Source organism: Procambarus clarkii, chromosome 75 (genome assembly GCF_040958095.1).
Source record: "Procambarus clarkii isolate CNS0578487 chromosome 75, FALCON_Pclarkii_2.0, whole genome shotgun sequence".
NCBI classification, from domain to species: domain Eukaryota; kingdom Metazoa; phylum Arthropoda; class Malacostraca; order Decapoda; family Cambaridae; genus Procambarus; species Procambarus clarkii.
In genome coordinates this window covers 3777510-3849598 of record NC_091224.1, presented here as the reverse complement: position 1 = coordinate 3849598, position 72089 = coordinate 3777510, and the positions used below count along the sequence as shown (strand labels likewise).

Below are 72089 nucleotides of genomic sequence, written 5' to 3'. Positions count from 1 at the left end.
CCAGGCCTGCCTGACTTGCCATATCACCAGGCCTGCCTGACTTGCCATATCACCAGGCCTGCCTGACTTGCCATATCACCAGGCCTGCGTGACTCGCCATATCACCAGGCCTGCCTGACTCGCCATATCACCAGGCCTGCCTGACTCGCCATATCACCAGGCCTGCCTGACTCGCCATATCACCAGGCCTGCCTGACTCGCCATATCACCAGGCCTGCCTGACTCGCCATATCACCAGGCCTGCGTGACTCGCCATATCACCAGGCCTGCGTGACTTGCCATATCACCAGGCCTGCCTGACTTGCCATATCACCAGGCCTGCCTGACTTGCCATATCACCAGGCCTGCCTGACTTGCCATATCACCAGGCCTGCCTGACTTACCATATCACCAGGCCTGCGTGACTTGCCATATCACCAGGCCTGCGTGACTTGCCATATCACCAGGCCTGCGTGACTTGCCATATCACCAGGCCTGCGTGACTTGCCATATCACCAGGCCTGCCTGACTTGCCATATCACATGGCCTACATTTTCGACTTAACGGAATCTCGAAAATATATGTCAAATACAGCTAAATTACATTTGGTGTTTCTCACATAAATTAATTTAAATCATTTTAGCCTTATAATTTTGATTATCTCTATGATATTTCCTTAATGTGTTGTTCATGGACTCAACTATAATTGTTAGTTAATTTTAGTGCAGGCATAAATAAATGCACCCAAAACAGTGCTTTAGGCTAAGAAAAATAACCATTATTAAATTGCGTCAAAATAAGATTTCAATGGGACACTAGTTTAATATCAATCACAAGAATGTTGTCCAAATAACATCTAAAACTATAAATGGGAGCGAGACCGCGCAAACATTTAAGTAAATGATCTAAATTATGTTTGTGGCAACACCGGGTCTGTGGCCAGCCATGAGGCGCCATTCTCCTTCCTGGTGAGTCTAGCCTCCTGCTGGCGTCCACCTGGTGGTAGGCGCTTACTCTGCCTGTCTTACATGTGCTGGCGTCCACCTGCTGGTAGGCGCTTACTCTGCCTGTCTTACATGTGCTGGTGTCCACCTGCTGGTAGGCGCTTACTCTGCCTGCCTTACATGTGCTGGCGTCCACCTGCTGGTAGGTGCTTACTCTGCCTGTCTTACATGTGCTGGCGTCCACCTGCTGGTAGGCGCTTACTCTGCCTGTCTTACATGTGCTGGCGTCCACCTGCTGGTAGGCGCTTACTCTGCCTGTCTTACATGTGCTGGCGTCCACCTGCTGGTAGGCGCTTACTCTGCCTGTCTTACATGTGCTGGCGTCCACCTGCTGGTAGGCGCTTACTCTGCCTGTCTTACATGTGCTGGCGTCCACCTGCTGGTAGCTTACTCTGCCTGTCTTACATGTGCTGGCGTCCACCTGCTGGTAGGCGCTTACTCTGCCTGTCTTACATGTGCTGGCGTCCACCTCGCTGGTAGGCGCTTACTCTGCCTGTCTTACATGTGCTGGCGTCCACCTGCTGGTAGGCGCTTACTCTGCCTGTCTTACATGTGCTGGGCGTCATTAAGGCTGTATTACTGCGCACATGGAGCTGTTGTTGTGGACGTGAGCGTCGTGGACCTCCTGCCTCCTTCAGGCGTTGTCAGTTCCACCACTGTCTGTGCTAGCGTCTCTCAAGTCATCACCACAACCACTCCCGGGCACCCTAAGCAGTTGTTCAGTCTTCACGGACTTCAGCGAAGTCCGTTAATGGTTTTCCGCAGCTATTTGGTCAAATAAGTGAAATGCGGGTTACGTTGTCTCGGAGGTCCTGGTGAAGCAGAACCAAAAAAAAATTATATGCCATGTATTGGCACAGTGACCAGCGGCCTATTGGCTGCTAAGAGTCTATTAATTTGTCAATTGTTGAGGGTATTGCAGGAACGGAGAGCAGCTTCCGAACTGCAAACGAAATTGTTGATGCTCTTCCCAACACTGGAAGCTTTCATGTTAAGATTATTACCTGCTGGGACAAACCTCTGGTCAAAGTTATCCTTGTATTTGTTAATAACTTTAATGCCGAGTAAAGATAATAATTCCTAGTGAAATCTTTTGGGACATTGCGTTATACAAGGTCATCGTTGTTGTCTTATCATTTTCTCCTCGTAGAGACGGTCCTTGGAAGTTGGGCTGTAAACACATCTACAATTCACCTTATTTCTGGTCCTCTGACCTAATATAATAATTTGAACTTATTATTGACAACTGGTAATAAACAGTGAGAGAGTATATCATAACACTTGCCACAACTGTGTCATCATGTTGGCTCTGCGCTACACAACAATATTATAGTCCAGGGGCAATAGTCACTGAAGGTTTTATTGGTGATATATTGTTGATTCCTTTTACAACAAGTTACACATGTAAAGTTAGATTACCAACTTTGACAGGTTTACGAATCAGACGATAGAAACCAACTCAACTATGCAACCGAGATCTATCGTGATCTATCACCGCGTGAACCACACTGGGACAAAACAACACCGAGATCTATCGTGATCTATCACCGCGTGAACCACACTGGGACAAAACAACACCGAGATCTATCGTGATCTATCACCGCGTGAACAACACTGGGACAAAACAACACCGAGATCTATCGTGATCTATCACCGCGTGAACCACACTGGGACAAAACAACACCGAGATCTATCATGATCTATCACCGCGTGAACCACACTGGGACAAAACAACACCGAGATCTATCGTGATCTATCACCGCGTGAACCACACTGGGACAAAACAACAGCCAGTTTTTTGTTTTTGTTTTTACAGGAATATTCCAGCGCGGGTCCTAAGCCTCTGGCTGGCCCAGTAAGTGTTGCTTGTTTCTTGTTTCTCTCTTAGGCTGAGTATGAGTATTTATGACTGGTATGGTCGCTTCAGTAAGTCACACTCAACAGGTAGATTGTAAATTGATATATTTTTTGGCCACACAATTGATCCATATAAGAGAATGTTTGTCTGTCCAAGGTTGGAGGCTAGATGCTTTTGGCAAGTTTCACCTAACTTTGCAGGATGAATAGTCTGGGATACGGGACGGGCATAGGGAGGTGAGGAGTGGTCCTGGTGGTCCTTAAAGAGGGGTTCAGGCCCAGTAGTGACCCCCCCCTACCCAACCATCACATAATCAGGTGACAGCAGACTGGCTGAGTCCATAGATGGCTTCCTCAGAAACTATGAACGTGAATGCAGTATTACATTTTCCGCGACAAAGAGATGGACGCGGAGAGGAGGTAGGAGAAGGGAAAAGAGGGAATGGAAGACAGGTGGAGAGGGTGGAGAGAGCGAGGAGACATGGAAGAGATGGGGAGATCTATGGCAAGACATGAGAGAGGAAGTTGGGGAGAAAGATGGAGAAGGGAGACATGGGGGGGGGGTGAATGAGAGGAGATGTTAGAGACAAGGCGGAGAGAGACCCGGACAAAGGCGGATAAAAACGTTAATAAAGTATAAAGAATATCCAAACATTAAAACAGACCGTCTGGACTTTAAGATCTAAAAGGTAATAAATTAGTTAACTTATTATCTTGCTATATATTACACGTGAGACACTTGAGACTATACACAGGAACAAGGTCGTGAAGGTTCGCTGTGTTATTAACCTGCGTCGCGAGACCAACACTCAGGAACTCCAACACTGTGCTCTCAGTCGCTGAGTTCTGCAGTCGTTGAGATACGATCAGTTCTTTGACGATTACCCCCTCCCCCCCTGGCCGCTGTTGAAAGACGCCCCCATGACACCCCCCGTCTCTCCCACCCACGGGGACACCACCCACGGGGACACCAAGACAGCCATCACAGTCCCTCCAGATACAATATGATCCATACGACGCCTACTATCCTCGGTCACCTGGACGTTTGTCGGTTATACAGCAGTAGTCGGGGACCTTCCGGTTATACAGCAGTAGTCGGGGACCTTCCGGTTATAGAGCAGTAGTCGGGGACCTTCCAGTTATAGAGCAGTAGTCGGGGACCTTCCGGTTATACAGCAGTAGTCGGGGACCTTCCGGTTATACAGCAGTAGTCGGGGACCTTCCGGTTATACAGCAGTAGTCGGGGACCTTCCGGTTATACAGCAGTAGTCGGGGACCTTCCGGTTATACAGCAGTAGTCGGGGACCTTCCGGTTATACAGCAGTAGTCGGGGACCTTCCGGTTATACAGCAGTAGTCGGCGACCTTCCGGTTATACAGCAGTAGTCGGGGACCTTCCGGTTATACAGCAGTAGTCGGGGACCTTCCGGTTATACAGCAGTAGTCGGGGACCTTCCGGTTATACAGCAGTAGTCGGGGACCTTCCGGTTATACAGCAGTAGTCGGCGACCTTCCGGTTATACAGCAGTAGTCGGGGACCTTCCGGTTATACAGCAGTAGTCGGGGACCTTCCGGTTATACAGCAGTAGTCGGGGACCTTCCGGTTATACAGCAGTAGTCGGGGACCTTCCGGTTATACAGCAGTAGTCGGGGACCTTCCGGTTATACAGCAGTAGTCGGGGACCTTCCGGTTATACAGCAGTAGTCGGGGACCTTCCGGTTATACAGCAGTAGTCGGGGACCTTCCGGTTATACAGCAATAGTCGGGGACCTTCCGGTTATACAGCAGTAGTCGGGGACCTTCCGGTTATACAGCAGTAGTCGGGGACCTTCCGGTTATACAGCAGTAGTCGGGGACCTTCCGGTTATACAGCAGTAGTCGGGGACCTTCCGGTTATACAGCAGTAGTCGGGGACCTTCCGGTTATACAGCAGTAGTCGGGGACCTTCCGGTTATACAGCAGTAGTCGGGGACCTTCCGGTTATACAGCAGTGGTCGGGGACCTTCCGGTTATACAGCAGTAGTCGGGGACCTTCCGGTTATACAGCAGTAGTCGGGGACCTTCCGGTTATACAGCAGTAGTCGGGGACCTTCCAGTTATACAGCAGTAGTCGGGGACCTTCCAGTTATAGAGCAGTAGTCGGGGACCTTCCGGTTCAGTATTGGATTATTCAAATGCCCATTTTGTGTGGTAACGACCCCTGAGTCGTTAGCCTGTGTGGTAACGACCCACGAGTCGTTAGCCTGTGTGGTAACGACCCACGAGTCGTTAGCCTGTGTGGTAACGACCCACGAGTCGTTAGCCTGTGTGGTAACGACCCACGAGTCGTTAGCCTGTGTGGTAACGACCCACGAGTCGTTAGCCTGTGTGGTAACGACCCACGAGTCGTTAGCCTGTGTGGTAACGACCCACGAGTCGTTAGCCTGTGTGGTAACGACCCACGAGTCGTTAGCCTGTGTGGTAACGACCCACGAGTCGTTAGCCTGTGTGGTAACGACCCACGAGTCGTTAGCCTGTGTGGTAACGACCCACGAGTCGTTAGCCTGTGTGGTAACGACCCACGAGTCGTTAGCCTGTGTGGTAACGACCCACGAGTCGTTAGCCTGTGTGGTAACGACCCACGAGTCGTTAGCCTGTGTGGTAACGACCCACGAGTCGTTAGCCTGTGTGGTAACGACCCACGAGTCGTTAGCCTGTGTGGTAACGACCCACGAGTCGTTAGCCTGTGTGGTAACGACCCACGAGTCGTTAGCCTGTGTGGTAACGACCCACGAGTCGTTAGCCTGTGTGGTAACGACCCACGAGTCGTTAGCCTGTGTGGTAACGACCCACGAGTCGTTAGCCTGTGTGGTAACGACCCACGAGTCGTTAGCCTGTGTGGTAACGACCCACGAGTCGTTAGCCTGTGTGGTAACGACCCACGAGTCGTTAGCCTGTGTGGTAACGACCCACGAGTCGTTAGCCTGTGTGGTAACGACCCACGAGTCGTTAGCCTGTGTGGTAACGACCCACGAGTCGTTAGCCTGTGTGGTAACGACCCACGAGTCGTTAGCCTGTGTGGTAACGACCCACGAGTCGTTAGCCTGTGTGGTAACGACCCACGAGTCGTTAGCCTGTGTGGTAACGACCCACGAGTCGTTAGCCTGTGTGGTAACGACCCACGAGTCGTTAGCCTGTGTGGTAACGACCTGTCAGCTCAGTTGTCTGATCATTACGATCACATACAATTTAGGGTCAATTGTGACCGCAGTGTTCAGTGTTATATTGGCTTGAGTGTTAAATATTGATTTCCAACTGCACGGGGCGTGCGTGTGGCTCCTTAGAACCAAGTATTTAATTACTGCCTCTGGTTAGATTAGTGTATTTATACACACTCAGTACATGGTCAGTGGACTAGTTGCAGAACAGTGATTATATACATTGTGTATATTGTTGCCATAATGTGCAATATCTTATTGATATATCTTTGAAGATAATCCACTATCAGGGATGTTATCACTGCAGTGTGTGTGTTTCGACCGTCAGTAGTGACAGTCAGTTGATCATTGTGTAACATGTAGGATACCCGTTGTTGTTGTTGCCAGCACCAAGGAGTGATCACAAGGGTTGAGACAGTGTACACTGTTGCCTTGCAAGTGGCTAATACAGAATGTGGACCTTTAAGCACTCTGGCCCCGTGGGAGACCTTCCTGTTGGGCAGTGCTCATTGCTTAGCTTTTGTGGCTGTGATACTCTCTCTCTTAACATAAAGAACCCGTGTGGAATAGTATTAATTTACTTTAATAAATTAGCGTTAAGATAAACACCCTTTAAATCAAACGCTTTCCCCCCATACTACTGGCGTATGACTCGCTATACAACTCCCTTATACACTTAATGTTTCTTAACACCATCTCATGTACAGAGCTGCTTCACAACCTTGGATCCATACACATTATTGAAGTAAGCACCCTTAACATTCTGCTCCCTCCAGCGAACTACCGTTTGGGCAGCACCACAGCCGAGCCCAAGATTATATCATAGTGGAAGAGATTATTATTGTGCGTTATAATCTCTGCCTGTGGCGTGTCAGTCTTCCTGTTAGCTCGTTGGGTCACTCAACCTGGGCTGTTGCAAGTGCCAGGTGCACATGCAGGGCCTCTGACAACCCAGTCACAGAGCTTTCTTTCTTTGATGTCCAAAGGGATTGGAAAGGATGGGGGAGGTAGAGGGATGGGGAGATGAAATTCAGGAAGAGGATGCGGGTGTAGAGAGAGAGGAGGTTTGAAAGTTCGGTGGCCTGTCCACCATAGGTTGACATATGTGTAAGTGTCGTTTGTTTGCGTATGTGTTATGTTGGGTTGTCAGTACATTGGCTGGGGGGGGGGCTAGTGTTTGTGACCTTGTTGGTGTCCTAAAGCACTAGAGCCGATGGAGTTGGCTGAGGGAGGTTAATCTTAGCAACATCAGGGTAGTTACACTTCTCATAGCACAACACAGGGGTTTTTGGTTTTATATTTTTTTGTAGTAGTTTTATTTATTTTTTTTATTTATTTGTTTATTAATATTTTTTTTATGTATTTATTTTTATTTTTTTTTTTTTATTTATTTTCTTTATTCTTCATTTGGTGTAGATGGGGTCCGGGATGGGCCACTCATCTGGGTCGTCTAGCAGGCCGCTTAGTATTTGAGGTCTTGGGAAGGCCTCATCATGGATGTGTCTGATCACTGTTTGTTGGAGAGTGATTCTTGTGGTTCTGTGGTGGTGGTTCGTGGATCTCGTAGTCGCTGGTGGTGTTTACTGCTACGTAGGGATCTTCGGGGTCTGGGACATACATGTTCTTCATACGGTACAGTTGTCTTCTGGCCAGGTAGCTGAGCCTGGTGTTCAGTGGCTTCATGTTGAGCGTCTCATGGATTTGGTCAGTTCTTACCCTGTCCATCAGAGTCAGGCCCTCCGCAAAGCGAAGTCTTTATTTTGTACCCGTTGGATCTTGAGCATGTTGGTGTTGTTGGTGAGGTTCAGGGGGACGTAAGGGTATTCCAGGCTAGGCCTTATGATCATTCTGTACAGGTGGAGCTTGATGTGGGATGGGGCTTGCTTGAAACGGTAGAGCCTCGCCAGTGAGCCCCGGGCCAACGCTGTCTTCTGGGATACGTACTGGGAGGAGTTGAGTAGCCTGTTGAAGTTGTAACCGAGCACTGTGTTGGAGTTTGAGATGGCTATGGGTTCACCCCTGATTCTTATCCCCCCCCCCCCCTCCTTTTCGATAGAGAAGGCCATACAGCCGACAGTGCTTAATTGGATCTTTTCTGGGTTAGTGGTGATCCTCCATTTCCTTTCCCAGTTAGCAGTCCTGGCTAGTTCTACGTTTGCCTTACGGGTTACAGTTGCGTGCTTGGCCGCTTGGCTGCTTGGGTTAGATGTTATTACGTGTGTTACGTCGTCCGCAAATTGCACGATAATGGTGTCCCTATACTCTGGTTGGGGCAGGTCGTTTACAAAGATGTTGAAGAGAACCGGGCTCAAGCATGATCCTTGGGGGACTCCAGCTGTTGGGGTGAAGGCTGCGGCCTCTTTCGCCTTGAAGCTGGGGGTAACTTGCCTATTCTTAAGGAAATTTCTGATCAGCCTGAGGAGGGTCCAGTTTTGCGCTGGTAAGTCTGCTAATTTATACACAAGACCATCATGCCATAGGCTGTCGAAGGCCTTGTGTACGTCCCTCGTCGCAATCAAAGCTACCTGTTTTTGCTTGCGAATTGAGCTTACGGCGTCGTAGATGATGTTTATTGCGTGCTGCGTTGATGGTGTTAGCTTTACAACAAGACGACAGAAATCAATCAAGAGAGAGGACTGGGCAGACTGCACATTCCTTGACAGTCAGAAGGCATGTGATGCAGTCCCGCACGAAAGACTCCTACTCAAACTAGAAAACCAGGCTGGTGTATCTGGAGGCGTCCTGAGGTGGATCAGAGAGTATCTCTCAGGAAGGCCTTAAAAGGTTACAGTGAGAGCAGAGACATCAGAGTGGAGAGAGGTTACGAGTGGAGTGCCACAAGGGTCGGTTCTTGGGCCCATCCTGTTTCTAATATATGTCAATGACCTGACAGAGGAAATTGGCTCCTTCATATCAATGTTTGCAGATGATGCAAATGTAACGAGTCACGGCACGGATAGATTGTTATACATTGCCAATGGATTTGGACATCCTCCAGAAGTGGTCTTAATAAATGGTTGCTAGAATTTAGCCCAGGCAAATGCAAAGTTATGAGTATTTGAACATGAGTGCGAAGACCAGTACAGCAGTATATGATAACTGCAACACAAATTCTTCAATCAGAAAAAGAGGAAAACCTGGTAGCGGACTTTACCCCAAATCAAGTCCACATCAGCAGCATAACACCAGCTGCATGTGGCATACTGGCCAACGTCCGTCTATCCTTAAGTAACGTGGATAAAGGGGCTTTCCAGGCCCTATTAACAGTGAAGGTGTGACCCATTCTTGACTAGGCATCCCTAGCATGGAACCTTTACCAGGTAAAAGGACAAGAGGAAACTAGAAAATGTTCAAATATATGCAACGAGACTAGTTCCAGAGCTGAAAGGATTGATTTATGAGGAAAGACAGAAAACCAAACCTTACCACACTGGAGGAGATAGAAGGGACATGATAATATGCAAGATTTTAAGGGAAATTGACAAAGCAGCATTGTTCACAGCTGGGAACAGCAGAACAAGGAAACTGGAGACGTCAATGAGTCAGAGACGTCACCAAGAACTTGTTCAGTGTTAAGAGATGTCAATAAATAGAACAGGGTAGACGTATTAGTCGTTGAAGCAAATTCGATTAAAATTTGTAAATGTAAATATGATAAAAGTGTGAGGAATGAGTCAATGTATTAATCTAAGAAGATTCGGGAAGTGGGGGCCAGGAGCCCAGCTCGACCCTGCAAGCATATCTAGGCGAGTACACACACACACACAATATATATATATATATATATATATATATATATATATATATATATGTATATATATATATATATATATATATATATATATAATGTTGTTTACTATGCGTGCGTGTGAGTGTTTGTGTAACACACACAAACACACACATTCAGAACTTTGTATACCACATATGTCAGGCCAATCCTGGAGTATGCAGCCCCAGCTTGGAGTCCATATCTAGTCAAGGATAAGACTAAACTGGAAAAGGTTCAAAGATTTGCCACCAGACTAGTACCCGAGCTGAGAGGCATGAGCTACGAGGAGAGACTACGGGAATTAAACCTCACTTCGCTGGAAGACAGAAGAGTTAGGGGGGACATGATCACCACATTCAAGATTCTCAAGGGAATTGATAGGGTAGATAAAGACAGGCTATTTAACACAAGGGGCACACGCACAAGGGGACACAGGTGGAAACTGAGCGCCCAAATGAGCCACAGAGATATTAGAAAGAACTTTTTTAGTGTCAGAGTGGTTGACAAATGGAATGCATTAGGAAGTGATGTGGTGGAGGCTGACTCCATACACAGTTTCAAGTGTAGATAAGATAGAGCCCAATAGGCTCAGGATTCTGTACACCTGTTGATTGACGGTTGAGAGGCGGGACCAAATAGCCAGAGCTCAACCCCCGCAAGCACAACTAGGTGAGTACACACACACTCAACATTCTTGTTCATTCCTTCCAACTCATTACTGAAGACAATTGTCAGCCACAGACACAATCACGGATCAAACAGTCGCTGCTTGTGGCTCGTTAACGACCATTAACTACCTCCCGACTGTTGGTGGCCTCGTTAACGACCATCGGAGCTGCTAGTTAGTCCACCAAGTGTGTGGTCAGCTGATGACTGTGCGTGTTGACACAGGCCATTAACCCGGCCAGCCTGGCGCCCCTAACGACACCACCACACATAATGACCTCGTGTCCTTACACCAACGACCAGTCAAGAGGCAGAACAGGTAATGCCTTACCATACATATTAATTACTGTGTATAACCCACAAATATAACAACTGTGTGATAATTTTGGTTTGTATTTCTTGACTCATCAGTATAATTGTTGACATTATTAACGGTAACACTGAACTGAGCAATACTTTACTGAGGCGAAAATTGTCTCTCGACTGTCAACAGTTCTCGAAGGTGTCCCAGTGTGTCATGGAGAGTTGGTTCTGGTAAACTGTTTACCACAGTGTATCATGGAGAGTTGGTTCTGGTAAACTGTTTACCACAGTGTATCATGGAGAGTTGGTTCTGGTAAACTGTTTACCACAGTGTTACCAGCAAGCTCCGGTAAACTGTTTACCAGTGTTACCTGCAGGCTCCGGTAAACTGTTTACCAGTGTTACCTGCAGGCTCCGGTAAACTGTTTACCACAGTGTATCATGGAGAGTTGGTTCTGGTAAACTGTTTACCACAGTGTATCATGGAGAGTTGGTTCTGGTAAACTGTTTACCACAGTGTATCATGGAGAGTTGGTTCTGGTAAAATGTTTACCACACTGTATCATGGAGAGTTGGTTCTGGTAAAATGTTTACCACAGTGTTACCGACCAGCTCTGGTAAACTCTTTACCGCAGTGTTACCAGCCAGCTCCGGTAAACTGTGTACCGCAGTGTTACCAGCCGGCTCCTGTAAAATGTTTACCACAGTGTTACCAGCCAGCTTTGGTAAACTGTTTACTGCAGTGTTACCAGCCAGCTCTTGTAAACTGTTTACCGCAGTGTTACCAGCCAGCTCCGGTAAACTGTTTACCGCAGTGTTACCAGCCGGCCCCGGTAAACTGTTTACCGCAATGTTACCAGCCGGCTCCTGTAAACTGTTTACCGCAGTGTTACCGACCAGCTCTGGTAAACTGTTTACCGCAGTGTTACCAGCCAGCTCTGGTAAACTGTTTACCACAGTGTTACTAGCCAGCTCTGGTAAACTGTTTACCGCAGTGTTACCAGCCAACTCCGGTAAACTGTTACCAGCCAGCTCCGGTAAACTGTTTACCACAGTGTTACCGGCCAGCTCCGGTAAACTGTTTACCGCAGTGTTACCAGCCAGCTCTGGTAAACTGTTTACCGCAGTGTTACCGGCCAGCTCCGGTAAACTGTTACCAGCCAGCTCCGGTAAACTGTTTACCACAGTGTTACCAGCCAGCTCTGGTAAACTGTTTACCGCAGTGTTACCAGTTTGGACTGTTCAATACTTTTATGTTCATTTTCTTAAGAGAATGTTGAAGATCTCGTATATGTGATGTTGCCCTATCATCTTGCATGGTCATGTTGAGGTAACATGTTCACGACGTACAAGATCCTTGTGTGATATATCATGTTATCAGTGAGCCTGGGGGTCCGGGCTGGCGGGTAACACTGAAGCAACACAGTTGACGGGTTTAACACAACAGTATACAGCAACACTAACATGGACCAACACAACACATTCATGTGCAGAGCTTTGTGGAGTGAAGAGTTGAACCTTGTAGAGTATTACAGAGTGTATGATGACAGGCACTCTACAAGAGTGTTACAGAGTGTATAATGACACTCTACAAGAGTGTTACAGAGTGTATGATGACAGGCACTCTACAAGAGTGTTACAGAGTGTATGATGACACACTCTACAAGAGTGTTACAGAGTGTATGATGACAGGCACTCTACAAGAGTGTTACAGAGTGTATGATGACACACTCTACAAGAGTGTCACAGAGTGTATAATGACACACTCTACAAGAGTGTCACAGAGTGTATAATGACACACTCTACAAGAGTGTCACAGAGTGTATAATGACACACTCTACAAGAGTGTCACAGAGTGTATAATGACACACTCAACAAGAGTGCTACAGAGTGTATAATGACACACTCAACAAGAGTGTCACAGTGCATAATGACACTCTACAAGAGTGTCACAGAGTGTATAATGACAAACACTCTACAAGAGTGTCACAGAGTGTATAATGACAAACACTCTACAAGAGTGTCACAGAGTGTATAATGACAAACACTCTACAAGAGTGTCACAGTGTATAATGACAAACACTCTACAAGAGTGTCACAGAGTGTATAATGACACACTCTACAAGAGTGTCACAGAGTGTATAATGACACACTCTACAAGAGTGCTACAGAGTGTATAATGACACACTCTACAAGAGTGCTACAGAGTGTATAATGACACACTCTACAAGAGTGCTACAGAGTGTATAATGACACACTCTACAAGAGTGCTACAGAGTGTATAATGACACACTCTACAAGAGTGCTACAGAGTGTATAATGACACACTCTACAAGAGTGCCACAGAGTGTATAATGACACACTCTACAAGAGTGTCACAGAGTGTACAATGACACACACTACAAGAGTGCCACAGAGTGTATAATGACACACTCTACAAGAGTGTCACAGAGTGTATAATGACACACTACAAGAGTGTCACAGAGTGTATAATGACAAACACTCTACAAGAGTGTCACAGAGTGTATAATGACAAACACTCTACAAGAGTGTCACAGAGTGTATAATGACAAACACTCTACAAGAGTGTCACAGTGTATAATGACAAACACTCTACAAGAGTGTCACAGAGTGTATAATGACAAACACACTACAAGAGTGTCACAGAGTGTATAATGACACACTCTACAAGAGTGCCACAGAGTGTATAATGACACTCTACAAGAGTGTCACAGAGTGTATAATGACAAACACTCTACAAGAGTGTCACAGAGTGTATAATGGCAAACACACTACAAGAGTGTCACAGTGTATAATGACACTCTACAAGAGTGTCACAGAGTGTATAATGACACACTCTACAAGAGTGCTACAGTGTATAATGACACACTCTACAAGAGTGTCACAGAGTGTATAATGACACACTCTACAAGAGTGTCACAGAGTGTATAATGACACACTCTACAAGAGTGTCACAGAGTGTATAATGACACACTCTACAAGAGTGTCACAGAGTGTATAATGACACACTCTACAAGAGTGTCACAGAGTGTATAATGACAAACACTCTACAAGAGTGTCACAGAGTGTATAATGACACACTCTACAAGAGTGTCACAGAGTGTATAATGACACACTCTACAAGAGTGTCACAGAGTGTATAATGACACACTCTACAAGAGTGTCACAGAGTGTATAATGACACACTCTACAAGAGTGCTACAGAGTGTATAATGACACACTCTACAAGAGTGCTACAGAGTGTATAATGACACACTCTACAAGAGTGCTACAGAGTGTATAATGACACACTCTACAAGAGTGCTACAGAGTGTATAATGATACACTCTACAAGAGTGCCACAGAGTGTATAATGACACACTCTACAAGAGTGTCACAGAGTGTACAATGACACACACTACAAGAGTGTCACAGAGTGTATAATGACAAACACTCTACAAGAGTGTCACAGAGTGTATAATGACACACTCTACAAGAGTGCTACAGAGTGTATAATGACACACTCTACAAGAGTGTCACAGAGTGTATAATGACAAACACTCTACAAGAGTGTCACAGAGTGTATAATGACACACTCTACAAGAGTGCTACAGAGTGTATAATGACACACTCTACAAGAGTGCTACAGAGTGTATAATGACACACTCTACAAGAGTGCCACAGAGTGTATAATGACACACTCTACAAGAGTGTCACAGAGTGTACAATGACACACACTACAAGAGTGCCACAGAGTGTATAATGACACACTCTACAAGAGTGTCACAGAGTGTATAATGACACACTACAAGAGTGTCACAGAGTGTATAATGACAAACACTCTACAAGAGTGTCACAGAGTGTATAATGACAAACACTCTACAAGAGTGTCACAGAGTGTATAATGACAAACACTCTACAAGAGTGTCACAGTGTATAATGACAAACACTCTACAAGAGTGTCACAGAGTGTATAATGACAAACAAACTACAAGAGTGTCACAGAGTGTATAATGACACACTCTACAAGAGTGCCACAGAGTGTATAATGACACTCTACAAGAGTGTCACAGAGTGTATAATGACAAACACTCTACAAGAGTGTCACAGAGTGTATAATGGCAAACACACTACAAGAGTGTCACAGTGTATAATGACACTCTACAAGAGTGTCACAGAGTGTATAATGACACACTCTACAAGAGTGCTACAGTGTATAATGACACACTCTACAAGAGTGTCACAGAGTGTATAATGACACACTCTACAAGAGTGTCACAGAGTGTATAATGACACACTCTACAAGAGTGTCACAGAGTGTATAATGACACACTCTACAAGAGTGTCACAGAGTGTATAATGACACACTCTACAAGAGTGTCACAGAGTGTATAATGACAAACACTCTACAAGAGTGTCACAGAGTGTATAATGACACACTCTACAAGAGTGTCACAGAGTGTATAATGACACACTCTACAAGAGTGTCACAGAGTGTATAATGACACACTCTACAAGAGTGTCACAGAGTGTATAATGACACACTCTACAAGAGTGCTACAGAGTGTATAATGACACACTCTACAAGAGTGCTACAGAGTGTATAATGACACACTCTACAAGAGTGCTACAGAGTGTATAATGACACACTCTACAAGAGTGCTACAGAGTGTATAATGATACACTCTACAAGAGTGCCACAGAGTGTATAATGACACACTCTACAAGAGTGTCACAGAGTGTACAATGACACACACTACAAGAGTGCCACAGAGTGTATAATGACACACTCTACAAGAGTGTCACAGAGTGTATAATGACACACTACAAGAGTGTCACAGAGTGTATAATGACACACTCTACAAGAGTGCCACAGAGTGTATAATGACACACTCTACAAGACATCTTCAACACTCACAACACCATCCTCCCGAGCGTGAGGGACTCATTAGGTATATGGGGTTCAGAACTGTACTGAGTGTGAGTGTAAAAGTGTGAGTGTAAGAGTGTCTCTGCCTGTCTGACTGTCTCTGTACAAGGTTGGAAGCCAGACGTTTGAGGCTGGCCTTGCCCAACTTTGCAGGAGGAGTGGACTAGGGTACAGGACGAACATAGGCTGGTCGGGGGACTGTCCTATTGGTTCTGTTGAGAGGCAAGACTGAATAGTGACCCCCCCCCCACCAACACAATTTGCCAGCGTGCCATAATGGTGCAGATGTTAACCTGTTTGTGTACCTCCGGTGTGAGTGTCGGAATTATGTCCCTTCCAGATCCTTCTCTCGGATTCCTATAGCTGACTTCCCCGTATGGTGTAAATGCCTTCTGGTCTCCTCTCTCCCTTTCCCGTCCACATTACACTTGTTGGGATTGAACTCTAGCAGTCATTTGTCTGACCACTCCTGCAGTTTGTCATGGTCTTGCTATAACTTTCTGCAGTCCTCGTCTGTCTTCACGTTCCTCATCAGCTTCGCATCACCAGCAAACACTGACATGTCAGAGCTCACTCCCTCGGGCAGGTTAGTCACATAAATAAGGAACAACAGTGGTCCCAGGACAGAGCCTTGTGGGACCCCACTTGTTACATTCCTGCAGCTTGAAGCATTCTCTCTGACTGTGACTGTTTGGTTTATGTCCTTCAGGTACTCCCTTGCCCAGTCCAGTGTTTTCCCACTTATCCCAGACTGGTTCTCCATCTTGTACATCAGACTTTCATGGGGGAACAGTGTGTAATGTCTTTTGACAGTCTAGAAAAAACACATCCTACCCAGCCTTCCTTCCTGTCTTATTTTAGTAACATTGTCATAAAACTCAATCAGGTTTGTCAGGCAAGATTTTCATTTTTAAATCTATGCTGATTTAAGACAATTGATCATCTCCAGATGCTGCACCATTGTCGACCCGATGACTTTCTCCAGCACTTTACAAGGAACACTTGACAATGACGCTGGTCTGTAGCTTAGTGCCTCCTTTCTATCCCCCTTATTGAATACTGGGGCCACGATTGTCTTGTGCCAGACATTGGGACACTTCCCCGCTCAAAGATTTTATTAAAAACTAGCTGTACCCGGCCACGTGTTGCTGTGGCTCAGCAGCACATGTGCGTTGCTTAGCCACAGCAACCTTTCCCTGTCTCCCATTCCTCCCCACCATTTCCCCCTCCCCCGTCCCCTCGTCGTCCCAACCATTCCCCACTCCCCCATCCCCTCGTCCTCCCGACCATCTCCCACTCCCCCCGTCCCCTCGTTCTCCTTACAATTACCCCCCTTCCTCATCCCCCTCATCCTTCCCACCATCCCCTAATCCCTGTCCCCTTGTCCTCCCCACCATTCCCCATTCCCCTGTCCCCCACCATTCCCAACTCCCCCCATCCCCTCGTTCTGCCCCCCATCCCCCTCTCCCCGGTCCCCTCGTCCTCCCCACCATCCCCCCCTCCCGTCCCCTCGTCCTCCCTACCATTCTCCACTCCCTCGTACGATTCATTCCCAAATGATCTGATGTTCCCATCAGAAAATTGGGAACATAAAAAATCTGATGTTCCCATCACTGAAATAAGAAAAACGGTTAAAACAATGAAATGAAAAACAATGAAAAAATAGAAAAATAAATTTTACTCAGGAAATGAACAGTATGGTAAACAACACAGCTCAATTCCAGCGGAATATCACACAAAATAATTAAATCAAAATATAAATAAATCGAAATCTATGAAAATTTAATTTTTCAATGCAATCGTAAACAATGAAATGGAAACTTAACATATTTTGTATAGCGTGTGTGCTCTTACGTGCAACAGATGGCGCTGTTTCTAGAAAAAACAGAATGTTTTTACCTGTCACAGGTGTGGCATCTATACTTATACTTACGTATGGTAAACAACACAGCTAAATTCCAATGTAATGTCACAAAATAAATAAATCAAAGTGAAAATAAATCTAAATCTACGAAAATTCAACTTATCTATGCAATCCGGAACATTGAAATGGAATTGTAACATATTTAGTAAAGCGTGTGTGGCCATTCTCTGCAACAGATGGCTCTGTTTTAAAAAAAAAAAGTATGATTTTTCTAGTCAGAGGTGATGCATGTATATAGTAGGTAAATAATAACTTGCACCTATTCGAATGCAACGTTGGGTCAAATTTTCAAAGCAATCGGTAAAGATGTCTCGAAGATTTCTCTCACATGAAAAAAAGATGAAAAACACAGTTTTTCAAAAAAACATGTGTTTTTCCCAATACAGATGTTACATCTATATAGTATATATATATAAACCTGCTCAGATGCGAATGAAACGTCGTGTGAAATTTTCAAAGCAATCGGTGAAGTATTTTCGGAGTTTACCGATTTTTGAACAAACGAACATTTCCATTTTTATTTATATAGATGACAGACAGTGGATGGCGGAGTTTATTGTGCAGCCTCCTTCACCAGCCATGGTGGTGAGGTTAGGTCTGACCCCAGTGATGTTGTCCTCCTTCACCAGCCATGGTGAGGTTAGGTCTGACCCCAGTCATGTTGTCCTCCTTCACCAGCCATGGTGAGGTTAGGTCTGACCCCAGTGATGTTGTCCTCCTTCACCAGCCATGGTGAGGTTAGGTCTGACCCCAGTGATGTTGTCCTCCTTCACCAGCCATGGTGAGGTTAGGTCTGACCCCAGTGATGTTGTCCTCCTTCACCAGCCATGGTGAGGTTAGGTCTGACCCCAGTGATGTTGTCCTCCTTCACCAGCCATGGTGAGGTTAGGTCTGACCCCAGTGATGTTGTCCTCCTTCACCAGCCATGGTGAGGTTAGGTCTGACCCCAGTGATGTTGTCCTCCTTCACCAGCCATGGTGAGGTTAGGTCTGACCCCAGTGATGTTGTCCTCCTTCACCAGCCATGGTGAGGTTAGGTCTGACCCCAGTGATGTTGTCCTCCTTCACCAGCCATGGTGAGGTTAGGTCTGACCCCAGTGATGTTGTCCTCCTTCACCAGCCATGGTGAGGTTAGGTCTGACCCCAGTCATGTTGTCCTCCTTCAACAGCCATGGTGAGGTTAGGTCTGACCCCAGTGATGTTGTCCTCCTTCACCAGCCATGGTGAGGTTAGGTCTGACCCCAGTGATGTTGTCCTCCTTCACCAGCCATGGTGAGGTTAGGTCTGACCCCAGTGATGTTGTCCTCCTTCACCAGCCATGGTGAGGTTAGGTCTGACCCCAGTCATGTTGTCCTCCTTCAACAGCCATGGTGAGGTTAGGTCTGACCCCAGTCATGTTGTCCTCCTTCAACAGCCATGGTGAGGTTAGGTCTGACCCCAGTCATGTTGTCCTCCTTCAACAGCCATGGTGAGGTTAGGTCTGACCCCAATGATGTTGTCCTCCTTCAACAGCCATGGTGAGGTTAGGTCTGACCCCAGTGATGTTGTCCTCCTTCACCAGCCATGGTGAGGTTAGGTCTGACCCCAGTGATGTTGTCCTCCTTCACCAGCCATGGTGAGGTTAGGTCTGACCCCAGTGATGTTGTCCTCCTTCAACAGCCATGGTGAGGTTAGGTCTGACCCCAGTGATGTTGTCCTCCTTCAACAGCCATGGTGAGGTTAGGTCTGACCCCAGTCATGTTGTCCTCCTTCAACAGCCATGGTGAGGTTAGGTCTGACCCCAGTGATGTTGTCCTCCTTCACCAGCCATGGTGAGGTTAGGTCTGACCCCAGTCATGTTGTCCTCCTTCAACAGCCATGGTGAGGTTAGGTCTGACCCCAGTGATGTTGTCCTCCTTCACCAGCCATGGTGAGGTTAGGTCTGACCCCAGTGATGTTGTCCTCCTTCAACAGCCATGGTGAGGTTAGGTCTGACCCCAGTGATGTTGTCCTCCTTCAACAGCCATGGTGAGGTTAGGTCTGACCCCAGTGATGTTGTCCTCCTTCACCAGCCATGGTGAGGTTAGGTCTGACCCCAGTGATGTTGTCCTCCTTCAACAGCCATGGTGAGGTTAGGTCTGACCCCAGTCATGTTGTCCTCCTTCAACAGCCATGGTGAGGTTAGGTCTGACCCCAGTGATGTTGTCCTCCTTCACCAGCCATGGTGAGGTTAGGTCTGACCCCAGTCATGTTGTCCTCCTTCACCAGCCATGGTGAGGTTAGGTCTGACCCCAGTGATGTTGTCCTCCTTCACCAGCCATGGTGAGGTTAGGTCTGACCCCAGTGATGTTGTCCTCCTTCACCAGCCATGGTGAGGTTAGGTCTGACCCCAGTGATGTTGTCCTCCTTCAACAGCCATGGTGAGGTTAGGTCTGACCCCAGTGATGTTGTCCTCCTTCACCAGCCATGGTGAGGTTAGGTCTGACCCCAGTGATGTTGTCCTCCTTCACCAGCCATGGTGAGGTTAGGTCTGACCCCAGTGATGTTGTCCTCCTTCACCAGCCATGGTGAGGTTAGGTCTGACCCCAGTGATGTTGTCCTCCTTCACAGCCATGGTGAGGTTAGGTCTGACCCCAGTGATGTTGTCCTCCTTCAACAGCCATGGTGAGGTTAGGTCTGACCCCAGTGATGTTGTCCTCCTTCACCAGCCATGGTGAGGTTAGGTCTGACCCCAGTGATGTTGTCCTCCTTCAACCAGCCATGGTGAGGTTAGGTCTGACCCCAGTGATGTTGTCCTCCTTCAACAGCCATGGTGAGGTTAGGTCTGACCCCAGTGATGTTGTCCTCCTTCAACAGCCATGGTGAGGTTAGGTCTGACCCCAGTGATGTTGTCCTCCTTCAACCAGCCATGGGTGAGGTTAGGTCTGACCCCAGTGATGTTGTCCTCCTTCAACCAGCCATGGTGAGGTTAGGTCTGACCCCAGTGATGTTGTCCTCCTTCAACAGCCATGGTGAGGTTAGGTCTGACCCCAGTGATGTTGTCCTCCTTCAACAGCCATGGTGAGGTTAGGTCCTGACCCCAGTGATGTTGTCCTCCTTCAACAGCCATGGTGAGGTTAGGTCTGACCCCAGTGATTGTTGTCCTCCTTCAACAGCCAGGGTGAGGTTAGGTCTGACCCCAGTCATGTTGTCCTCCTTCAACAGCCATGGTGAGGTTAGGTCTGACCCCAGTGATGTTGTCCTCCTTCAACAGCCATGGTGAGGTTAGGTCTGACCCCAGTGATGTTGTCCTCCTTCAACAGCCATGGTGAGGGTTAGGTCTGACCCCAGTGATGTGTCCATCCTTCACAGCCATGGTGGAGGTTAGGTCTGACCCCAGTGATGTTGTCCTCCTTCACACAGCCCTGGTGAGGTTAGGTCTGACCCCAGTGATGTTGTCCTCCTTCAACCAGCCATGGTGAGGTTAGGTCTGACCCCAGTCATGTTGTCCTCCTTCACCATCCATGGTGAGGTTAGGTCTGACCCAGTGATGTTGTCCTCCTTCAACAGCCATGGTGAGGTTAGGTCTGACCCCAGTGATGTTGTCCTCCTTCAACAGCCATGGTGAGGTTAGGTCTGACCCCAGTGCATGTGTGGTCCTCCTTCACCAGCCATGGTGAGGTTAGGTCTGACCCCAGTGATGTTGTCCTCCTTCAACAGCCATGGTGAGGTTAGGTCTGACCCCAGATGATGTTGTCCCTCCTTCAACAGCCATGGTGAGGTTAGAGTCGGGACCCCAGTGACATGTTGTCCTCCTTCAACCAGCCATGGTGAGGTTAGGTCTGACCCCAGTGATGTTGTCCTCCTTCAACAGCCATGGTGAGGTTAGGTCTGACCCCAGTGATGTTGTCCTCCTTCAACAGCCATGGTGAGGTTAGGTCTGACCCCAGTCATGTTGTCCTCCTTCAACAGCCATGGTGAGGTTAGGTCTGACCCCAGTGATGTTGTCCTCCTTCAACAGCCATGGTGAGGTTAGGTCTGACCCCAGTGATGTTTGTCCTCCTTCAACAGCCATGGTGAGGTTAGGTCTGACCCCAGTGATGTTGTCCTCCTTCAACAGCCATGGTGAGGTTAGGTCTGACCCAGTCATGTTGTCCTCCTTCAACAGCCATGGTGAGGTTAGGTCTGACCCCAGTGATGTTGTCCTCCTTCAACAGCCATGGTGAGGTTAGGTCTGACCCCAGTGATGTTGTCCTCCTTCACAGCCATGGTGAGGTTAGGTCTGACCCCAGTCATGTTGTCCTCCTTCAACAGCCATGGTGAGGTTAGGTCTGACCCCAGTCATGTTGTCCTCCTTCAACAGCCATGGTGAGGTTAGGTCTGACCCCAGTGATGTTGTCCTCCTTCAACAGCCATGGTGAGGTTAGGTCTGACCCCAGTCATGTTGTCCTCCTTCAACAGCCATGGTGAGGTTAGGTCTGACCCCAGTCATGTTGTCCTCCTTCAACAGCCATGGTGAGGTTAGGTCTGACCCCAGTGATGTGTCCTCCTTCAACAGCCATGGTGAGGTTAGGTCTGACCCCAGTATTGTTGTCCTCCTTCACAGCCATGGTGAGGTTAGTCTGACCCCAGTGATGTTGTCCTCCTTCAACAGCCATGGTGAGGTTAGGTCTGACCCCAGTGTCATGTGGTCCTCCTTCAACAGCCATGGTGAGGTTAGGTCTGACCCCAGTCATGTTGTCCTCCTTCAACAGCCATGGTGAGGTTAGGTCTGACCCCAGTGATGTTGTCCTCCTTCAACAGCCATGGTGAGGTTAGGTCTGACCCCAGTCATGTTGTCCTCCTTCAACAGCCATGGTGAGGTTAGGTCTGACCCCAGTCATGTTGTCCTCCTTCAACAGCCATGGTGAGGTTAGGTCTGACCCCAGTCATGTTGTCCTCCTTCAACAGCCATGGTGAGGTTAGGTCTGACCCCAGTGATGTTGTCCTCCTTCAACAGCCATGGTGAGGTTAGGTCTGACCCCATGTGTTGTCCTCCTTCAACAGCCATGGTGAGGTTAGGTCTGACCCCAGTCATGTTGTCCTCCTTCAACAGCCATGGTGAGGTTAGGTCTGACCCCAGTGATGTTGTCCTCCTTCAACAGCCATGGTGAGGTTAGGTCTGACCCCAGTGATGTTGTCCTCCTTCAACAGCCATGGTGAGGTTAGGTCTGACCCCAGTCATGTTGTCCTCCTTCAACAGCCATGGTGAGGTTAGGTCTGACCCCAGTGATGTTGTCCTCCTTCAACAGCCATGGTGAGGTTAGGTCTGACCCCAGTGATGTTGTCCTCCTTCAACAGCCATGGTGAGGTTAGGTCTGACCCCAGTGATGTTGTCCTCCTTCAACAGCCATGGTGAGGTTAGGTCTGACCCCAGTCATGTTGTCCTCCTTCAACAGCCATGGTGAGGTTAGGTCTGACCCCAGTGATGTTGTCCTCCTTCAACAGCCATGGTGAGGTTAGGTCTGACCCCAGTCATGTTGTCCTCCTTCAACAGCCATGGTGAGGTTAGGTCTGACCCCAGTGATGTTGTCCTCCTTCAACAGCCATGGTGAGGTTAGGTCTGACCCCAGTGATGTTGTCCTCCTTCAACAGCCATGGTGAGGTTAGGTCTGACCCCAGTGATGTTGTCCTCCTTCAACAGCCATGGTGAGGTTAGGTCTGACCCCAGTGATGTTGTCCTCCTTCAACAGCCATGGTGAGGTTAGGTCTGACCCCAGTGATGTTGTCCTCCTTCAACAGCCATGGTGAGGTTAGGTCTGACCCCAGTGATGTTGTCCTCCTTCAACAGCCATGGTGAGGTTAGGTCTGACCCCAGTGATGTTGTCCTCCTTCAACAGCCATGGTGAGGTTAGGTCTGACCCCAGTGATGTTGTCCTCCTTCAACAGCCATGGTGAGGTTAGGTCTGACCCCAGTCATGTTGTCCTCCTTCAACAGCCATGGTGAGGTTAGGTCTGACCCCAGTGATGTTGTCCTCCTTCAACAGCCATGGTGAGGTTAGGTCTGACCCCAGTGATGTTGTCCTCCTTCAACAGCCATGGTGAGGTTAGGTCTGACCCCAGTGATGTTGTCCTCCTTCAACAGCCATGGTGAGGTTAGGTCTGACCCCAGTGATGTTGTCCTCCTTCAACAGCCATGGTGAGGTTAGGTCTGACCCCAGTGATGTTGTCCTCCTTCAACAGCCATGGTGAGGTTAGGTCTGACCCCAGTGATGTTGTCCTCCTTCAACAGCCATGGTGAGGTTAGGTCTGACCCCAGTGATGTTGTCCTCCTTCAACAGCCATGGTGAGGTTAGGTCTGACCCCAGTGATGTTGTCCTCCTTCAACAGCCATGGTGAGGTTAGGTCTGACCCCAGTGATGTTGTCCTCCTTCAACAGCCATGGTGAGGTTAGGTCTGACCCCAGTGATGTTGTCCTCCTTCAACAGCCATGGTGAGGTTAGGTCTGACCCCAGTGATGTTGTCCTCCTTCAACAGCCATGGTGAGGTTAGGTCTGACCCCAGTCATGTTGTCCTCCTTCAACAGCCATGGTGAGGTTAGGTCTGACCCCAGTGATGTTGTCCTCCTTCAACAGCCATGGTGAGGTTAGGTCTGACCCCAGTGATGTTGTCCTCCTTCAACAGCCATGGTGAGGTTAGGTCTGACCCCAGTGATGTTGTCCTCCTTCAACAGCCATGGTGAGGTTAGGTCTGACCCCAGTGATGTTGTCCTCCTTCAACAGCCATGGTGAGGTTAGGTCTGACCCCAGTGATGTTGTCCTCCTTCAACAGCCATGGTGAGGTTAGGTCTGACCCCAGTGATGTTGTCCTCCTTCAACAGCCATGGTGAGGTTAGGTCTGACCCCAGTCATGTTGTCCTCCTTCAACAGCCATGGTGAGGTTAGGTCTGACCCCAGTGATGTTGTCCTCCTTCAACAGCCATGGTGAGGTTAGGTCTGACCCCAGTGATGTTGTCCTCCTTCAACAGCCATGGTGAGGTTAGGTCTGACCCCAGTGATGTTGTCCTCCTTCAACAGCCATGGTGAGGTTAGGTCTGACCCCAGTCATGTTGTCCTCCTTCAACAGCCATGGTGAGGTTAGGTCTGACCCCAGTGATGTTGTCCTCCTTCAACAGCCATGGTGAGGTTAGGTCTGACCCCAGTGATGTTGTCCTCCTTCAACAGCCATGGTGAGGTTAGGTCTGACCCCAGTGATGTTGTCCTCCTTCAACAGCCATGGTGAGGTTAGGTCTGACCCCAGTGATGTTGTCCTCCTTCAACAGCCATGGTGAGGTTAGGTCTGACCCCAGTGATGTTGTCCTCCTTCAACAGCCATGGTGAGGTTAGGTCTGACCCCAGTCATGTTGTCCTCCTTCAACAGCCATGGTGAGGTTAGGTCTGACCCCAGTGATGTTGTCCTCCTTCAACAGCCATGGTGAGGTTAGGTCTGACCCCAGTGATGTTGTCCTCCTTCAACAGCCATGGTGAGGTTAGGTCTGACCCCAGTCATGTTGTCCTCCTTCAACAGCCATGGTGAGGTTAGGTCTGACCCCAGTGATGTTGTCCTCCTTCAACAGCCATGGTGAGGTTAGGTCTGACCCCAGTGATGTTGTCCTCCTTCAACAGCCATGGTGAGGTTAGGTCTGACCCCAGTGATGTTGTCCTCCTTCAACAGCCATGGTGAGGTTAGGTCTGACCCCAGTGATGTTGTCCTCCTTCAACAGCCATGGTGAGGTTAGGTCTGACCCCAGTCATGTTGTCCTCCTTCAACAGCCATGGTGAGGTTAGGTCTGACCCCAGTGATGTTGTCCTCCTTCAACAGCCATGGTGAGGTTAGGTCTGACCCCAGTGATGTTGTCCTCCTTCAACAGCCATGGTGAGGTTAGGTCTGACCCCAGTGATGTTGTCCTCCTTCAACAGCCATGGTGAGGTTAGGTCTGACCCCAGTGATGTTGTCCTCCTTCAACAGCCATGGTGAGGTTAGGTCTGACCCCAGTGATGTTGTCCTCCTTCAACAGCCATGGTGAGGTTAGGTCTGACCCCAGTGATGTTGTCCTCCTTCAACAGCCATGGTGAGGTTAGGTCTGACCCCAGTGATGTTGTCCTCCTTCAACAGCCATGGTGAGGTTAGGTCTGACCCCAGTGATTTGTCCTCCTTCAACAGCCATGGTGAGGTTAGGTCTGACCCCAGTGATGTTGTCCTCCTTCAACAGCCATGGTGAGGTTAGGTCTGACCCCAGTGATGTTGTCCTCCTTCAACAGCCATGGTGAGGTTAGGTCTGACCCCAGTGATGTTGTCCTCCTTCAACAGCCATGGTGAGGTTAGGTCTGACCCCAGTGATGTTGTCCTCCTTCAACAGCCATGGTGAGGTTAGGTCTGACCCCAGTGATGTTGTCCTCCTTCAACAGCCATGGTGAGGTTAGGTCTGACCCCAGTGATGTTGTCCTCCTTCAACAGCCATGGTGAGGTTAGGTCTGACCCCAGTGATGTTGTCCTCCTTCAACAGCCATGGTGAGGTTAGGTCTGACCCCAGTGATGTTGTCCTCCTTCAACAGCCATGGTGAGGTTAGGTCTGACCCCAGTGATGTTGTCCTCCTTCAACAGCCATGGTGAGGTTAGGTCTGACCCCAGTGATGTTGTCCTCCTTCAACAGCCATGGTGAGGTTAGGTCTGACCCCAGTGATGTTGTCCTCCTTCAACAGCCATGGTGAGGTTAGGTCTGACCCCAGTGATGTTGTCCTCCTTCAACAGCCATGGTGAGGTTAGGTCTGACCCCAGTGATGTTGTCCTCCTTCAACAGCCATGGTGAGGTTAGGTCTGACCCCAGTGATGTTGTCCTCCTTCAACAGCCATGGTGAGGTTAGGTCTGACCCCAGTGATGTTGTCCTCCTTCAACAGCCATGGTGAGGTTAGGTCTGACCCCAGTGATGTTGTCCTCCTTCAACAGCCATGGTGAGGTTAGGTCTGACCCCAGTGATGTTGTCCTCCTTCAACAGCCATGGTGAGGTTAGGTCTGACCCCAGTGATGTTGTCCTCCTTCAACAGCCATGGTGAGGTTAGGTCTGACCCCAGTGATGTTGTCCTCCTTCAACAGCCATGGTGAGGTTAGGTCTGACCCCAGTCATGTTGTCCTCCTTCAACAGCCATGGTGAGGTTAGGTCTGACCCCAGTGATGTTGTCCTCCTTCAACAGCCATGGTGAGGTTAGGTCTGACCCCAGTGATGTTGTCCTCCTTCAACAGCCATGGTGAGGTTAGGTCTGACCCCAGTGATGTTGTCCTCCTTCAACAGCCATGGTGAGGTTAGGTCTGACCCCAGTGATGTTGTCCTCCTTCAACAGCCATGGTGAGGTTAGGTCTGACCCCAGTGATGTTGTCCTCCTTCAACAGCCATGGTGAGGTTAGGTCTGACCCCAGTGATGTTGTCCTCCTTCAACAGCCATGGTGAGGTTAGGTCTGACCCCAGTGATGTTGTCCTCCTTCAACAGCCATGGTGAGGTTAGGTCTGACCCCAGTGATGTTGTCCTCCTTCAACAGCCATGGTGAGGTTAGGTCTGACCCCAGTGATGTTGTCCTCCTTCAACAGCCATGGTGAGGTTAGGTCTGACCCCAGTGATGTTGTCCTCCTTCAACAGCCATGGTGAGGTTAGGTCTGACCCCAGTGATGTTGTCCTCCTTCAACAGCCATGGTGAGGTTAGGTCTGACCCCAGTGATGTTGTCCTCCTTCAACAGCCATGGTGAGGTTAGGTCTGACCCCAGTGATGTTGTCCTCCTTCAACAGCCATGGTGAGGTTAGGTCTGACCCCAGTGATGTTGTCCTCCTTCAACAGCCATGGTGAGGTTAGGTCTGACCCCAGTGATGTTGTCCTCCTTCAACAGCCATGGTGAGGTTAGGTCTGACCCCAGTGATGTTGTCCTCCTTCAACAGCCATGGTGAGGTTAGGTCTGACCCCAGTGATGTTGTCCTCCTTCAACAGCCATGGTGAGGTTAGGTCTGACCCCAGTGATGTTGTCCTCCTTCAACAGCCATGGTGAGGTTAGGTCTGACCCCAGTTGTTGTCCTCCTTCAACAGCCATGGTGAGGTTAGGTCTGAACCCCAGTGATGTTGTCCTCCTTCAACAGCCATGGTGAGGTTAGGTCTGACCCCAGTGATGTTGTCCTCCTTCACAGCCATGGTGAGGTTAGGTCTGCACCCCAGTGCATGTTGTCCTCCTTCAACAGCCATGGTGAGGTTAGGGTCTGACCCCAGTGATGTTGTCCTCCTTCAACAGCCATGGTGAGGTTAGGTCTGACCCCAGTCGATGTTGTCCTCCTTCAACAGCCATGGTGAGGTTAGGTCTGACCCCAGTGATGTTGTCCTCCTTCAACAGCCATGGTGAGGTTAGGTCTGACTGTGATGTTGTCCTCCTTCAACAGCCATGGTGAGGTTAGGTCTGACCCCAGTGATGTTGTCCTCCTTCAACAGCCATGGTGAGGTTAGGTCTGACCCAGTCATGTTGTCCTCCTTCAACAGCCATGGTGAGGTTAGGTCTGACCCCAGTGATGTTGTCCTCCTTCAACAGCCATGGTGAGGTTAGGTCTGACCCCAGTGATGTTGTCCTCCTTCAACAGCCATGGTGAGGTTAGGTCTGACCCCAGTCATGTTGTCCTCCTTCAACAGCCATGGTGAGGTTAGGTCTGACCCCAGTGATGTTGTCCTCCTTCAACAGCCATGGTGAGGTTAGGTCTGACCCCAGTGTGTGTCCTCCTTCAAAGCCATGGTGAGGTTAGGTCTGACCCCAGTCATGTTGTCCTCCTTCAACAGCCATGGTGAGGTTAGGTCTGACCCCAGTGATGTTGTCCTCCTTCAACAGCCATGGTGAGGTTAGGTCTGACCCCAGTGATGTTGTCCTCCTTCAACAGCCATGGTGAGGTTAGGTCTGACCCCAGTGATGTTGTCCTCCTTCAACAGCCATGGTGAGGTTAGGTCTGACCCCAGTCATGTTGTCCTCCTTCAACAGCCATGGTGAGGTTAGGTCTGACCCCAGTCATGTTGTCCTCCTTCAACAGCCATGGTGAGGTTAGGTCTGACCCCAGTGATGTTGTCCTCCTTCAACAGCCATGGTGAGGTTAGGTCTGACCCCAGTGATGTTGTCCTCCTTCAACAGCCATGGTGAGGTTTAGGTCTGACCCCAGTGATGTTGTCCTCCTTCAACAGCCATGGTGAGGTTAGGTCTGACCCCAGTGTTGTCCTCCTTCAACAGCCATGGTGAGGTTAGGTCTGACCCCAGTCATGTTGTCCTCCTTCAACAGCCATGGTGAGGTTAGGTCTGACCCCAGTGATGTTGTCCTCCTTCAACAGCCATGGTGAGGTTAGGTCTGACCCCAGTGATGTTGTCCTCCTTCAACAGCCATGGTGAGGTTAGGTCTGACCCCAGTGATGTTGTCCTCCTTCAACAGCCATGGTGAGGTTAGGTCTGACCCCAGTCATGTTGTCCTCCTTCAACAGCCATGGTGAGGTAGGTCTGACCCCAGTGATGTTGTCCTCCTTCAACAGCCATGGTGAGGTTAGGTCTGACCCCAGTGATGTTGTCCTCCTTCAACAGCCATGGTGAGGTTAGGTCTGACCCCAGTGATGTTGTCCTCCTTCAACAGCCATGGTGAGGTTAGGTCTGACCCCCAGTGATGTTGTCCTCCTTCAACAGCCATGGTGAGGTTAGGTCTGACCCCAGTGATGTTGTCCTCCTTCAACAGGCCATGGTGAGGTTAGGTCTGACCCCAGTGATGTTGTCCTCCTTCAACAGCCATGGTGAGGTTAGGTCTGACCCCAGTCATGTTGTCCTCCTTCAACAGCCATGGTGAGGTTAGGTCTGACCCAGTGATGTTGTCCTCCTTCAACAGCCATGGTGAGGTTAGGTCTGACCCCAGTGATGTTGTCCTCCTTCACAGCCATGGTGAGGTTAGGTCTGACCCCAGTGATCTTTGTCCTCCTTCAACAGCCATGGTGAGGTTAGGTCTGACCCCGTATGTTGTCCTCCTTCACAGCCATGGTGAGGTTAGGTCTGACCCCAGTGATGTTGTCCTCCTTCAACAGCCATGGTGAGGTTAGGTCTGACCCCAGTCATGTTGTCCTCCTTCAACAGCCATGGTGAGGTTAGGTCTGACCCCAGTGATGTTGTCCTCCTTCACAGCCATGGGAGGTTAGGTCTGACCCCAGTCTTTGTCCTCCTTCAACAGCCATGGTGAGGTTAGGTCTGACCCCAGTGATGTTGTCCTCCTTCAACAGCCATGGTGAGGTTAGGTCTGACCCCAGTGATGTTGTCCTCCTTCAACAGCCATGGTGAGGTTAGGTCTGACCCCAGTGATGTTGTCCTCCTTCAACAGCCATGGTGAGGTTAGGTCTGACCCCAGTGATGTTGTCCTCCTTCAACAGCCATGGTGAGGTTAGGTCTGACCCCAGTGATGTTGTCCTCCTTCAACAGCCATGGTGAGGTTAGGTCTGACCCAGTGATGTTGTCCTCCTTCAACAGCCATGGTGAGGTTAGGTCCTGACCCCAGTGATGTTGTCCTCCTTCAACAGCCATGGTGAGGTTAGGTCTGACCCCAGTGATGTTGTCCTCCTTCAACAGCCATGGTGAGGTTAGGTCTGACCCCAGTGATGTTGTCCTCCTTCAACAGCCATGGTGAGGTTAGGTCTGACCCCAGTGATGTTGTCCTCCTTCAACAGCCATGGTGAGGTTAGGTCTGACCCCAGTGATGTTGTCCTCCTTCAACAGCCATGGTGAGGTTAGGTCTGACCCCAGTGATGTTGTCCTCCTTCAACAGCCATGGTGAGGTTAGGTCTGACCCCAGTGATGTTGTCCTCCTTCAACAGCCATGGTGAGGTTAGGTCTGACCCCAGTGATGTTGTCCTCCTTCAACAGCCATGGTGAGGTTAGGTCTGACCCCAGTCATGTTGTCCTCCTTCAACAGCCATGGTGAGGTTAGGTCTGACCCCAGTGATGTTGTCCTCCTTCAACAGCCATGGTGAGGTTAGGTCTGACCCCAGTGATGTTGTCCTCCTTCAACAGCCATGGTGAGGTTAGGTCTGACCCCAGTGATGTTGTCCTCCTTCAACAGCCATGGTGAGGTTAGGTCTGACCCCAGTGATGTTGTCCTCCTTCAACAGCCATGGTGAGGTTAGGTCTGACCCCAGTCATGTTGTCCTCCTTCAACAGCCATGGTGAGGTTAGGTCTGACCCCAGTGATGTTGTCCTCCTTCAACAGCCATGGTGAGGTTAGGTCTGACCCCAGTGATGTTGTCCTCCTTCAACAGCCATGGTGAGGTTAGGTCTGACCCCAGTGATGTTGTCCTCCTTCAACAGCCATGGTGAGGTTAGGTCTGACCCCAGTGATGTTGTCCTCCTTCAACAGCCATGGTGAGGTTAGGTCTGACCCCAGTGATGTTGTCCTCCTTCAACAGCCATGGTGAGGTTAGGTCTGACCCCAGTGATGTTGTCCTCCTTCAACAGCCATGGTGAGGTTAGGTCTGACCCCAGTGATGTTGTCCTCCTTCAACAGCCATGGTGAGGTTAGGTCTGACCCCAGTGATGTTGTCCTCCTTCAACAGCCATGGTGAGGTTAGGTCTGACCCCAGTCATGTTGTCCTCCTTCAACAGCCATGGTGAGGTTAGGTCTGACCCCAGTGATGTTGTCCTCCTTCAACAGCCATGGTGAGGTTAGGTCTGACCCCAGTGATGTTGTCCTCCTTCAACAGCCATTCGAAGGTTTTTTTTGTATTTTTAAAAAGGGGTCTGACCCCAGTGATGTTTGTCCTCCTTCAACAGCCATGGTGAGGTTAGGTCTGACCCCAGTCATGTTGTCCTCCTTCAACAGCCATGGTGAGGTTAGGTCTGACCCCAGTCATGTTGTCCTCCTTCAACAGCCATGGTGAGGTTAGGTCTGACCCCAGTGATGTTGTCCTCCTTCAACAGCCATGGTGAGGTTAGGTCTGACCCCAGTGATGTTGTCCTCCTTCAACAGCCATGGTGAGGTTAGGTCTGACCCCAGTCATGTTGTCCTCCTTCAACAGCCATGGTGAGGTTAGGTCTGACCCCAGTGATGTTTGTCCTCCTTCAACAGCCATGGTGAGGTTAGGTCTGACCCCAGTCATGTTGTCCCTCCTTCAACAGCCATGGTGAGGTTAGGTCTGACCCCAGTGATGTTGTCCTCCTTCAACAGCCATGGTGAGGTTAGGTCTGACCCCAGTGATGTTGTCCTCCTTCAACAGCCATGGTTGAGGTTAGGTCTGACCCCAGTCATGTTGTCCTCCTTCAACAGCCATGGTGAGGTTAGGTCTGACCCCAGTGATGTTGTCCTCCTTCAACAGCCATGGTGAGGTTAGGTCTGACCCCAGTGATGTTGTCCTCCTTCAACAGCCATGGTGAGGTTAGGTCTGACCCCAGTGATGTTGTCCTCCTTCAACAGCCATGGTGAGGTTAGGTCTGACCCCAGTCATGTTGTCCTCCTTCAACAGCCATGGTGAGGTTAGGTCTGACCCCAGTCATGTTGTCCTCCTTCAACAGCCATGGTGAGGTTAGGTCTGACCCCAGTCATGTTGTCCTCCTTCAACAGCCATGGTGAGGTTAGGTCTGACCCCAGTCATGTTGTCCTCCTTCAACAGCCATGGTGAGGTTAGGTCTGACCCCAGTCATGTTGTCCTCCTTCAACAGCCATGGTGAGGTTAGGTGTGACCCCAGTGATGTTGTCCTCCTTCAACAGCCATGGTGAGGTTAGGTCTGACCCCAGTGATGTTGTCCTCCTTCAACAGCCATGGTGAGGTTAGGTCTGACCCCAGTGATGTTGTCCTCCTTCAACAGCCATGGTGAGGTTAGGTCTGACCCCAGTCATGTTGTCCTCCTTCAACAGCCATGGTGAGGTTAGGTCTGACCCCAGTCATGTTGTCCTCCTTCAACAGCCATGGTGAGGTTAGGTCTGACCCCAGTGATGTTCTCACGTCTAGTTACTACAAGATGTGTTGGACGCCCCTGGGATAGTGGGCGCCATCTTCCTATGCTTCCTCAGTACACGTCAGGACAAGGCGTTCGTTGTAGGCTCGTCCGAGGTGCCGCCGAGGACCTCACTCCACCAGCAGATCAGCGTGAGCCTTCATCCTGCACACACACACACACACACACACACACACACAGGACAAAGGAGGAAGGAGGAAACAGACAGAGAGAAAGATCTAGGAGTTGATATCACACCAAACCTGTCTCCTGAAGCCCACATAAAGAGAATAACGTCTGCGGCATATGCGAGGCTGGCTAACATCAGAACGGCGTTCAGGAACCTGTGTAAGGAATCATTCAGAATCTTGTACACCACATATGTAAGACCAATCCTGGAGTATGCGGCCCCAGCATGGAGCCCGTACCTTGTCAAGCACAAGACGAAGCTGGAAAAAGTCCAAAGGTATGCTACTAGACTAGTCCCAGAACTAAGAGGCATGAGTTATGAGGAAAGGCTGCGGGAAATGCACCTCACGACACTGGAAGACAGAAGAGTAAGGGGGGACATGATCACAACCTACAAAATCCTCAGGGGAATCGACCGGGTAAACAAGGACGAACTTTTCAACACTGGTGGGACGCGAACAAGGGGACACAGGTGGAAGCTGAGTACCCAAATGAGCCACAGAGACGTTAGAAAGAACTTTTTCAGTGTCAGAGTAGTTAGCAAATGGAATGCATTAGGAAGTGATGTGGTGGAGGCTGACTCCATTCACAGTTTCAAATGTAGATATGATAGAGCCCAATAGGCTCAGGAATCTGTACACCAGTTGATTGACGGTTGAGAGGCGGGACCAAAGAGCCAGAGCTCAACCCCCGCAAGCACAATTAGGTAAGTACAATTAGGTAAGTACACACACACACACACACACACACACACACTCACCGTAGCTGTTACCTGGCCCAGTAGATATTATATTTTGTTAATAAAGAAGAAAAGGCCACAGGTGTCTGGTACGGCTTCCCTTCCCAATATTAAGAGCTGCAACCACATCCTGCAACTATTAACAGATCTTTTTCACCTTTTCCATTGTGACTACAATGTCATCCAGTATTTACCCTGGGCTTTCATCTTGTAACCTTGCTCTCCACGCTGGTTCTAATGTAAAGACCTAAAATCTTTCGTCGAGTTCCTCGTGTGGGAACCGACCTGTGAGATTTATATTTATTTAATTTATATGAATTTATATTTACGTTAATTTATATACTTCGATAGCAATTTGTATAATGATAAGTGGACTGTATTTCTGCAATAATCTCATAATCTCACAAATCGATCCTCTACACATTAGGGGGGGTTTATATTACACATATGCAGCCAATCAAATTACAGTAATAGCTACATACATTGATGAGGTTCCTTCTCTTATAGTACAGCAGGTTAGTCCACCAGGTATAACTAGAGTGTAGACACCAAATTATCCTCTTTGAGGTAGCTTCTATCACCCAGTAACTGGTGCACATAATCTTGCATCCTCGTCTTGACCTGTCAAAAGTGCGCTAGCTGTGAAGCCAGAATCCTATATATGACAAGCTATATCAGAGAAAACACTATACAGTACATGGAACATTAAAGACCTGGCTTAATTACCTTTAGTATGAGGCGATTTCGCGTTCTAACCGGCTAACCCTATATCCTGACATTAATGGCCATAAATGAATGATAAACGGGTTTCGGATAGACACTTAACTTGTATTTGTAGACAGCGTGTTGACAATGGTACACCTTTGGCTTCCATAACACTACGTCCAAGTAAATTTAACAGGAGCCGAATTTGCTCCCGTGTGAGCCTCTGGTCTCGTATAACAACAATGGCTGCCCTCCTTCCTCCACTCTGACGCCTGGCTTACATTGTCCAGATTTCAGAACGTGATAGAAGGGTCACATTTACTCTACTTTAATATTGATAATTAAGTTAATTTATATAAGATGTTTTTATGATGGTAAAGTCCAAAGACTAATGTATTTAAGAACAATTCCCACCATAATAGGTGGTGAATTATAATAGTGTGTGGTGATGATATCCCGTTTTCTTTAGACGGTAATTCCACTACAAGTTACGTTTTCTATGGGTAACTTGTTGGTAATACAGCAGAAATTATTATCTGTCTGTATGATATATTAAATGGTGTCGGATTTTCCGACACCTCGCATACCTCCTTATCGCTCTCTGTGAGACCTCTACACCAGTCCATCGTCCAGGTACAACAGTCCGTCGCCCAGGTACACCAGTCCTTCACCCCGGTACACCAGTCCTTCGTCCAGGTACACCAGTCCATCGTCCAGGTACAACAGTCCGTCACCCCGGTACACCAGTCCGTCACCCAGGTACACCAGTCCATCGTCCAGGTACACCAGTCCGTCACCCAGGTACAACAGTCCGTCACCCCGGTACACCAGTCCGTCACCCCGGTACACCAGTCCGTCGCCCCGGTACACCAGTCCGTCACCCAGGTACAACAGTCCGTCACCCCGGTACACCAGTCCGTCACCCCGGTACACCAGTCCGTCACCCAGGTACAACAGTCCGTCACCCCGGTACACCAGTCCGTCACCCCGGTACACCAGTCCGTCACCCCGGTACACCAGTCCGTCACCCAGGTACACCAGTCCATCGTCCAGGTACACCAGTCCGTCACCCAGGTACAACAGTCCGTCACCCCGGTACACCAGTCCGTCACCCAGGTACACCAGTCCTTCGTCCAGGTACACCAGTCCATCGTCCAGGTACACCAGTCCGTCACCCAGGTACAACAGTCCGTCACCCCGGTACACCAGTCCGTCACCCAGGTACACCAGTCCTTCACCCAGGTACACCAGTCCGTCACCCAGGTACACCAGTCCGTCACCCAGGTACACCAGTCCGTCACCCAGGTACACCAGTCCGTCACCCAGGTACACCAGTCCGACACCCAGGTACACCAGTCCTTCGTCCAGGTACACCAGTCCATCGTCCAGGTACACCAGTCCATCGTCCAGGTACACCAGTCCTTCACCCAGGTACACCAGTCCGTCACCCAGGTACACCAGTCCGTCACCCAGGTACACCAGTCCGTCACCCAGGTACACCAGTCCGACACCCAGGTACACCAGTCCTTCGTCCAGGTACACCAGTCCATCGTCCAGGTACACCAGTCCGTCACCCAGGTACAACAGTCCGTCACCCCGGTACACCAGTCCGTCACCCAGGTACACCAGTCCTTCACCCAGGTACACCAGTCCGTCACCCAGGTACACCAGTCCGTCACCCAGGTACACCAGTCCGTCACCCAGGTACACCAGTCCATCGTCCAGGTACACCAGTCCGTCACCCAGGTACAACAGTCCGTCACCCCGGTACACCAGTCCGTCACCCAGGTACACCAGTCCTTCGTCCAGGTACACCAGTCCATCGTCCAGGTACACCAGTCCGTCACCCAGGTACAACAGTCCGTCACCCCGGTACACCAGTCCGTCACCCAGGTACACCAGTCCTTCACCCAGGTACACCAGTCCGTCACCCAGGTACACCAGTCCGTCACCCAGGTACACCAGTCCGTCACCCAGGTACACCAGTCCGTCACCCAGGTACACCAGTCCGACACCCAGGTACACCAGTCCTTCGTCCAGGTACACCAGTCCATCGTCCAGGTACACCAGTCCATCGTCCAGGTACACCAGTCCTTCACCCAGGTACACCAGTCCGTCACCCAGGTACACCAGTCCGTCACCCAGGTACACCAGTCCGTCACCCAGGTACACCAGTCCGACACCCAGGTACACCAGTCCTTCGTCCAGGTACACCAGTCCATCGTCCAGGTACACCAGTCCGTCACCCAGGTACAACAGTCCGTCACCCCGGTACACCAGTCCGTCACCCAGGTACACCAGTCCTTCACCCAGGTACACCAGTCCGTCACCCAGGTACACCAGTCCGTCACCCAGGTACACCAGTCCGTCACCCAGGTACACCAGTCCTTCACCCCGGTACACCAGTCCGTCACCCAGGTACACCAGTCCGTCACCCAGGTACACCAGTCCGTCACCCAGGTACACCAGTCCGTCACCCCGGTACACCAGTCGGTCATCAAAGTACACCTGTCCGCCACCCCAGTACACTAGTCCGCCGCCCCGGTACACCAGTCCGCCACCCCGGTACACCAGTCCGTCGCCCCGGTACACCAGTCGGTCATCAAAGTACACCTGTCCGCCACCCCAGTACACTAGTCCGCCGCCCCGGTACACCAGTCCGCCACCCCGGTACACCAGTCCGTCGCCCCGGTACACCAGTCGGTCATCAAAGTACACCTGTCCGCCACCCCAGTACACTAGTCCGCCGCCCCGGTACACCAGTCCGCCGCCCCGGTACACCAGTCCGCCACCCCGGTACACCAGTCCATCTACCCGGTACACCATGCAGTCCTTCACCCAGGTACACCAGTCCGTCACCCAAGAACACCAGTCCGCCGCCCCGGTACACCAGTCCACCGCCCCGGTACACCAGCCAGTCGCCCCGGTACACCATTCCGTCGTCCAGGTACACCAGCCCGTCGCCCAGGTACACCAGTCCTTCACCCAGGTACACCAGTCCTTCACCCAGGTACACCAGTCCTTCGCCCAGGTACACCAGTCGGTCATCAAAGTACACCTGTCCGCCACCCCAGTACACTAGTCCGTCGCCCAGGTACACCAGTCCTTCACCCCGGTACACCAGTCCGTCGCCCAGGTACACCAGTCCTTCGCCCAGGTACACCAGTCGGTCATCAAAGTACACCTGTCCGCCACCCCAGTACACTAGTCCGCCGCCCCGGTACACCAGTCCGCCACCCCGGTACACCAGTCCGTCACCCAGGAACGTCGACATCATCTGTCGGTGGAGTCGACACTGTCTCATCCTGACCAGTGTCTTCCTTGTGGGCCATCTCTGCCTTCGTCAGTACCGAGACAGGGTAGTCCATTGTCGGCCATCTCTGCCTTCGTCAGTACCGAGACAGGGTAGTCCATTGTCGGCCATCTCTGCCTTCGTCACTACCGAGACAGGGTAGTCCATTGTCGGCCATCTCTGCCTTCGTCACTACCGAGACAGGGTAGTCCATTGTCGGCCATCTCTGCCTTCGTCACTACCGAGACAGGGTAGTCCATTGTCGGCCATCTCTGCCTTCGTCACTACCGAGACAGGGTAGTCCATGGCTCGGCGGTCTCCTGACTCATCTCCCAGGATGTCAGTCATGTCTCCACACTCAGGTGTCCCACCTGTGTCGTGGCGCCTTTGGCACTCCTCTGGCACAACCTCTGCTCTAACCTTTGGCAACACCTTCGTCCAGCACAAGTCATTCCCCAGGATCACCTGGACTCCTGGAACAGGTATGTTGGGGCACACTCCCAATATCACCTCCGCCGACACATAGTCCGACTTTAGCTGGACAGCACATACTGGCATGGCACCCTCTGACAGAAGCCCATGCACCTTAATCTTCCTCCTCACAGCTAACAGTCGACCACTCGCAATCAGGCTTCTCGTGATCAAGCTCTGATTCGCTCCGGTATCCCTTAAGATACCAACTTCTACTTCAGGTTGGCCTCCTATTCTGATTCAACGTTTACTCATGAACGGCGTATACCGCTCCTTCACTAACTTTATACTCTTGGTTTGTTCTGGGCTACCTTAATATATTTATTCCCAGAGTCACACAGGGCCAGCGACTTGAATTCTGGCGACCACGACGAACCTAAGTTCATCTCGTACGTAAACCATGCGTTCTACCAAATATGGCGAGTCTTAGAGCAGCATCAACAGAGAGAGACTTTGAGCGGCAGCAACAGACTCTTAGAACGGCAGCAACAGAGACTCTTAGGGCGGCCTCATCAGATTGTTAGAACGGCATCAACAAAGAGACACGTAGAGCGGCAGCAACAGAGAGACACGTAGAGCGGCAGCAACAGAGAGACTCTTAGAGCGGCAGCAACAGAGAGACTCTTAGAGCGGCAGCAACAGAGAGACTCTTAGAGCGGCAGCAACAGAGAGACTCTTAGAGCGGCAGCAACAGAGAGACTCTTAGAACGGCAGCAACAGAGAGACTCTTAGAGCGGTAGCAACAGAGAGACTCTTAGAGCGGCAGCAACAGAGAGACTCTTAGAGCGGCAGCAACAGAGAGACACGTAGAGCGGCAGCAACAGAGACACGTAGAGCGGCAGCAACAGAGAGACACGTAGAGCGGCAGCAACAGAGAGACTCTTAGAGCGGCAGCAACAGAGAGACTCTTAGAGCGGCAGCAACAGAGAGACTCTTAGAGCGGCAGCAACAGAGAGACTCTTAGAGCGGCAGCAACAGAGAGACTCTTAGAGCGGCAGCAACAGAGAGACACGTAGAGCGGCAGCAACAGAGAGACACGTAGAGCGGCAGCAACAGAGAGACACGTAGAGCGGCAGCAACAGAGAGACACGTAGAGTGGCAGCAACAGAGAGAGACGTAGAGCGGCAGCAACAGAGAGACACGTAGAGCGGCAGCAACAGAGAGACACGTAGAGCGGCAGCAACAGAGAGACACGTATAGCGGCAGCAACAGAGAGACACTTAGAGCAGAAGCAAAAGTGGGACTATGAGCAGTCTCCGTGCTTGGTCTATTTAAAGCTCATTTACAAGTTATATTTGACAAGAGTGATCACTTAAAATAAAAATCTAAAACTAAATTGAAAAACTTTTAGAGCGTTAAAAATAGCGAAATGTTTGGTAAACAATTCGTGCTCACCACCGCTCTCTCCACTGTGACCAACATCGCCATGGTCGCATTAGTGACCTTGACCCGTGTCGGCCGTTGGGTCAAGACCCTCGCCGCCTCCGTGACCTCGAAGGTCAACAACTGGGCCAAGAACCACACAAAGCTGGCCGCCTGGGGGAAATACATCTTGGTGTTGACCGTCGTGGCAGCCTGGCTGGTGGCCTCTAACTACCCCGCCTTCAGGAGTAAGCCCCAGAACGGCGCCCTGGAGCGTTACCTGGCAGCTGTCGCCAGGGAGGACGCCCTCAGGAATGTTCTCGATGGCTTCGTCAGAGATGTTGCCGAGCGCGGCGGAAAATTTACTTATAACCAGCATCTGCAGATACTCCGGGACGCCTGCAAGCGTCGCGCCCACCGGAAGGATGCTTCCCTCCTGACTGGTCCTGACGGCGCCCTCCTAGAGGGTCCTGACGGCGCCCTGCTGGAGGCCGCATCTCTGGCATCTATAGACGCGGCGCTGCGAGTCTCTCCAGGCTTCGGCTCCCAGGAAGACGCAGCCGGAGATGTAGGAGAGGCGTCAAGCGACGTCTTCCACGACACCGCCGACGCCGTCGTTGAGTTTTTGTTAAAGTTTTACACAACCCAGTGAGCGGGGCAGACACGCCCGGCGACGTGGGAGCTGCCATCCACCATGAATGGCGGCCGCTGCCATCCACCATGAATGGCGGCCGCTGCCATCCATCATGAATGGCGGCCGCTGCCATCCATCAAGAATGACTGCAGCTGCCCTCCACCGTGAGTGAAGGCAGATGCTGTTCATCATGAGTGAAGGCAGATGCCGTTCATCATGAGTGAAGGCAGATGCTGTTTACCATGAGTGAAGGCAGATGCTGTTTACCATGAGTGAAGGCAGATGCTGTTTACCATGAGTGAAGGCAGATGCTGTTCATCATGAGTGGAGGCAGCGGCCAGTCACCGGGAGTGGAGGCAGCGGCCAGTCACCGGGAGTGGAGGCAGCGGCCAGTCACCGGGAGTGGAGGCAGCGGCCAGTCACCGGGAGTGGAGGCAGCGGCCAGTCACCGGGAGTGGAGGCAGCGGCCAGTCACCGGGAGTGGAGGCAGCTGCCATCTGTCTCTGTTCAATTCTTTCAACTTATTTTTTCGTTGTTCTTTATTTTTTACCCGGTTGCATAGATGACTGCTGACTGGTGTCACCTGGAGATACATTTATCCTTCCTCATTCACTTTTCCTGGAACACTTAACTGCCAGTTGGCTTACGCACCTTTTCACTGCTGGGTGAAAAGGTGCGACCCCACACCCGCAGCATACGGGGGACGGGCGAAGGGCGTGTGTGAGCATGCAGATGGAGGAGTGTAGGTGGGAGGAGATGCGAAATGTAGGTGTGAGAAGATGGGGAGTATGGGTGGGAGGTTATTAGGTAAGATATACTAAGCTGCATTCTAATCCTAGTCCTCGGGATAAGGATTTAGGATTGGACGGTCGCTCTACCGTCCAGCCCAAGTGGTTGGGCAAGGTAGCTCTGAGGAGTTCGAAACTATCTGAGGACTAGTTGGTTGATGGCTGCTAATCCGTCATCCTTATACTCGCATTCGGGTGAGGTGATATGGTGCAACAGTTTTGGATGAGGTGAATGTTACCTATCGTTCGTTACGGCTCGTGACCCTACAGCAGCCAAGCTTTAATTACGTCTAGGGATACGAGAAACTGCTGTTCTCAAGAGCGGATCACCAGTATAACCCCTTAATAAGTAATGAGCACATAAATAAAAACCTTCCTTTAGGACTGAAGAATAGATACAAAATATTATATAGATATATATTCAAGACAGTATAATATAAAAACACAGATGGTCAAGTAACTTATACAACAAACGAAAGTATTGTCATATCCCTTAATATAACAAAATAAAACTATGGCACAACAAGAAATAAACAGACTTATCTCCCACATGTTACTCTCCTGGTCCCGTATCAGCTACTGAACTCTCGCTCTGTCGCTACCCACATTCTCACCTCCCGTCTGCCTCATCCCAGGATGAGGGATGGAAACTAAGGACTTTTTAATATTTTAAACTGATTGAACAACCCCTTGTTCTCAAAACACACAAGACTGCAAATTACATATAATAGTTACTTACAAAATATATAAGTACAATGCCACCTGTTTAATTACAGAATATAAATAATTATATATACTAAATAAAAGTGACATCTGGAACTCCCAACTGAACAGGTCCAGCTTTCCCGAATCGAACAGGTAATAGACGTGTGCAAAGGCAACCCCGCTCCTGTCTCCACTGACGCTGCCACACCACACGATAATTTACCAAACACAATGTGTGTACATATACAGGCAATGATATAATGGAAACAAAAAAAAGTTATTTTAAATTTATATACGTATTCTGCTAGGAGTACGTAACAGTGAACAAACTTTTGACAAATACAAGACAGAACACGAAACTATGGGTATTAATTGGATATGAGAGCATAAGAATGGAAGTAACTGCAGAGGGCCTATTGGCCCATACTTCCTCTTGATGCTTCTATATTGGTTCGGAGTCTTGAAGTGGGTAGAATATAGTTGTGCATTAATTGGCTGTTGATTGCTGGTGTTGACTCAACAGCCAATTAATGCACAACTATGGAACGGAAGTTCCTACGGTGGTTTAAGGCGGAGGAAGCAGAGTCAGCGGATGAAATCAAACAACTGATAGTGATGGAGAAGTTTATGTCAGTGCTCCATCCTGAGTTGCGAGTAAGGGTGAGAGAAGCAGGTATTAAGGACCTTAAGGCTGCTGCAGACAGAGCCGACATGCTGGAGGAGGCACTACATCTCAGAAGGGAGGGACCGCCCAGACACTCGCCTTACCCCAGGTCTGGAGGCAACTTTAGGAGTTGAGGAGGCGCGAGGACGGGCGGGGACTCCGTCCTCGCCCGGAAGACGCGTGGGGGCCGCCTGATAAGAAAGCTGGGGGGACAGGTGAGGATGCCCCTTCATAAAGCGACTCTTAATTCAGACTGTGGTTGTCAGACTCTCGTGGTAGGGGTGTGTGCTTCACTGCCCAGGATGGAAGCTCAGGTGATCCTTGGGAACGACTCCTGTGGGGGATGTGTTCTCCAGAAATTGATTAAGGGCGAAGAGTGTACAGAGCCCTATCGACATAGCAGCACGACGGGCGCCAGCGGTGACCCGACGGAAACTGCGAGAGTGGCATTTCCGGTATGCGCGGTGACGTCGAGACAGGGCGTCAGGGAAGATGAGGTGAGCGGATCCAGTCATGCCGAAGAGAACTTGCCGGGTGACCTGGGGCTCAATTGTCTGTTCCGAGAGGAGGCCAGAGGGCAAGTGCCAGGTGAAGAAGGGTTGGATAGGAGTATCCAAGTCATCCTCACCAGTCCTCTAGGTATTGACAGCGCCCGTCTAGGTGAGCTGCAAAAGGAAATGTTTCCAGAGTTGGTGCGGGAGGTGGAAGGAAGTCTCGCCTGACCCGAGTCACCGACTCACTTCTTCATGGAGAAGGGAGTGCTAATGAGGCAGTGGAGACCAGTGGGAGAAGAAGTGGGTGGTGATATGCTGAGAGTGAGGCATCAGGTGGTGGTGCCGGTGCAGTACAGAGGCGCGGTGCTAAAGCTTGCTCACTCAGTTGATCCTGCGGGACACTTGCGAGTGACCAAGACCTTAAATCGGCTTCAGGATCATTTTTATTGGCCGGAAATGGACGCGGATGTCCATAAATTCTGCAGCCACCCAAATGTACTCACCTATTTGTGCTTGCGGGGGTTGAGTTCTGGCTCTTTGGTCCCGCCTCTCAACCGTCAATCAACTGGTGTACAGGTTCCTGAGCCTATTGGGCTCTATCATATCTACACTTGAAACTGTGTATGGAGTCAGCCTCCACCATATCACTGCCTAATGCATTCCATTTGTCAACTACTCTGACACTTAAGAAAATTCTTTCTAATTTCTCTGTAGCTCATTTGGGCACTCAGTTTCCACCTGTATCTCCTAGTGCGTGTACCCCCTTGTGTTAAATACTGTCTTTATCTACCCTGTCAATTCCCTTGAGAATCTTGAATGTGGTGATCATGTCCCCCCCCCTAACTCTTCTGTCTTCCAGCGAAGTGAGGTTTAATTACCATAGTCTCTCCTCGTAGCTCATACCTTTCAGCTCGGGTACTAGTCTGGTGTCAAACCTTTGAACCTTTTCCAGTTTAGTCTTATCCTTGACTAGATATGGACTCCATGCTGGAGCCGCATACTCCAAGATTGGCCTGACATATGTGGTATACAAAGTTCTGAATGATTCCTTACACAAGTTTCTGAATGCCGTTCTTATGTTGGCCAGCCTGGCATATGCCACTGATGTTATCCTGATGTTGATATGGGCTGCAGGAGACAGGTCTGGCGTGATATCAACCCCCAAGTCTTTTTCTTTCTCTGACTCTTGAAGTATTTCATCTCCCAGATGATACCTTGTATCTGGCCTCCTGCTCCCTACACCTATCTTCATTACATTACATTTGCTTGGGTTAAACTCTAACAACCATTTGTTTGACAATTCCTTCAGCTTGTCTAGGTCTTTTTGAAGCCTCAAGCAGTCCTCCTCTGTCTTCATCCTTCTCATAATCTTGGCATCGTCCGCAAACATTGAGAGAAATGAATCTATACCCTCCGGGAGATCATTTACATATATCAGAAACAAGATAGGACCGAGTACAGAGCCCTGTGGGACTCCACTGGTGACTTCACGCCAATCGGAGGTCTCACCCCTCATCGTAACTCTCTGCTTCCTATTGTTCAGGTACTCCCTTCTCCACTGGAGCACCTTACCAGCTACACCTGCCTGTCTCTCCAGGTTATGTCCGCTCAAACAAAGCTCTCCAGCGTGTGTGGTCGTTTGAGTGTGTGTGGTCGTTTGAGTGTGTGTGTGGTCGCTTTGTGTGTGGTCGTTTGAATGCGTGTGGTCGTTTGAGTGTGTGTGGTCGTTTGAGTGCGTGTGGTCGTTTGAGTGCGTGTGGTCGTTTGAGTGTGTGTGGTCGTTTGAGTGCGTGTGGTCGTTTGAGTGCGTGTCGTCGTTAGAGTGCGTGTGGTCGTTAGAGTGCGTGTGGTCGTTAGAGTGCGTGTGGTCGTTAGAGTGCGTGTGGTCGTTAGAGTGCGTTGGTCGTTAGAGTGCGTGTGGTCGTTAGAGTGCGTGTGGTCGTTAGAGTGCGTGTGGTCGTTAGAGTGCGTGTGGTCGTTAGAGTGCGTGTGGTCGTTAGAGTGCGTGTGGTCGTTAGAGTGCTTGTGGTCGTTTGAGTGCGTGTGGTCGTTTGAGTGCGTGTGGTCGTTTGAGTGCGTGTGGTCGTTTGAGTGTGTGTGGTCATTTGTAAGTGTGTGTGTGTGGTTGTTTGAGTGTGTGTGGTCGTTTGAGTGTGTGTGGTCGTTTGAGTGCGTGTGGTCGTGTGAGTGCGTGTGGTCGTGTTCTGCCTACTGGCCTCCAGATAACATTCAGGTTCCGCTGATAAAGACGGTAACATTTATGCTTACATGAAAGGTAATTTATTCAGCCCGTCCTCCTAAATTTTCCCAACGTCAAGAAACTGGCACACTAGAGTGCCCTTATCCTAACCTACCAGAGGACCCCAAACAGAAAACGGGACAGTTTTCTGTCCCGTTTTCTGAGGAGCCGTAAGCCGCTGCCATTTTCTACTACGACAATGTTTGGCCGTAGGTGGAGTGAACGTCATAATGCGACGCTCTATTAGGAGGACGGCATGATTTATTACAGGCAATCAAGACTTAATTTATACAGTTCGTTAACTTGAGAAATAAGTGACTGTCTTTGCTGAGAAAGCATTTAAGAATTTTAGTAAAAACCATTATTCATCTTGACACAAACTGATGAACCTATCTCCATGTTGCCACGAAATTATATATATTATATATATATATATTATATATATATATATATATATATATATATATATATATATATATATATATATATATATATTGTGACGATAATCTCCTTCAAGAGATTGAGCCTGCTCTTCCCTCCATAATTACGTCTTCACAATTATATAAAAAGACTATGGAAGAAATGTCCAACAACGACAACAACACCAGCAAGGCTTGCCAGGGTGAGCAGAAACGTATGCAGCCAGCCACCTGTTCGAACTCCAACCACCAAACTACCCGTTGATCGCTACGGCTCCGCTGATTGGTCGCCGGTCTGGCTGCACCTGCCTCGCCCCCCCCAATACTACCTGATGTCTGGGGTCGCCCCAACATCAGTCCTCAGAATGTTCAGTGCTTTCGTAGCCAGCACTCCTCCCAGCTAGACGTTAGCGTGTACTGAGAGAGGTGGTGGCTTTAAGCCAATATTCCAGCACCTCCCACTTACCTTTGTGTTGCACTTCTTGTTATTTTGCCTTAACGTAACTTTTCATTGTGTCATTTAAGTATTCTTATTATTTTGATTCATTGATTTTATTATAAGAATTTGTTTGTGCATTATTTTCATGTTTTGATTTATTTAACGTAATTAAAATTTCATTGTTAAAGTTTACTTGTGTTTTGTGTGTCTTCTCCTTACCTTACCACAGACGAAGTTCCAGTTTTTCTATTTTTTTTTATAACTATGTGACGAGGCCATACCCCTAGCCTTAAACAGCCGAACACCAACGCGTTACCGTCACAATATATATATATATATATTATATATTCGGGGGCATTAGATCTCGATTTCCCCCCAAAAATGCATTTAATGAAAACTGGTTCGATTTCACTCAAACGTTTTTGACGAGTTGTACATGAAAAGAGTTTCATGTGGTCCAAGTCTCAGCATCGTAGCATAAATAGGTGTCAATATTATTCCAAAATGGTCAAAAACGATTATCAAACACAAGTGTCAACAGAAATCATATCTATGACTCTCAGCTATCACAATAGCATATATTAAAAAAATATTATAATTAGTTTTATTAGAAAAAAAATTAAGATAAATTTTTTTCCAATTTTTTGTTTTTTGTTTTTTTATCAGACGATTTGCATGAAACTTATACAGCAGACTGCACATAAGGCTATCTGTAAGGGTACCAATTTTGTAGAAAACTGGTTGATGTCAACCTCAGCCACATATGGTAGAACCTTAGACTTTATTATTTTCTTATTTATTTTCAATGTTTTCAACTAACATAAAAGTTTGAATAACTCTTTCATTTTTTATTCAATTTATATGAAACTTACACCTTATATGTAAAGTGTACGTCTCTAAACTCCCAACTTATCGTTTTTTCCTAAGTTTATTTATTGATTTTATAATAGCAATAAATATGACATATTTGCATAATTTTGGGGGGAACTCTGAATATTTGTAATAGGAAAACTAAAGATGTTATGGAAACTCCCTACCTCCGGATCCTTTATAATATGTTAATGTGTCAGAAAAGTGTCATAGAATGATTATATCTGAAAGGTGTTTTTTTTTATTCACACTTGAAAATGTGTAAAATTCGTTGAAAAAAAAATATATATATATATATCTCCCTCTCTATTTACGCTGCAGTACTGAATATTTGGAACAAGTGCAGCCTTTTTTATATACAACTAGACATAAAATATTGGTTGACATTGAATAACTTTTCTAAAACCAATCTAATGCCCCCTAGCTTGTTTGCATTTGTGTTGCTCCCGTGGCCCCACAAAGTGAGGCGATTTGATGAAATAACAATGACCAAGATTACCACCAAGTGCCATCGGGACGGTGGGGAAAATATAGCCTCGGCTACCATCGTCTTTTGTACGGTCACCGATGGCCCAGTGGTTAAGGTACCATATACACCAGTTGTATTGTGCTCCTGGCTGTCTGTGTTCGAGTCCCTTCTGGGGTGTGGAGTTTTCAGTAATACATATACATCTTTATATATATATATATATATATATATATATATATATATATATATATATATATATATATATATATATATATATATATATATATATATGACAGTGATCTTACATGATGACTGTTGTGATTATGGCGGATATTTTAAAGAAATAGGAAACTGATGGTGTATGCGAGGTTAATGAGCACTAGAAGATTTAAAGAGTTTTTTTTTAGTAAAGAGAATTTTGATTTACAAGCTACAAATTGATGAGCATAACTTTCCTAGTCTTATTCAGTCGACCAAAATATTGAATTTTAATTTTCAAACCAACTCACTCAAACATTACTCCAGTTGATGTTTCAACCATGTTGCCCTGGATTACTGAGTGTGAGTGCTGCAAATATTCCCATCACACACACACACACACACAATACACTGTGTGTGTGTCATACAATAGAGTGAGAGCAGCTTCTGTCGCAAATAGGAATGGATCTAGACTACTAATCATAAATATAAACTGGGAGAACAGAGACCCACATAGAGGACCGACACATGAAGAGCTATGCTTCTGGACAGGGCAACAAGACACTTTCTAAGCCAGCACATCAAGGGACCTACAAGAATGAGAGGAGAGGATGAACCAGCCATGCTCGTTCTGACATTTATCCTAAATGAGTGGGATATAAGGAAAGTTAAGTAGGAAGGATCCTTGGGAATGAGTGATCACAGTGTACTGATCTTTGAGTACCTGGAAGAACTAGGAGTAATCTCCCCCTCAAAACGAACTAGAAAACAAGGAAATGTCATAACAAAAGGGAAATTATGAGGAGATGAGAAAATTCCTAAGAGAAATACCATGGGAGAGAGAAGTGAGAACTAAGACGGAACAAGACATGATGGACTATGTCTATGTTGGTGTTGACTCTTCCCTGTCACGGTACATACTATCATGTTCCAACCTTCATAACAAACGTGACCTGACTTAAGGCGACCCCCTGTTCTTATTCTTACCATTCTTACCTTTCACCTCACTCTTACCTTCTCTTCCCTGCTCCTCACCTCACTTGTATATTTGCCTGTTCCTTCCTGCCCACCACCAGTGGTCACTAATGGTGTACCCACCACCACCAGTGGGCACTAATGGTGTACCCACCTCCACCAGTGGTCATTAATGGGGAACCCACCACAACCAGTGGTCACTAATGGGGAACCCACCACCACCAGTGGTCACTAATGGTGTACCCACCACCACCAGTGGTCACTAATGGGGAACCCACCTCCACCAGTGGTCACTAATGGTGTACTCACCTCTACCAGTGGTCACTAATGGTGTACCCACCACCACCAGTGGGCACTAATGGGGTACACACCACCACCAGTGGTCACTAATGGTGTACCCACCACCACCAGTGGGCACTAATGGTGTACACACCACCACCAGTGGTCACTAATGGGGAACCCACCACCACCAGTGGGCACTAATGGGGAACCCACCACCACCAGTGGGCACTAATGGTGTACCCACCACCACCAGTGGTCACTAATGGTGTACCCACCACCACCAGTAGGCACTAATGGGGTACACACCATCACCAGTGGTCACTAATGGTGTACCCACCACCACCAGTGGGCACTAATGGGGTACACACCACCACCAGTGGTCACTAATGGTGTACCCACCACCACCAGTGGGCACTAATGGGGTACACACCACCACCAGTGGTCACTAATGGGGAACCCACCACCACCAGTGGGCACTAATGGTGTACCCACCACCACCAGTGGTCACTAATGGTGTACCCACCACCACCAGTGGGCACTAATGGGGTACACACCACCACCAGTGGTCACTAATGGTGTACCCACCACCACCAGTGGGCACTAATGGTGCACACACCACCACCAGTGGTCACTAATGGGGTACACACCACCACCAGTGGTCACTAATGGGGTACCCACCACCACCAGTGGTCACTAATGGTGTACACACCACCACCAGTGGTCACTAATGGTGTACCCACTACCACCAGTGGGCACTAATGGTGTACACACCACCACCAGTGGTCACTAATGGGGTACACACCACCACCAGTGGTCACTAATGGGGTACCCACCACCACCAGAGGTCACTAATGGGGTACACACCACCACCAGTGGTCACTAATGGGGTACCCACCACCACCACCAGTGGGCACTAATGGTGTACCCACCACCACCAGTGGTCACTAATGGGGAACCCACCACCACCAGTGGTCACTAATGGTGTACCCACCACCACCAGTGGGCACTAATGGGGTACCCACCACCACCAGTGGTCACTAATGGTGTACCCACCACCACCAGTGGGCACTAATGGTGTACACACCACCACCAGTGGGCACTAATGGTGTACACACCACCACCAGTGGTCACTAATGGGGTACACACCACCACCAGTGGTCACTAATGGGGTACACACCACCACCAGTGGTCACTAATGGGGTACCCACCACCACCAGTGGTCACTAATGGGGTACACACCACCACCAGTGGTCACTAATGGAGTACCCACCACCACCACCAGTGGGCACTAATGGTGTACCCACCACCACCACCAGTGGGCACTAATGGTGTACCCACCACCACCAGTGGTCACAAATGGTATACCCACCACCACCAGTGGTCACTAATGATGTACCCACCACCACCAGTGGTCACTAATGGTGTACCCACCTCCACCAGTGGTCACTAATGGAGAACCCACCACCACCAGTGGTCACTAATGGGGTACCCACCACCACCAGTGGGCACTAATAGGGAACCCACCACCACCAGTGGGGCACTAATGGGGTACCCACCACCACCAGTGGTCACTAATGGTGTACCCACCACCACCAGTGGTCACTAATGGTGTACCCACCACCATCAGTGGTCACTAATGGTGTACCCACCACCATCAGTGGTCACTAATGGTGTACCCACCACCACCAGTGGGGCACTAATGGGGTACACACCACCACCAGTGGTCACTAATGGTGTACCCACCACCACCAGTGGTCACTAATGGGGAACCCACCACTACCAGTGGTCACTAATGGGGAACCCACCACCACCAGTGGGCACTAATGGGGTACACACCACCACCAGTGGTCACTAATGGTGTACACACCACCACCAGTGGTCACTAATGGGGTACCCACCACCACCAGTGGTCACTAATGGGGTACCCACCACCACCAGTGGTCACTAATGGTGTACACACCACCACCAGTGGTCACTAATGGTGTACCCACCACCACCAGTGGGCATTAATGGTGTACACACCACCACCAGTGGTCACTAATGGGGTACACACCACCACCAGTGGTCACTAATGGGGTACCCACCACCACCAGTGGTCACTAATGGGGTACACACCACCACCAGTGGTCACTAATGGGGTACCCACCACCACCACCAGTGGGCACTAATGGTGTACACACCACCACCAGTGGTCACTAATGGTGTACCCACCACCACCAGTGGTCACTAATGGTGTACCCACCTCCACCAGTGGTCACTAATGGGGAACCCACCACCACCAGTGGTCACTAATGGGGTACCCACCACCACCAGTGGTCACTAATGGGGTACCCACCACCACCAGTGGGCACTAATGGGGAACCCACCACCACCAGTGGGGCACTCATGGGGTACCCACCACCACCAGTGGTCACTAATGGTGTACCCACCACCACCAGTGGTCACTAATGGTGTACCCACCATCATCAGTGGTCACTAATGGTGTACCCACCACCATCAGTGGTCACTAATGGTGTACCCACCACCACCAGTGGGGCACTAATGGGGTACACACCACCACCAGTGGTCACTAATAGGAAACCCACCACCACCAGTGGTCACTAATGGTGTACCCACCACCACCAGTGGTCACTAATGAGGAACCCACCACCACCAGTGGTCACTAATGGGGAACCCACCACCACCAGTGGGCACTAATGGGGTACACACCACCACCAGTGGTCACTAATGGTGTACCCACCACCACCAGTGGTCACTAATGGGGTACCCACCACCACCAGTGGTCACTAATGGGGTACCCACCACCACCAGTCGTCACTAATGGTGTACCCACCACCACCAGTGGTCACTAATGGTGTACCCACCACCATCAGTGGTCACTAATGGTGTACCCACCACCATCAGTGGTCACTAATGGTGTACCCACCACCACCAGTGGGGCACTAATGGGGTACACACCACCACCAGTGGTCACTAATGGGGTACCCACCACCACCAGTGGTCACTAATGGTGTACCCACCACCACCAGGGGTCACTAATGGGGAACCCACCACCACCAGTGGTCACTAATGGGGAACCCACCACCACCAGTGGGCACTAATGGGGTACCCACCACCACCAGGGGGCACTAATGGGGTACACACCACCACCACCAGTGGTCACTAATGGGGTACACACCACCACCACCAGTGGTCACTAATGGTGTACCCACCACCACCAGTGGGGCACTAATGGGGTACACACCACCACCAGTGGGCACTAATGGGGTACACACCACCACCAGTGGTCACTAATGGGGTACACACCACCACCAGTGGTCACTAATGGGGTACCCACCACCACCACCAGTGGGCACTAATGGTGTACCCACCACCACCAGTGGTCACTAATGGGGTACCCACCACCACCACCAGTGGGCACTAATGGTGTACACACCACCACCAGTGGTCACTAATGGTGTACCCACCACCACCAGTGGTCACTAATGGTGTACCCACCTCCACCAGTGGTCACTAATGGGGAACCCACCACCACCAGTGGTCACTAATGGGGTACCCACCACCACCAGTGGTCACTAATGGGGTACCCACCACCACCAGTGGGCACTAATGGGGAACCCACCACCACCAGTGGGGCACTCATGGGGTACCCACCACCACCAGTGGTCACTAATGGTGTACCCACCACCACCAGTGGTCACTAATGGTGTACCCACCATCATCAGTGGTCACTAATGGTGTACCCACCACCATCAGTGGTCACTAATGGTGTACCCACCACCACCAGTGGGGCACTAATGGGGTACACACCACCACCAGTGGTCACTAATAGGAAACCCACCACCACCAGTGGTCACTAATGGTGTACCCACCACCACCAGTGGTCACTAATGAGGAACCCACCACCACCAGTGGTCACTAATGGGGAACCCACCACCACCAGTGGGCACTAATGGGGTACACACCACCACCAGTGGTCACTAATGGTGTACCCACCACCACCAGTGGTCACTAATGGGGTACCCACCACCACCAGTGGTCACTAATGGGGTACCCACCACCACCAGTCGTCACTAATGGTGTACCCACCACCACCAGTGGTCACTAATGGTGTACCCACCACCATCAGTGGTCACTAATGGTGTACCCACCACCATCAGTGGTCACTAATGGTGTACCCACCACCACCAGTGGGGCACTAATGGGGTACACACCACCACCAGTGGTCACTAATGGGGTACCCACCACCACCAGTGGTCACTAATGGTGTACCCACCACCACCAGTGGTCACTAATGGGGAACCCACCACCACCAGTGGTCACTAATGGGGAACCCACCACCACCAGTGGGCACTAATGGGGTACCCACCACCACCAGGGGGCACTAATGGGGTACACACCACCACCACCAGTGGTCACTAATGGGGTACACACCACCACCACCAGTGGTCACTAATGGTGTACCCACCACCACCAGTGGGGCACTAATGGGGTACACAGCACCACCAGTGGGCACTAATGGGGTACACACCACCACCAGTGGTCACTAATGGGGTACACACTACCACCAGGGGGCACTAATGGTGTACCCACGACCACCAGTGGGGCACTAATGGGGTACACACCACCACCAGTGGTCACTAATGGGGTACACACCACCACCAGTGGTCACTAATAGGGTACCCACCACCACCAGTGGTCACTAATGGAGTACACACCACCACCAGTGGTCACTAATGGGGTACACACCACCACCAGTGGTCACTAATGGGGTACACACCACCACCAGTGGTCACTAATGGGGTACACACCACCACCAGTGTGCACTAATGGGGTACACACCACCACCAGTGGTCACTAATGGGGTACACACCACCACCAGTGGTCACTAATGGGGTACACACCACCACCAGTGGTCACTAATGGGGTACACACCACCACCAGTGGTCACTAATGGGGTACACACCACCACCAGTGGGCACTAATGGGGTACACACCACCACCAGTGGGCACTAATGGGGTACACACCACCACCAGTGGGCACTAATGGGGTACACACCACCACCAGTGGTCACTAATGGGGTACACACCACCACCAGTGGGCACTAATGGGGTACCCACCACCACCAGTGGTCACTAATGGGGTACACACCACCACCAGTGGTCACTAATGGAGTACACACCACCACCAGTGGTCACTAATGGGGTACACACCACCACCAGTGGGCACTAATGGGGTACACACCACCACCAGTGGGGCACTAATGGGGTACACACCACCACCTGTGGGCACTAATGGGGTACACACTACCACCAGTGGTCACTAATGGGGTACACACCACCACCAGTGGGCACTAATGGGGTACCCACCACCACCAGTGGGCACTAATGGGGTACACACCACCACCAGTGGGCACTAATGGGGTACACACCACCACCAGTTGGCACTAATGGGGTACACACCACCACCAGTGGGCACTATTGGGGTACAAACCACCACCAGTGGGCACTAATGGGGTACACACCACCACCAGTGGGCACTAATGGGGTACACACCACCACCAGTGGGCACTAATGGGGTACACACCACCACCAGTGGTCACTAATGGGGTACCCACCACCACCAGTGGGCACTAATGGGGTACCCACCACCACCAGTGGGCACTAATGGGGTACCCACCACCACCAGTGGGCACTAATGGGGTACCCACCACCACCAGTGGGCACTAATGGGGTACCCACCACCACCAGTGGGCACTAATGGGGTACCCACCACCACCAGTGGGCACTAATGGGGTACCCACCACCACCAGTGGGCACTAATGGGGTACCCACCACCACCAGTGGGCACTAATGGGGTACCCACCACCACCAGTGGGCACTAATGGGGTACCCACCACCACCAGTGGGCACTAATGGGGTACCCACCACCACCAGTGGGCACTAATGGGGTACCCACCACCACCAGGGGGCACTAATGGGGTACCCACCACCACCAGGGGGCACTAATGGGGTACACACCACCACCAATGGTCACTAATGGGGTACCCACCACCACCAGTGGTCACTAATGGGGTACCCACCACCACCAGTGGTCACTAATGGGGTACCCACCACCACCAGTGGTCAATAATGGGGTACCCACCACCACCAGTGGTCACTAATGGGGTACCCACCACCACCAGTGGTCACTAATGGGGTACCCACCACCACCAGGGGGCACTAATGGGTACACACCACCACCAGTGGTCACTAATGGGGTACCCACCACAACCAGTGGGCATTAATGGGGTACCCACCACCACCAGGGGGCACTAATGGGGTACACACCACCACCAGTGGGGCACTAATGGGGTACACACCACCACCAGTGGGGCACTAATGGGGTACACACCACCACCAGTGGGGCACTAATGGGGTACCCACCACCACCAGTGGGCACTAATGGGGTACACACCACCACCAGTGGTCACTAATGGTGTACCCACCACCACCAGTGGTCACTAATGGTGTACCCACCACCACCAGTGGTCACTAATGGTGTACCCACCACCACCAGTGGGGCACTAATGGGGTACACACCACCACCAGTGGGGCACTAATGGGGTACCCACCACCACCAGTGGGCACTAATGGGGTACACACCACCACCAGTGGTCACTAATGGTGTACCCACCACCACCAGTGGTCACTAATGGGGTACACACCACCACCAGTGGTCACTAATGGTGTACCCACCACCACCAGTGATCACTAATGGTGTACCCACCACCACCAGTGGGCACTAATGGTGTACACACCACCACCAGTGGGGCACTAATGGGGTACACACCACCACCAGTGGGCACTAATGGGGTACACACCACCAGTGGGCACTAATGGGGTACACACCACCACCAGTTGGGGCACTAATGGGGTACAGACCACCACCAGTGGGCACTAATGGGGTACACACCACCACCAGTGGGCACTAATGGGGTACACACCACCACCAGTGGGGCACTAATGGGGTACACACCACCACCAGTGGGGCACTAATGGGGTACCCTCCACCAGTGGGGCACTAATGGGGTACACACCACCACCAGTGGGGCACTAATGGGGTACACACCACCACCAGTGGGGCACTAATGGGGTACACACCACCACCAGTGGGGCACTAATGGGGTACCCACCACACATGTGAGAGGAAGTAACAACGTGCCTGACCATCCTGGACTTAACAATGGTCCAGGATGGACAGAACCGTCGTCACTTCCCTGTAGTTGTATGGACTGCGAGTCTTTAGTTCAACCAGGTTATTGTGACTGGCCGTCTGCACACACAATAGTAACACATGTTATACTATCAGAAATAACAATAACGTGATGTATCACATGAATAAATCCATAAGGGCCTTGTTGAGGGTTCGAACCTGTTGTAATGGTTCGAACCTGTTGTAATGGTTCGAACATGTTGTAGTGGTTCGAACCTGTTGTAGTGGTTCAAACCTGTTGTAGTGGTTCGAACCTGTTGTAGTGGTTCGAACCTGTTGTAATGGTTCGAACCTGTTGTAATGGTTCGAACCTGTTGTAATGGTTCGAACCTGTTGTAATGGTTCGAACCTGTTGTAGTGGTTCGAACCTGTTGTAGTGGTTCGAACCTGTTGTAGTGGTTCGAACCTGTTGTAGTGGTTCGAACCTGTTGTAGTGGTTCGAACCTGTTGTAGTGGTTCGAACCTGTTGTAGTGGTTCGAACCTGTTGTTAATTATTAATTGTTGTAATGGACGTTACAAGTAATTAGTAATGGCCTATGACTTCAAATTAAAATGCTATAATGGATTACAACTGACCATTAATGACCAAGAATTAACTTGCATGCGTTTATTGATTATATTAACTCCCCCCCTCCCCCACCCCCGTAATAACAGACTGAGGTGGCCACACCCGTTATCCGGCCATGTTGTCTGTCCGGTTAAGTAAACAATTACTTAATTCCCGTATATCCGGCCGCCAGAGGTCTGGAATATTAATAATTAGGGCATATTTGTAGAGCCCTTTAATTGGCAATTAGTGCCAATGTTGGTAATTGTTGTGTTGACACAATCTGTTTGTAAAAAAAACAAGAGAGTGTGTATGTGTGTGTGTGTATGTGTGTGTGTGTGTGTGTGTGTGTGTGTGTGTGTGTGTGTGTGTGTGTGTGTGTGTGTGTGGGGTGAGGGAGGCGAGACACTGGCGACAATGTCATAGTGAACTGTGGTGGAGAGGGTCACAGGCGGGTCAGGGTTCGACCCCCTCATGCTCACCATCATGTAGGAGCGTCCCTTATTACCCCACCCTACACCACCTGTATGTTTGGTGGGCAGGTGATCTGGTGGTGTTGGTGTATGTTTGGTGGGCAGGTGATCTGGTGGTGTTGGTGTATGTTTGGTGGGCAGGTGATCTGGGGGTGTTGGTGTATGTTTGGTGGGCTGGTGATCTGGTGGTGTTGGTGTATGTTTGGTGGGCAGGTGATCTGGTGGTGTTGGTGTATGTTTGGTGGGCAGGTGATCTGGGGGTGTTGGTGTATGTTTGGTGGGCTGGTGATCTGGTGGTGTTGGTGTATGTTTGGTGGGCAGGTGATCTGGTGGTGTTGGTGTATGTTTGGTGGGCAGGTGATCTGGGGGTGTTGGTGTATGTTTGGTGGGCTGGTGATCTGGGGGTGTTGGTGTATGTTTGGTGGGCTGGTGATCTGGGGGTGTTGGTGTATGTTTGGTGGGCTGGTGATCTGGGGGTGTTGGTGTATGTTTGGTGGGCTGGTGATCTGGGGGTGTTGGTGTATGTTTGGTGGGCAGGTGATCTGGTGGTGTTGGTGTATGTTTGGTGGGCTGGTGATCTGGGTGTGTGGCTGTATGTTTGGTGGGCAGGTGATCTGGTGGTGTTGGTGTATGTTTAGTGGGCAGGTGATCTGGTGGTGTTGGTGTATGTTTGGTGGGCTGGTGATCTGGGGGTGTTGGTGTATGTTTGGTGGGCTGGTGATCTGGGGGTGTTGGTGTATGTTTGGTGGGCTGGTGATCTGGGGGTGTTGGTGTATGTTTGGTGGGCTGGTGATCTGGGGGTGTTGGTGTATGTTTGGTGGGCTGGTGATCTGGTGGTGTTGGTGTATGTTTGGTGGGCTGGTGATCTGGGGGTGTTGGTGTATGTTTGGTGGGCTGGTGATCTGGTGGTGTTGGTGTATGTTTGGTGGGCAGGTGATCTGGGGGTGTTGGTGTATGTTTGGTGGGCTGGTGATCTGGTGGTGTTGGTGTATGTTTGGTGGGCTGGTGACCTGGTGGTGTTGGTGTATGTTTGGTGGGCTGGTGATCTGGGGGTGTTGGTGTATGTTTGGTGGGCTGGTGATCTGGTGGTGTTGGTGTATGTTTGGTGGGCTGGTGATCTGGGGGTGTTGGTGTATGTTTGGTGGGCTGGTGATCTGGTGGTGTTGGTGTATGTTTGGTGGGCAGGTGATCTGGGGGTGTGGCTGTATGTTTGGTGGGCTGGTGATCTGGTGGTGTTGGTGTATGTTTGGTGGGCTGGTGATCTGGGGGTGTGGCTGTATGTTTGGTGGGCTGGTGATCTGGGGGTGTTGGTGTATGTTTGGTGGGCTGGTGATCTGGTGGTGTTGGTGTATGTTTGGTGGGCTGGTGATCTGGTGGTGTTGGTGTATGTTTGGTGGGCTGGTGATCTGGTGGTGTTGGTGTATGTTTGGTGGGCTGGTGATCTGGGGGTGTGGCTGTATGTTTGGTGGGCTGGTGATCTGGGGGTGTTGGTGTATGTTTGGTGGGCTGGTGATCTGGTGGTGTTGATGTATGTTTGGTGGGCTGGTGATCTGGGGGTGTGGCTGTATGTTTGGTGGGCTGGTGATCTGGTGGTGTTGGTGTATGTTTGGTGGGCTGGTGATCTGGGTGTGTTGGTGTATGTTTGGTGGGCTGGTGATCTGGGGGTGTGGCTGTATGTTTGGTGGGCTGGTGATCTGGTGGTGTTGGTGTATGTTTGGTGGGCTGGTGATCTGGTGGTGTTGATGTATGTTTGGTGGGCTGGTGATCTGGGGGTGTGGCTGTATGTTTGGTGGGCTGGTGATCTGGTGGTGTTGGTGTATGTTTGGTGGGATGGTGATCTGGTGGTGTGGCTGTATGTTTGGTGGGCTGGTGATCTGGGGGTGTTGGTGTATGTTTGGTGGGGCTGGTGATCTGGTGGTGTTGGTGTATGTTTGGTGGGCTGGTGATCTGGGGGTGTTGGTGTATGTTTGGTGGGCTGGTGATCTGGTGGTGTTGGTGTATGTTTGGTGGGCTGGTGATCTGGTGGTGTTGGTGTATGTTTGGTGGGCAGGTGATCTGGTGGTGTTGGTGTATGTTTGGTGGGCTGGTGATCTGGTGGTGTTGATGTATGTTTGGTGGGCTGGTGACCTGGTGGTGTTGGTGTATGTTTGGTGGGCTGGTGATCTGGTGGTGTTGGTGTATGTTTGGTGGGCTGGTGATCTGGTGGTGTTGGTGTATGTTTGGTGGGCTGGTGATCTGGTGGTGTTGGTGTATGTTTGGTGGGCAGGTGATCTGGGTGGGCAATGATACAGACGAATAAAATACTTAGAGGGATTGACAAGGTGGAATCAGAGGAAATGTTTACAATGAATATCAACAGAACAAGGGAACAGGGATGGAAGCTCGAGACTCAGATGTGTCATAGGGATGTTAGAAAGTTTTCCCTTAGCGTGCCGGTAGTGAGTAAATGGAATAACCTAAAGGAGCAAATTGTAGAGGCTAACTCCATTCACAGCTTTAACAGCAGGTATGGTCGGGAAATTGGTCAGGAGTTATTGCATTAGACAACCAACGGATAGAAAGGCGGGTCCAAGAGTTAAAGCCCGATCCTGCAAGCACAAATAGGCGAGTACACACACACACTAGTAGTGTGTCACATCGCACACTCCTCGCAACCTGTCACCCTCACACTGACTCCTATTACACATTCCTTGCTCCTCTCCCCACTAACTGCTGCTGCCTCCACTGCCTGCTACTCCACCTACTCCCCACTCTCCCCAACACCCCCAACACCCCCAACACCCCACGCCAGCACAAGGAGGGCCTCCCCATCCAACAACAACAACAACAACAACAACAACACAGGAGCTGTTGCTTAATGGAACTGGGAAACATTTTATGGGTCTGATACACAAAAGGCGGCGAGTTTCTTTGTTGTTAAGAGTTGTTTATCGTCAGCCACCACAGCCGGCCCCTGGTGGTGCGTCCCTCCCTCCCCACGCGCCCGCCCGCACATCAGCCACCACAGCCGGCCCCTGGTGGTGCGTCCCTCCCTCCCCACGCGCGCGCCCGCACATCAGCCACCACAGCCGGTCCCTGGTGGTGCGTCCCTCCCTCCCCACGCGCGCGCCCGCACATCAGCCACCACAGCCGGCCCCTGGTGGTGCGTCCCTCCCTCCCCACGCGCGCGCCCGCACATCAGCCACCACAGCCGGCCCCTGGTGGTGCGTCCCTCCCTCCCCACGCGCGCGCCCGCACATCAGCCACCACAGCCGGCCCCTGGCGGTGCGTCCCACCCTCCCCACGCGCGCGCCCGCACATCAGCCACCACAGCCGGCCCCTGGTGGTGCGTCCCTCCCTCCCCACGCGCGCGCCCGCACATCAGCCACCACAGCCGGCCCCTGGCGGTGCGTCCCTCCCTCCCCACGCGCGCGCCCGCACATCAGCCACCACAGCCGGCCCCTGGCGGTGCGTCCCTCCCTCCCTCCCCACGCGCGCGCCCGCACATCAGCCACCACAGCCGGCCCCTGGCGGTGCGTCCCTCCCTCCCCACGCGCGCGCCCGCACATCAGCCACCACAGCCGGCCCCTGGTGGTGCGTCCCTCCCTCCCCACGTGCGCGCCCACACATCAGCCACCACAGCCGGCCCCTGGTGGTGTGTCCCTCCCTCTCTCCCCACGCGCGCGCCCGCACATCGGCCACCACAGCCGGCCCCTGGCGGTGCGTCCCTCCCTCCCCACGCGCGCGCCCGCACATCAGCCACCACAGCCGGCCCCTGGCGGTGTGTCCCTCCCTCCCCACGCGCGCGCCCGTACATCAGCCACCACAGCCGGCCCCTGGCGGTGTGTCCCTCCCTCCCCACCCGCGCGCCCGTACATCAGCCACCACAGACGGCCCCTGGTGGTGCGTCCCTCCCTCCCTCCCCACGCTCGCGCCCGCACATCAGCCACCACAGCCGGCCCCAGGTGGTGTGTCCCTCCCTCCCCACGCGCGCGCCCGCTCATCAGCCACCACAGCCGGCCCCTGGTGGTGTGTCGATCCCTCCCTCTCCACGCGCACGCCCGCACATCAGCCACCACAGCCGGCCCCTGGTGGTGTGTCCCTCCCTCCCCACGCGCGCGCCCGCACATCAGCCACCACAGCCGGCCCCTGGTGGTGTGTCCCTCCCTCCCCACGCCCGCTCATCAGCCACCACAGCCGGCCCCTGGCGGTGCGTCCCTCCCTCCCCACGCGCGCGCCCGCTCATCAGCCACCACAGCCGGCCCCTGGTGGTGTGTCGATCCTCCCTCTCCACGCGCACGCCCGCACATCAGCCACCACAGCCGGCCCCTGGTGGTGTGTCCCTCCCTCCCCACGCGCGCGCCCGCACATCAGCCACCACAGCCGGCCCCTGGCGGTGTGTCCCTCCCTCCCCACGCGCGCGCCCGCACATCAGCCACCACAGCCGGCCCCTGGTGGTGTGTCCCTCCCTCCCCACGCGCACGCCCGCTCATCAGCCACCACAGCCGGCCCCTGGCGGTGCGTCCCTCCCTCCCCACGCGCCTGCACATCAGCCACCACAGACGGCCCCTGGTGGTGTGTCCCTCCCTCCCCACGCGCACGCCCGCTCATCAGCCACCACAGCCGGCCCCTGGCGGTGCGTCCCTACCTCCCCACGCGCGCGCCTGCACATCAGCCACAACAGACGGCCCCTGGTGGTGCGTCCCTCCCTCCCCACGTGCGCGCCCGCACATCAGCCACCACAGCCGGCCCCTGGTGGTGCGTCCCTCCCTCCCCACGCACTCGCCCGCACATCAGCCACCACAGACGGCCCCTGGTGGTGCGTCCCTCCCTCCCCACGCGCGCGCCCGCACATCAGCCACCACAGACGGCCCCTGGTGGTGCGTCCCTCCCTCCCCACGCGCGCGCCCGCACATCAGCCACCACAGACGGCTCCTGGTGGTGCGTCCCTCCCTCCCCACGCGCGCGCCCGCACATCAGCCACCACAGACGGCCCCTGGTGGTGCGTCCCTCCCTCCCCACGCGCGCGCCCGCACATCAGCCACCACAGACGGCCCCTGGTAGTGCGTCCGTCCCTCCCTCCCTCCCTCCCTCCCCACGCGCGCGCCCGCACATCAGCCACCACAGCCGGCCCCTGGTGGTGTGTCCCTCCCTCCCCACGCGCACGCCCACACATCAGCCACCACAGCCGGCCCCTGGTGGTGTGTCCCCCACGCTCGCGCCCGCACATCAGCCACCACAGACGGTCCCTGGTGGTGCGTCCCTCCCTCCCTCCCTCCCTCCCTCCCCACGCGCGCGCCTGCACATCAGCCACCACAGCAGGCCCCTGGTGGCGCGTCCCTCCCTCCCCACGCTCGCGCCTGCACACACGCACACCTGTGGGGGGAGGGGCCTCGCAGCTGAGTGGACAGCGCTTGGGGGTTGTGGTCCTAATGGCTCTGATCCGATTCCCGGCGGAGGCGGAAACAACCGCTTAGTTTCTTTCATCCAGATATACCTGTTCACCTAGCACTAAATAGGTACCTGGGAGTTAAACAGCTGCTTCAGGCTGCTTCCTGGGGATGTGTCCATGCGCGTGTGGTTTAGAGAAATATTTATAGTAGATATTAATAGAAAGGCAGGGGCCAAGAGCTATAGCTCGATTCTGCAGACACAAATAGTAAATAAACACACACAGACACGCGCGCGCGCACACGCACACAGGGACCTGGTAGCCTGGTTGATAGCGCACAGGACTCGTTCATTCTGTGGCACGGGTTCGATTCCCGCACCAGGCAGAGACGAATGGGCAAAGTTTCTTTCACCCTGAATGCCCCGTTACCAAGCAGTAAATGGGTACCTTGGGGGTTAGTCAGCTGTCACGGGCTCCTTCCTGGGGTGTGTGTGTGTGTGTGGTGTGATGGAGAAAAAAAAAGTAGTTAGTAAAACAGTTGATTGACAGTTGAGAGGCGGGCCGAAAGAGCAGAGCTCAACCCCCGCAAGCACAACTAGGTGAATACAACTAGGTAAATACACACACACAGGAGAAGATGAACCAGCAATGCTCGATTTGATATTTACCTTAAATGAGTGGGATATAAGAGAAGTTAAGATGGAAGCACCCTTGGGAATGAGTGACCACAGTGTATTGAACTTTGAGTACCTGGTAGACCTTGGAATTATCTCCCAAAAAAAAAGAACTAGGAAACAAAAGGTTGGCATACCGAAAAGGAAATTTTGAGGAGATGAGAAGTTTCCTAAGGGAAATACCTTGGGACACAGACCTTAGAGATAAGTCTGTACAAGATATGATGGACTATTTCACCCAAAAGTGTTAGGAGGCAGTAAACAGGTTCATCCCAGCCTAAAGGGAAAAATTCAAGAAGCAAAAGAAGAATCCATGGTATAATAGGGCATGTATGGAAGCAAAGAAACTGAACAAAAGGGCGTGGAGGAACTTCCGGAATAACAGAAGACCAGAAAGCAGAGAGAGATACCAGAGAACCAGGAATGAGTACGTCAGGGTGAGAAGAGAAACAGAGAAAAGTTTTGAAAATGATATAGCAAACAAAGCCAAGACCGAACCAAAGCTACTCCACAGTCACATCAGAAGGAAAACAACTGTGAAAGAACAGGTATTGAAACTTAGAACAGGTGAGTACAGGTATACAGAGAATGACAAAGAGGTGTGTAAAGAACTCAACAAGAGGTTCCAGGAGGCCTTCACAATAGAACAAGGTGAGGTCACTGTGCTAGGAGAAAGGGAAGTAAACCAGGTGGCCTTGGAAGGGTTTGAAATTAAGAGAGAGGAAGTCAAGAGACACCTGCTGGATCTGGGGCCAGATTCACGAAAGCACTTACGCAAGCACTTACGAACGTGTACATCTTTCCTCAATCTTTGACGGCTTTGGTTACATATATTAAACAGTTTACAAGTATGAAAACTTTCCATTCAACTGTTGTTATTGTTCTAAACAGCCTCCTGGTGCTTCAAAGCTCATTAACTGTTTAATAATTGTAAACAAAGCAGCCAAAGATTGAGAAAAGCTGTATAGGTTCGTAAGTGCTTGCGTAAGTGGTTTCGTGAATCTGGCCCCTGGACGTTAGAAAGGCTGTTGGTCCAGACGGGATCTCGCCATGGGTACTGAAAGTGTGCAGAGGCACTTTGCTTGCCACTCTGTATAGTGTATAGTAGGTCACTGGAAACGGGAGACCTACCAGAAATATGGAAGGCAGCGAATGTGGCCCCAATATACAAAAAGGGCGACAGGAAGAGGCACTGAACTACAGGCCAGTGTCCTTGACTTGTATACCATGCAAGGTGATGGATAAGATTGTGAGAAAAAACCTGGTAGCACATCTGGAGAGCAGGGACTTCGTGACAAATCGACAACACGGGTTCAGGGAGGGTAAATCTTGCCTTACAGGCTTAATAGAATTCTACGACCAGGTCACAAAGATTAAGCAAGAAAGAAAAAGCTGGGCGGACTGCATTTTCTTGTCGGAAAGCCTTTGACACAGTACCGCATAAGAGGCTGGTACATAAGCTGGAGAGACAAGCAGGTGTAGCTGGTAAGGTGCTCCAGTGGATAAGGGAGTATCTGAGCAATAGGAAGCAGGGAGTTACGGTGAGGGATGAGACCTCAGATTGGCGTGAAGTCACCAGTGGAGTCCTACAGGGCTCTGTACACGGTCCTATCCTGTTTCTGATATATGTAAATGATCTCCTGGAGGGTATAAATTCATTTCTCTCAATGTTTGCTGACGACGCCAAAATTATGAGAAGGAGTAAGAGAGGAGGACAGCTTGAGGCTTCAAGAAGATCTAGACAAACTGAAGGAATGGTCCAAAAAATGTCAATTACAGTCTAACCTGAGTACTGAAGATAGGTGTAGGGAGGAGGAGGCCAGATACTAGGTTCCATTTGGGTACCTGGGGGATGATATCATGCCAGAGCTGTCCCCTGAAGCCCACATCGAGAGGATATCAGCAGCAGCATATGCCAGATTGGCCACCATAGGCACGGCCTTTGAAAACTTAAGGTGTAAGGGATCATTCAGAACCTTATACACCACGTATGTCAGACCTATCCTGGAGTATGTAGCTCCAGCATGGCGTCTGTATCTCGTCAAACACAACAGTAAATTGTGGAAGGTTCAGAGGTCTGCTACAAGACGAGCTGAGGGTTATGATCTACGAGGAGAGACTACGGGAATTAAACCCCAAGTCGCTGGAAGACGGAAGAGAAAGGGGAGACAAGATCACCACGTACAAGATTCTCGATGAAATTAATAAGATAGATTAAGACAGTTTAACACAGGTATTACACGCACTAGGGAACACAGGTACCCAAGTACCTGTCTCCCAAATGAGTCCCATACAGACATTCACACTGAACAAGTTCTTTCTAGAGTAGTTAAACGGAATGCATTAGGCAGTGATGTGGTGGAGGCAGACTCCATACACAGTTTCAAGTGTAGATATGATAGAGCCCAATAGGCTCAGGATCCAGTACACCAGTTGACTGACTGCTGAGAGGCGGGACCAAAGAGCCGAAGCTCAACCCCCGCAGCACAACAAGCAAATAAGCACCTTAAAGAGTGGACCCAAGAGAGCCTAAAATTATATTACCAGAGTGATGTTCTTAAACCTTAGTGTACACACCAGCGGCCCCCACTACCAGCCCTCACCCATGGTTCACACCAGCGGCCCCCACTACCAGCCCTCACCCATGGTTCACACCAGCGGCCCCCACTACCAGCCCTCACCCATGGTTCACACCAGCGGCCCCCACTACCAGCCCTCACCCATGGTTCACACCAGGGGCCCCCACTACCAGCCCTCACCCATGGTTCACACCAGCGGCCCCCACTACCAGCCCTCACCCATGGTTCACACCAGCGGCCCCCACTACCAGCCCTCACCCATGGTTCACACCAGCGGCCCCCACTACCAGCCCTCACCCATGGTTCACACCAGCGGCCCCCACTACCAGCCCTCACCCATGGTTCACACCAGCGGCCCCCACTACCAGCCCTCACCCATGGTTCACACCAGCGGCCCCCACTACCAGCCCTCACCCATGGTTCACACCAGGGGCCCCCACTACCAGCCCTCACCCATGGTTCACACCAGCGGCCCCCACTACCAGCCCTCACCCATGGTTCACACCAGCGGCCCCCACTACCAGCCCTCACCCATGGTTCACACCAGCGGCCCCCACTACCAGCCCTCACCCATGGTTCACACCAGCGGCCCCCACTACCAGCCCTCACCCATGGTTCACACCAGCGGCCCCCACTACCAGCCCTCACCCATGGTTCACACCAGCGGCCCCCACTACCAGCCCTCACCCATGGTTCACACCAGCGGCCCCCACTACCAGCCCTCGCCCATGGTTCACACCAGCGGCCCCCACTACCAGCCCTCACCCATGATTCACACCAGGGGCGACGCTGTGGGTGGTGACCCATGATTCACACCAGGGGCGACGCTGTGGGTGGTGACCCATGATTCACACCAGGGGCGACGCTGTGGGTGGTGACCCATGATTCACACCAGGGGTGACGCTGTGGGTGGTGACCCATGATTCACACCAGGGGCGACGCTGTGGGTGGTGACCCATGATTCACACCAGGGGTGACGCTGTGGGTGCTGACCCATGATTCACACCAGGGGCGACGCTGTGGGTGGTGACCCATGATTCACACCAGGGGCGACGCTGTGGGTGGTGACCCATGATTCACACCAGGGGCGACGCTGTGGGTGGTGACCCATGATTCACACCAGGGGCGACGCTGTAGGTGGTGACCCATGATTCACACCAGGGGCGACGCTGTAGGTGGTGGTGACCCATGATTCACACCAGGGGTGACGCTGTAGGTGGTGACCCATGATTCACACCAGGGGTGACGCTGTAGGTGGTGACCCATGATTCACACCAGGGGTGACGCTGTAGGTGGTGACCCATGATTCACACCAGGGGTGACGCTGTAGGTGGTGGTGACCCATGATTCACACAATGGTGGTACTCCTGCAGCAGGACAATGGTGGTACTCTGAACACCCACGGTGAGTGTGTGAGGAAGATCAACACCCACGGAGAGTGTGTGAGGAAGATCAACACACCACGGAGAGTGTGTGAGGAAGATCAACAACCACGGAGAGTGTGTGAGGAAGATCAACACACCACGGAGAGTGTGTGAGGAAGATCAACACCCACGGTGAGTGTGTGAGGAAGATCAACACGCACGGTGAGTGTGTGAGGAAGATCAACACACCACGGTGAGTGTGTGAGGAAGATCAACACACCACGGTGAGTGTGTGAGGAAGGTCAACACACCACGGAGAGTGTGTGAGGAAGATCAACACACCACGGAGAGTGTGTGAGGAAGATCAACACACCACGGTGAGTGTGTGAGGAAGATCAACACCCACGGTGAGTGTGTGAGGAAGATCAACACACCACGGTGAGTGTGTGAGGAAGATCAACACCCACGGTGAGTGCGTGAGGAAGATCAACACCCACGGTGAGTGCGTGAGGAAGATCAACACACCACGGTGAGTGCGTGAGGAAGATCAACACACCACGGTGAGTGTGTGAGGAAGATCAACACACCACGGAGAGTGTGTGAGGAAGATCAACACACCACGGAGAGTGTGTGAGGAAGATCAACACACCACGGTGAGTGTGTGAGGAAGATCAACACACCACGGAGAGTGTGTGAGGAAGATCAACACACCACGGAGAGTGTGTGAGGAAGATCAACACACCACGGTGAGTGTGTGAGGAAGATCAACACCCCACGGAGAGTGTGTGAGGAAGATCAACACACCACGGAGAGTGTGTGAGGAAGATCAACACACCACGGAGAGTGTGTGAGGAAGATCAACACACCACGGTGAGTGTGTGAGGAAGATCAACAACCACTGAGTGTGTGAGGAAGATCAACACACCACGGAGAGTGTGTGAGGAAGATCAACACCCACGGAGAGTGTGTGAGGAAGATCAACACACCACGGTGAGTGTGTGAGGAAGATCAACACACCACGGAGAGTGTGTGAGGAAGATCAACACACCACGGTGAGTGTGTGAGGAAGATCAACAACCACTGAGTGTGTGAGGAAGATCAACACACCACGGAGAGTGTGTGAGGAAGATCAACACCCACGGAGAGTGTGTGAGGAAGATCAACACCCACGGTGAGTGTGTGAGGAAGATCAACACCCACGGAGAGTGTGTGAGGAAGATCAACACACCACGGAGAGTGTGTGAGGAAGATCAACACCCACGGTGAGTGTGTGAGGAAGATCAACACACCACGGAGAGTGTGTGAGGAAGATCAACACACCACGGTGAGTGTGTGAGGAAGATCAACAACCACTGAGTGTGTGAGGAAGATCAACACACCACGGAGAGTGTGTGAGGAAGATCAACACACCACAGCACTAGCCGTCATCACCACAATAGACAAACAAACTCTTGATCAATTCCTACAAAACTTCAACAACGCAAATTAATCTTGCAAAAAAATACGAAACTTATTAATTTTCTTTGAACTGTGCAACAAATAATATATTTTTTTACTTGTATAATTCGGTTGATTGGGTTGTCGGGACTCGCTACCTGGGTTAATTATAGTTTTTAACATTAATTATTGTGAATCATGATTAGTAATTAATTTCATCAGGATGAATCTGTTCTTGTGTATCTAGCATGGACCCACGACCCTCCCATCACCACTAGTCCTGACCCACGACCCTCCCATCAACACTAGTCCTGACCCTCCCATCACCACTAGTCCTGACCCTCCCATCACCACTAGTCCTGACCCTCCCATCACCACTAGTCCTGACCCTCCCATCACCACTAGTCCTGACCCTCCCATCACCACTAGTCCTGACCCTCCCATCACCACTAGTCCTGACCCTCCCATCACCACTAGTCCTGACCCTCCCATCACCACTAGTCCTGACCCTCCCATCACCACTAGTCCTGACCCTCCCATCACCACTAGTCCTGACCCTCCCATCACCACTAGTCCTGACCCTCCCATCACCACTAGTCCTGACCCTCCCATCACCACTAGTCCTGACCCTCCCATCACCACTAGTCCTGACCCTCCCATCACCACTAGTCCTGACCCTCCCATCACCACTAGTCATGACCCTCCCATTACCACTAGTCCTGACCCTCCCATCACCACTAGTCATGACCCTCCCATCACCACTAGTCCTGACCCTCCCATCACCACTAGTCCTGACCCTCCCATCACCACTAGTCCTGACCCTCCCATCACCACTAGTCCTGACCCTCCCATCACCACTAGTCATGACCCTCCCATTACCACTAGTCCTGACCCTCCCATCACCACTAGTCATGACCCTCCCATTACCACTAGTGCTAACATTAGGGGACCATAGTGGAGGAACAGCAGCAGGGTCACCCTAACATTAGGGGGCCATAGTGGAGGAACAGTAGCAGGGTCACCCTAACATTAGGGGACCATAGTGGAGGAACAGTAGCAGGGTCACCCTAACATTAGGGGACCATAGTGGGGGAACAGTAGCAGGGTCACCCTAACATTAGGGGACCATAGTGGGGGAACAGTAGCAGGGTCACCCTAACATTAGGGGACCATAGTGGGGGAACAGTAGCAGGGTCACCCTAACATTAGGGGGCCATAGTGGAGGAACAGTAGCAGGGTCACCCTAACATTAGGGGACCATAGTGGAGGAACAGTAGCAGGGTCACCCTAACAATAGGGGATCATAGTGGAGGAACAGTAGCAGGGTCACCCTAACAATAGGGGATCATAGTGGAGGAACAGTAGCAGGGTCACCCTAACAATAGGGGATCATAGTGGAGGAACAGTAGCAGGGTCACCCTAACATTAGGGGCCATAGTGGAGGAACAGTAGCAGGGTCACCCTAACATTAGGGGGCCATAGTGGGGGAACAGTAGCAGGGTCACCCTAACATTAGGGGGCCATAGTGGGGGAACAGTAGCAGGGTCACCCTAACATTAGGGGACCATAGTGGGGGAACAGTAGCAGGGTCACCCTAACATTAGGGGGCCATAGTGGGGGAACAGTAGCAGGGTCACCCTAACATTAGGGGGCCATAGTGGGGGAACAGTAGCAGGGTCACCCTTACATTAGGGGGCCATAGTGGAGGAACAGTAGCAGGGTCACCCTAACATTAGGGGACCATAGTGGGGAACAGTAGCAGGGTCACCCTAACATTAGGGGGCCATAGTGGGGGAACAGTAGCAGGGTCACCCTAACATTAGGGGGCCATAGTGGGGGAACAGTAGCAGGGGTCACCTTAACATTAGGGGACCATAGTGGGGGAACAGTAGCAGGGTCACCCTAACATTAGGGGACCATAGTGGGGGAACAGTAGCAGGGTCACCTTAACATTAGGGGGCCATAGTGGGGGAACAGTAGCAGGGTCACCCTAACATTAGGGGACCATAGTGGGGGAACAGTAGCAGGGTCACCTTAACATTAGGGGGCCATAGTGGGGGAACAGTAGCAGGGTCACCTTAACATTAGGGGGCCATAGTGGGGGAACAGTAGCAGGGTCACCCTAACATTAGGGGGCCATAGTGGGGGAACAGTAGCAGGGTCACCCTAACATTAGGGGGCCATAGTGGGGGAACAGTAGCAGGGTCACCCTAACATTAGGGGACCATAGTGGGGGAACAGTAGCAGGGTCACCCTAACATTAGGGGGCCATAGTGGGGGAACAGTAGCAGGGTCACCCTAACATTAGGGGACCATAGTGGGGGAACAGTAGCAGGGTCACCTTAACATTAGGGGGCCATAGTGGGGGAACAGTAGCAGGGTCACCCTAACATTAGGGGGCCATAGTAGGGGAACAGTAGCAGGGTCACCTTAACATTAGGGGGCCATAGTGGGGGAACAGTAGCAGGGTCACCCTAACATTAGGGGACCATAGTGGGGGAACAGTAGCAGGGTCACCTTAACATTAGGGGGCCATAGTGGGGGAACAGTAGCAGGGTCACCTTAACATTAGGGGGCCATAGTGGGGGAACAGTAGCAGGGTCACCCTAACATTAGGGGGCCATAGTGGGGGAACAGTAGCAGGGTCACCCTAACATTAGGGGGCCATAGTGGGGGAACAGTAGCAGGGTCACCCTAACATTAGGGGGCCATATTGGGGGAACAGTAGCAGGGTCACCCTAACATTAGGGGGCCATAGTGGGGGAACAGTAGCAGGGTCACCTTAACATTAGGGGGCCATAGTGGGGGAACAGTAGCAGGGTCACCCTAACATTAGGGGGCCATAGTGGGGGAACAGTAGCAGGGTCACCTTAACATTAGGGGGCCATAGTGGGGGAACAGTAGCAGGGTCACCCTAACATTAGGGGGCCATAGTGGGGGAACAGTAGCAGGGTCACCTTAACATTAGGGGGCCATAGTGGGGGAACAGTAGCAGGGTCACCCTAACATTAGGGGGCCATAGTGGGGGAACAGTAGCAGGGTCACCCTAACATTAGGGGGCCATAGTGGGGGAACAGTAGCAGGGTCACCCTAACATTAGGGGGCCATAGTGGAGGAATGATAACATGTTCCTTCACCTCTGACTCATTACACTCTGGCCGGCTGCTCTTTAATTTTTTTTCCCGCTGGTAAATTGTGTTTTGTCTGGGAGAGCGTGGGGGAGAGGGAGAGCGTGGGGGAGAGGGAGAGAGTGGGGGAGAGGGAGAGCGTGGGGGAGAGGGAGAGCGTGGGGGAGAGGGAGAGCGTGGGGGAGAGGGAGAGCGTGGGGGAGAGGGAGAGCGTGGGGGAGAGGGAGAGCGTGGGGGAGAGGGAGAGCGTGGGGGAGAGGGAGAGCGTGGGAGAGAGGGAGAGCGTGGGGGAGAGGGAGAGCGTGGGGGAGAGGGAGAGCGTGGGAGAGAGGGAGAGCGTGGGGGAGAGGGAGAGCGTGGGAGAGAGGGAGAGCGTGGGGGAGAGGGAGAGCGTGGGGGAGAGGGAGAGCGTGGGGGAGAGGGAGAGCGTGGGGGAGAGGGAGAGCGTGGGGGAGAGGGAGAGCGTGGGGGAGAGGGAGAGCGTGGGGGAGAGGGAGAGCGTGGGGGAGAGGGAGAGCGTGGGGGAGAGGGAGAGCGTGGGGGAGAGGGAGAGCGTGGGGAGAGGGAGAGCGTGGGAGAGAGGGAGAGCGTGGGAGAGAGGGAGAGCGTGGGGGAGAGGGAGAGCGTGGGGGAGAGGGAGAGCGTGGGGGAGAGGGAGAGCGTGGGGGAGAGGGAGAGCGTGGGGGAGAGGGAGAGCGTGGGGGAGAGGGAGAGCGTGGGGGAGAGGGAGAGCGTGGGGGAGAGGGAGAGCGTGGG

General features: G+C 51.2%; 1 protein-coding gene across 1 annotated transcript; it reads left to right on the top strand.

Annotated features, from left to right (window-relative positions):
- The first annotated feature begins 47065 nt into the window (after positions 1–47065).
- On the top strand, positions 47066–69160 carry LOC138356941 (uncharacterized). Its single transcript, XM_069313475.1, has 2 exons — positions 47066–47164; positions 68453–69160. The coding sequence occupies exons 1-2, from the start codon at positions 47066–47068 to the stop codon at positions 69158–69160; spliced, it is 807 nt and encodes a 268-aa protein (XP_069169576.1).
- The last annotated feature ends 2929 nt before the right edge of the window (positions 69161–72089 follow it).

Coding starts and splice junctions, on each gene's coding strand:
- LOC138356941 (XM_069313475.1), top strand. CDS start 47,066: ATGACCAAGATTACCACCAAGTGCCATCGGGACGGTGGGGAAAATATA. Junction 47,165..68,452: donor CCGATGGCCCAGTGGTTAAG/GTACCATATACA, acceptor TTGTGTATCTAG/CATGGACCCACGACCCTCCC.